The sequence below is a fragment of the Nelumbo lutea genome, chromosome 3 (assembly GCF_056320005.1).
Source record: "Nelumbo lutea isolate HS-2025 chromosome 3, American lotus-T2T, whole genome shotgun sequence".
In the NCBI taxonomy this organism is placed as follows: domain Eukaryota; kingdom Viridiplantae; phylum Streptophyta; class Magnoliopsida; order Proteales; family Nelumbonaceae; genus Nelumbo; species Nelumbo lutea.
This window is the reverse complement of record NC_142686.1, coordinates 4,188,466-4,259,249: the sequence shown is the minus strand read 5'-3', so window position 1 is coordinate 4,259,249 and position 70,784 is coordinate 4,188,466. Positions and strand designations below refer to the sequence as shown.

The 70,784-nt window shown below is 38.3% G+C and overlaps 6 protein-coding genes, 1 long non-coding RNA gene, 1 other non-coding gene and 3 pseudogenes across 13 annotated transcripts in view; 5 read left to right on the top strand and 6 right to left on the bottom strand.

The window, feature by feature from the left end:
- LOC148862465 (protein NUCLEAR FUSION DEFECTIVE 4-like) overlaps window positions 1-994 on the bottom strand; it is a 3,398-nt gene extending 2,404 nt beyond the window's left edge. Inside the window, exons 1-2 of the mRNA XM_088974397.1 lie at window positions 492-994; window positions 87-407 (exon numbers count right to left, since the gene is read on the bottom strand). Of these exons, the coding sequence (XP_088830523.1) occupies window positions 87-407; window positions 492-539 (369 nt within the window). The 5' untranslated portion in view covers window positions 540-994. The remainder of the gene's footprint in view (window positions 1-86; window positions 408-491) is intronic.
- A 22,889-nt stretch (window positions 995-23,883) lies between these two features.
- On the top strand, window positions 23,884-33,298 carry LOC148862464 (histidine kinase 3-like). Of its 2 annotated transcripts, XM_088979923.1 has the most exons (13): window positions 24,015-24,401; window positions 24,508-24,552; window positions 25,003-25,455; window positions 25,695-25,976; window positions 26,162-26,331; window positions 26,727-26,939; window positions 27,034-27,220; window positions 27,312-27,363; window positions 27,475-27,704; window positions 27,821-27,919; window positions 29,254-30,395; window positions 31,415-31,770; window positions 32,771-33,298. In XM_088979923.1, exons 1-12 carry the CDS (start codon window positions 24,150-24,152, stop codon window positions 31,677-31,679), a joined length of 3,390 nt encoding a protein of 1,129 aa, XP_088836049.1. In that variant the 5' UTR covers window positions 24,015-24,149; the 3' UTR covers window positions 31,680-31,770; window positions 32,771-33,298. The 2 variants fall into 2 exon arrangements, with proteins under 2 accessions (XP_088836048.1, XP_088836049.1); XM_088979922.1 differs by having other exon boundaries at window positions 23,884-24,903.
- Window positions 33,299-36,167: 2,869 nt separating this feature from the next.
- LOC148862463 (tyrosine--tRNA ligase, chloroplastic/mitochondrial pseudogene) lies at window positions 36,168-37,522 on the bottom strand (annotated as a pseudogene).
- Window positions 37,523-40,137: 2,615 nt separating this feature from the next.
- On the top strand, window positions 40,138-45,838 carry LOC148862459 (mediator of RNA polymerase II transcription subunit 30-like). 5 transcript variants are annotated; one of them, XR_016110607.1, is made up of 4 exons: window positions 40,161-40,743; window positions 41,094-41,195; window positions 44,533-44,643; window positions 45,481-45,650. XR_016110607.1 is itself a non-coding variant. In XM_088980546.1 (4 exons), exons 1-4 carry the CDS (start codon window positions 40,447-40,449, stop codon window positions 45,518-45,520), a joined length of 513 nt encoding a protein of 170 aa, XP_088836672.1. In that variant the 5' UTR covers window positions 40,161-40,446; the 3' UTR covers window positions 45,521-45,838. The 5 variants fall into 5 exon arrangements, 4 of the variants coding, with proteins under 4 accessions (XP_088836673.1, XP_088836671.1, XP_088836672.1 ...); XM_088980546.1 differs by having other exon boundaries at window positions 44,570-44,643; window positions 45,481-45,838; XM_088980547.1 differs by lacking the exon at window positions 44,533-44,643 and having other exon boundaries at window positions 40,138-40,743; window positions 45,481-45,838.
- On the top strand, window positions 40,145-40,226 carry TRNAS-UGA (transfer RNA serine (anticodon UGA)). Its single transcript has one exon. It is a non-coding gene; the product is annotated as a tRNA-Ser (tRNA).
- On the bottom strand, window positions 42,071-43,004 carry LOC148862461 (pentatricopeptide repeat-containing protein At4g32430, mitochondrial pseudogene; annotated as a pseudogene).
- Window positions 43,170-44,239, bottom strand: LOC148862460 (pentatricopeptide repeat-containing protein At4g32430, mitochondrial pseudogene; annotated as a pseudogene).
- Window positions 45,839-49,003: 3,165 nt separating the features above from the next.
- On the top strand, window positions 49,004-53,118 carry LOC148862457 (nuclear transport factor 2A-like). Its single transcript, XM_088980549.1, has 2 exons — window positions 49,004-49,356; window positions 52,746-53,118. The coding sequence occupies exons 1-2, from the start codon at window positions 49,060-49,062 to the stop codon at window positions 52,818-52,820; spliced, it is 372 nt and encodes a 123-aa protein (XP_088836675.1). The 5' UTR covers window positions 49,004-49,059; the 3' UTR covers window positions 52,821-53,118.
- LOC148862458 (uncharacterized) lies at window positions 50,694-51,088 on the top strand. The gene is made up of 2 exons (XR_016110608.1): window positions 50,694-50,798; window positions 50,922-51,088. It is a non-coding gene; the product is annotated as an uncharacterized LOC148862458 (long non-coding RNA).
- Window positions 53,119-53,679: 561 nt separating the features above from the next.
- LOC148862456 (non-specific phospholipase C6-like) lies at window positions 53,680-55,745 on the bottom strand. The gene is given in 5 exon segments (XM_088980543.1): window positions 53,680-54,102; window positions 54,206-54,379; window positions 54,547-55,226; window positions 55,228-55,486; window positions 55,489-55,745. Coding segments are annotated over 5 exon segments (1,527 nt in total). The 5' UTR covers window positions 55,601-55,745; the 3' UTR covers window positions 53,680-53,800.
- A 9,711-nt stretch (window positions 55,746-65,456) lies between these two features.
- Window positions 65,457-70,185, bottom strand: LOC148862455 (uncharacterized). Its single transcript, XM_088980542.1, has 2 exons — window positions 69,818-70,185; window positions 65,457-66,113 (listed from the first exon to the last, which is right to left on the bottom strand). Exons 1-2 carry the CDS (start codon window positions 70,007-70,009, stop codon window positions 65,652-65,654), a joined length of 654 nt encoding a protein of 217 aa, XP_088836668.1. The 5' UTR covers window positions 70,010-70,185; the 3' UTR covers window positions 65,457-65,651.
- Window positions 70,186-70,784: the final 599 nt, after the last annotated feature.

The window sequence follows — 70,784 nt, the reverse complement described above, 5'->3', positions numbered from 1 at the left end:
AGAACTTATTTCAATCGAAGTAAGTTTAGTGCTTAGATGAAGAAAACCGAAAAAAAAAATCAATGTAGTAGCATAGCTGAACTCACCGCCCACAAAGGCAAAGTTGGCACTCTACCAGTTGCAATCAGCCAAACCCACCCATACCCAATGAAGTTCTTTAATGCACCGATTAGAAGAGCTCCCCAAATCGGTAGAACCTCACACAAACTCCCAGCCAGAAATCCAACACTATCCCCGAGATCCTTAGCTACACCCAATCTCGCTATCTGTCTCTGGCTATAGTTCAGAGAGCTCTTTATCACCGGCGAAATGCTCCCATATAAATAGCCAATCCCAGCGCACGACTGGACCCACATTGCCGCAACGAATACAAGCCATCTATTATTGATAAAATCCCTAAGCTTTCCCTGTAACCGAAACATCTCCCCGAACATCTTAGTAGTTACAAATAAGAAGCTTGAAATAGAAGAAGAATGTTCTAGTTAAGATACCATTATATGATCGACTGAAGTAAAGAAGAACAAGTAACAGAGCAGCATCTATATATTCTTCAATATAATTCAAGGATTTTGACTTTTTTTTTTTTTTACATTTCCCCTGCAAAGCGCAAAAGAACAACAGGTTGGAGAAGAACGGACGACGTTCTCCGATGGATGACAGAAAAAATCAGTCAGGCCATTTACGAGGAAAAAATCAAACATGAAGAAATGGCCAGGATTATCTATTAAACCACTGGAATGCCACCGCATGAACGCACAAATGGATGATCTGACGACATCGAGGTTTGAGAATTGAGATGTTGCAATTTGGAGTAGACAGTTAGACACCCAATCGCCAAAATGATGTCTTGTTGCAGACAGTAACAGTGACAGGAGTCATGCGAAGCGATGATAAGGCGGAAGCACTCTCACTGAGTAATCCGCTACAGCCCCAATCGCGGTCACGAACCACTGGCTCAGACAGAAACCGAAAGGGAGAGCGCTCCCGCCTCATCATCTAGACGGGTGGATTTGTGGCACACTTATTTCTTTGTGACGGGTTCGCTCTCCCAGCCACGTATAACGAGACGTGTTATGTTGCGACCCTTCTGAGTTCTGTCAAAGTTTACACGCATTCTCAGAATTTTATCTCTTACGTTATTTTGGGAAAAAGGATAGGGGTAATATAAGGGCAACTTTTGGGGTTTAATATCAATAAAAATAATATATTTAAAATTTTTAAAAATAAGCTAAGTTTTTAAAAATAATATAAAAAATAGGTTAACATTTTAAAAATAATATATTTAAAATTCTTCTTCTTGCCATTTGTTCACAAGAGCCATCGCCCGCCGCTGTCCACCACCGCCGTCTGCTACTACCTATTGTTGCCGCCATCCACCTCGGCCTCCAATAATGTTGCCAGACTCTGCCCGCCCCATCTCCGGCAACATTGTCGGAGGTGGCAACATTGGACAAAGAAACCACCGGCGCCACCGCCACCACCTCTGTGGGCAGCAGCGTATGGCGGATCTAGTGAACAAATAGCAAGAAGAAGAAGATGAATAGTATTTTTGCCTTTATTGATATTATTTTTAAAAAGTTAACCTATTTTTGAAAATTTTTTAAATATATTACTTTTATTGATATTAAACCCCAAAGTTTACCCTTATATGCTAAAACCTTATATTTAAATTTTTTTTAAAAATAGGTTAACTTTTTAAAAGTAATATCAATAAAGAGCAAAAATATTGTTCATCTTCTTCTTCTTGCCATTTGTTCATCAAAGCTGTCGCCCGCCGCCGTCTGCCACCACTGCCTTCACCTCCAACAACGTTGCCGGAGGTGGCCGAAGGCTGAGGTGCGGTGGCGGCGGCACTAGTGGTCATTCCTTTGCCCACTACCACTGCCACCTTTGTCTCCACCCATCTCCAGCAACGTTGCCGAAGGTGGAGGCGAAGGTGGCGGCATTGGACAGAGAAACCACCAGCACCGCCACCGCCACCTTTGTCTCCACCCACCTTCGTCAACGTTGTCGGAGGCGGAGGTGGCGATGGGTTGCAGCGGACGACGGTGGCGGGTGGTGGCAGGCGGCGGCGAACAATGACTCTTGTGAACAAATGGCAAGAAGAAGAAAATCAACAGTGTTTTTGCCCTTTATTGATATTATTTTTAAAAATTTAACATATTTTTTATTTTTTAAAATATATTAGTTTTATTGATATTAAACCCCAAAAGTTGCCTTTTATATGCTAAAAATCCAAAATGATATGAATAATTTAAACAATTAACAAAAGAATAATTAATATTCGAATATTCTAGTTTGATTCCAATTTGGTTAATTAATTATTTTAGATAATCATTAATCAATATTCACATAATATAAACATTTATTTTTATAAAATATATAAAATATTTATATAATTTAAATATTATATATATAATTACTTAAACTATTTAAATATTTTTTTTTTTTATGAAGGAAGATTTAACCAGACCTTGTAATCACTCAACATGTGGCAAAGGCAACAGCTTGACGCAATAGCGCGCCCAAGGCGCGAGCACCGAAGGGAGGAACCAACAGTTCGAACTCCCTACCAGTAGTCCGAACTCCCTACTAGGAGCCCGAACTCCCTACAAGGAGCCCGAACTCTCCCTTAGGCCCCAAGCCTCACATATAGGCAACAACATGAACTGGCCCGCTCCATGACAGTTCGGGACACTCCCCTATCCAAACTCAAGAGTTCACCTCGCTCACCACTCCAGCACTTCGCCTCCAGAACGCCAAACTGAACAACCGTACCTCGCCTGACACCGAGGAAGTCCGTACCATGGGGCGGCTCACCTGACTAACTTGGGATCTGGCGCTTGACAGCCGCACTCCAACGGCCACCAGCCACCGCCACCTGCTACCACCATCTCCAGTTGCAGAGATGGCTCTGACAAAGAGAGCAGTGGTGGTTCTGTCCCAGCAGAGGTGATGACACCCGAACTGGCAGGAGCGTAGAGATAATCATACCCGACCTGACAGAAGCTTAGGAGTGAGTGCGCGGGGTGGTTATAAAAGGCTCCTTGCCCCCCAAGAACAAGGTACGTGAACTTTGCACCATCTAGTTTTATCTTGCCTTCAAGAGAATACTAACTTGAGCTTCGAGGCAATCTCACTAGGTTCCTCCCCGGAGATTCCTCATCATCTCCATTTCAGGCTCCCTGTTGCTTTAGTCGGAGGCAAGGTCGTTGACAGCTAAGACCAGCCGGATTGTGCACCATCAATTGGCGCCATGGGAAACGCTTCTAAAAGCCTCCCTCTAAAACTCTCATAACCTCATCTTCTTCCAAAAACTCCAACACTCATGGCTTCTTCTAGCAATGTCGGACGTGGCACAGAGACGAACACCACCAGGGAACAACTCCAAGCCCCCATGGTGTGCATCGGACAGTTCACCATCCCCCTTCCGGTGGATGGGATCCCCAGCTTGAATGCGCCACAAACAGTGGCACCCGTAAACCTTCCTGCCATGAACGTCTCTCTTCCACTCCTTATCGAAACAACTTTTGCTGAACCAACTGCTATCCCCCTAGCGACCCGCCAGAACCAGTTTGACGACCTGATGCAATGCATGCGGGCAATGGAAGCCCAAATGCAGCAATTCCAGCAGCATCAACTCTAGTAGCACCAAGTACTACACCACCTCTCTCAACGTCACTATCAGCAGCAGTTCCCCCAACTACCCCTGAACCAGTCACTGCTTCCACCTCGGCACCCTGCTCCGAAGCCGGTTAAGGCCTCCCCTTAGGGGGGACGCCCTCACCAAGGAGAAGCCTCCCAACTCCATAACCCCCCTAACAGTCAAGCCTCATCCCCAGGCCGAAGGGAAAGGAAATCACCCCAGCCTCGCAGCTCGCAGGCGGATCAGGAAACCTCGCCCGCAAAGTCAGCACCTCGGCGTTCCAAGCCTAAGTTCCCACTCACAGAGAACCGATTCAATGCCCTAGCAACAAACTACCAACATTCTAGGCCCATCGAGCTCGGCAACACAGAGGCCAGCAGCGCCAGTACTAGGCCCGCTCAACAACGAAGGCGCCGGCAAAGTCGCCAAACTGCCACCCGTGTCCTGCCCGAGCTCAGAGGTAAGGAAGAGACGGACCCGGATGAGGTAAAAGCTGCCCCAATTCTCTTAGTTCCTTCCCCCCTCGCATCAAAACTCCTGGCAGTCCCCATGCCCAGAAACTTCAAGCTCCCACCTTTGGATAAGTATGATGGGTCCTTTGACCCCCACGACCACGTCGATGCTTTCCAATCCCAAATGCACCTCGCTAGGGCCAGTGAATCATGCATGTGCGTGGCATTCACCACCACCTTCAGGGGGGTGGCCCGCACCTGGTACAGGAACCTAGCCCCCGGGTCAATAATAAGCTGGACCCAGTTCGTGCAGGTCTTCACCGCACACTTCGTTACCAGCAAGCGGTGCCCCATAACCGAGGAAAGCATCTTCGGAGTAGTCTAGAGAAAAGGAGAATCCATCCGGGGCTACATCAAGCGGCTCAATGAAGTGAGCTTGCAGATACCACGATTAGACCCCACGGTACAGCTTGCGGCGGCCAAGAGAGGAATAACGCACAAGGAGTTCAAATGGCACATGGTAGCCAGCCAACCCGCGACCGTGGCCGAATTCCTCAAGCTCGCAGACAAGTTCATGAGAACAGAGGAAGAGATCAACCAAAGGACCGAAGGCGGGGTCGAGAAAAGGAAAAGAGAATGTGAGCCCTCTAACCCAGGTGACAGAAGAAACCCGGCCCGGGAGGCAAAGCCAAGCTAGACGTCCCAAGCTCCCTTACCAGTTCAGACGGATTACACGCTGTTAAACACGAGGCGGACTGAGATCTTGATGACGATCAAAGGCGCCCCATACGTAAAGTGGCCACCTCGCCTAAAGGGGAATCCAAACGAGAGAAATAAAAATATGTACTATAGTTTTCATAGAGATCACGATCATAGTACCGAACAGTGTAATAATCTCTGGGACGAGATAGAGGGACTCATCCATCGCGGATACTTGAGAAATTTTGCACAGCATAATAATAATAATAATAATAATAATAATAATAATAATAATAAGGCAAGTCGGCAAGGGGAGCACGGAAAGGATGCCCTCGAATCCAGCAGCAGACCAGCCGAAGCATTGCAACGACAGCCTCCGAAAGAGAGGTCGGTTCAAGGAACCATCCATGTGATAGTGGGAGGTTCGATGGTAGCAAGATGTACTTCGACAGCAGCCTGGACGTCAGTTCGCGAGGCAGCTCGAGAAGAACAGAACCCTCCAAAGAGGTCGAAGACAGAAGAACTAATCTTCTTCATGGAAGACAATGCGCGAGGTGTCCACTACCCCCATGATGACGTGCTTGACATAAAACTAAGGATCAGCGACTTCGAAGTCAGGCACGTACTTGTGGATTCAGGTAGTTCGACGGACATCCTCTTCAAATCGGCATTTGACCAGCTACAGTTGCAGAGAAGCGAGCTGAAGCCCGAAAACACTCCTCCGGTGGGCTTCAGCGGAGAGGAAATCTGGCCCCTCGGGAAGATAACAGTACTTGTGGAAGTTGGCACATGGCCTTGTGCAGTCAGACTCAACCACGATTTCCTGGTGGTCACGACCCTCTCCCCATACAATGCTATAATAGGGCAGCCAATTATGCATATTCTACGGGCAGTGGTCTCCACCTACTATCTGGCAATGAAGTTCCCCACAGACTTCGGTGTGGGGGTAGCGCGGGGCAACCAACTTGAGTCCCGCAAGTGTTATGTTGCCACCCTGAAGGAAAAACTCAAGGTAGTCGACGACCTCGAGCTGGAGCGCCCTACGGAGCAGTGCGAGGAACGAGCTTCGCCCACAGAGGAAACGGTCATGATCCCAACCTCGACTATGGATCTGGCTCGAACGCTACAGATCGGTGCTTCCATCAAAGAGCCTCTACGAACCGAACTGGTGAGTTTCTTACTTCAAAATTTAGATATTTTTGCATGGTCCGCAGCCGATATGCCCGATATTGACCCTAGCCTTATAACTCACAAACTTAGCACTAACCCTGTAGTCAGACCCATTAGACAGAAGAAACGCAACTTAGCCCCGGAGCGCTGGAGGGCGGTCGACGAGGAGGTCGAAAAGCTCCTCGCAGCGGACTTCATAAGGGAAGTTCATTACCCGAGCTAGGTAGCCAACCCAATACTGGTGAAAAAGGCAAATGGCAAGTGGCGCATGTGCATCGACTACACCGACCTAAACCGAGCTTGCCCAAAAGACTACTTCCCCCTCCTCATAATTGACCGCCTAGTGGACGTGACCTCGGGACATGAGTTGCTAAGCTTCTTGGACGCCTACTCAGGCTATAACCAAATCAGGATGGACCAGTTCGATGAGGAAAAAACTAGCTTCATAACCGAGTTCGGCCTGTACTACTACAAGGTCATGCCCTTCGGACTGAAGAATGTTGGGGCGACCTTCCAAAGACTTGTAAACGGCCGCATAGCCGCTCTGAGCCGCTTCATGTCCAAACTGCCTTTCTTTAAGGCAATCAAAGGCAAAGGGTTCAAATGGACCCGAGACTGCCAGCTCACGTTCGACAAGCTAAAGTGCTACCTCGCTACTGTGCCAACCTTAGCCAAGCCCGAGGAGGGCGAAGTCTTAGAACTGTACCTCTTGGCAAGCAATGAGGTGGTCAGTTCGGTACTAATAAAAGAAGTAGAGACGAGATACCCGCAGATAGAAAAGTTAGCATACGCACTGGTAATTGCAGCTCGAAAACTCCGCCCATATTTCGTGGCTCACACCATCATCGTCTTGACTGCCAAACCTCTGAGGCAAGTCTTACTCAAGCCCGAGGTTTCTGGTCGGCTAACGAAGTGGGCCATCGAGCTCAGCGAGTACCTCTAGTATAAGCCGCGAATTGCTATTAAGGCCCAAGCCTTAGCAGATTTTATTGTCGAGTGCACATTCAGCGTTGAAGCCCCTGGGCCGGTTGAGCCTGAGATCCCCAGTTCAGGTGAGCCCAGAGCTCCCAAGCCAATAGAGTCTGAACTCCTTGAAGTAGCAGCCAGTGTGGCATCTCTCCTGGTTAGGCCAAACGCAAACTGGGATGAGGAGCCCTGGATTCTTCACATAGATGGCTCCTCGAACCAGCAGGGCAGCGGGGCTGGAATAGTCCTACGCAGCCCAGGTGGCACGAAATTGGAATACGCACTACGCTTTGAGTTCGCGACATCCAACAACGAGGCGGAGTATGAGGCACTGATAGCCGGGCTGAACCTAACGCAAAAGGTAAGAGCAAAGCACATAGTTATATGCAGTGATTCCTAGCTCGTAGTCAACAGGTTACTAGCGAATACGAAGCACGTGAGCTCTCTATGATCGCATACTTGGCGAAAGTAAAAGATGCTCTGCTCAACTTCCAGTCACACTTCATCAGGCAAATCCCAAGGTCAGAGAACACTGAGGCCAATGCCCTATCCCGGTTAGCCAGCACGAGTCACAACACCATTAGAACCGTGTACATAGAAGACTTAACTCAGCCTAGCATTCTCGGTGGGGCAGAGGAGGTCACTCCCGTCCTTGAAGCAGAGCCAAGCTGGATCGACCCACTCGTGAGCTTCTTGCTAGATGGAACCCTCCCTGCAGATCGCAATGCAGCCAAGAGGGTGCAGTGCCAGGCAGCCAAATACGTCATAATAGACAAATGGTTGTACCGACGGTCCTACACGCTCCCCTACCTGCGTTGCTTGCGACCTGCCGAAGCCGAGCTTGTACTCCGTGACACTCATGAAAGTCTATGCAGCGGACACCTGGGGGTAGAGCCCTCGCCCAAAAGGCACTTCGACAAGGATACTACTGGCCAACGATGAAGGCAGAAGCTGTCGAGCTCGTCAGAAAATGCAACAAGTGTCAGAAACATGCCAATATCCACCATCAGCCTGCTGCCGACCTCAAGTACCTCACCAGTCCATGGCCCTTTGCACAATGGGGCATCGACCTCCTGGCCATTCCACCAGCAACAGGTGGGAGAAAGTTCCTAGTGGTGGTAGTAGATTATTTCACAAAGTGGATAGATGTTGAACCTCTGACAACAATTACAGCCCAAAACATACAGAACTTCTTTTAGAAGGACATAGTATGTCTCTTCGGGCTACCTCGGGTACTAATCTCCGACAACGGCAAGCAGTTCGAGGATATCAAGTTTCAAGAATGGTGCCAAAATATGAGAATTCGTCAGAACTTCACATCGGTCGCACACCCGCAGGCAAACGGTCAGACAGAAGTAATGAACAGAGCCATCCTCCGCGGACTGAAAGCACGACTAGACCGAGCTAAAGGGTTGTGGGCGGACGAACTACCAAGTGTTCTATGGGCTCACCGAACTACGAAAAAAACCGCCACGGGAGAGACCCCCTTTAACCTACCTACGGCACTGAAGCGATAATCCCAACGGAAATCGAAATACCTACACTGTGACTAGAAGCATATGATGATCAGACAAACGAAGACGAGTTACGTACCAACCTCGACCTACTGGATGAGGTAAGAGACCTCGCGCACATCCAGACAACGACCTACCAGCAAAAAGTAGCTCGGTACTACAATGCTAGAGTAAAGAAGCGGAGCTTCTGCGTCGGCGACCTAGTTCTCCTTAGATCATGGTACCCGAACCCGACGTGGGCAAACTTGGACCAAATTGGGAAGGGCCCTACAAAGTAAAGAGAGAGCTCAAGGGGGCATATGAACTCGAAACCTTAGAGAGCAAACAAGTACCCCGAGCGTGGAACATCGTCAACTTAAGGCGATACTACCTATAGACCACCAAGCGAAGTGGACAAAATCGCTACCAGAGACTAAGTATTAACAGGGACATCGGCATCTCAGAGACTAAGTATTAACACCAAAACAGGTCGTGCGAGTGTAGTAACCCGGGCAAGAAACAGATCGGGCATATGGTCAATTCGGAAAATATAGTCAGTTCGGGATAAAGAATAACCAACACTTAACCAAAAGAAAAGTCATTCCATTTCAAAATAAGGGAGTGTACATTTAAAAAAAAAATACATTTCATAGGCCCGGAGCTACTTCTTCATTATCAGAAGGCACTTCAACGATACCCGAAGGTCCTGCCTCACCCTCGGAATCTGACTCACCATCAGCAGCGTTGGCCATCTCCCGAGTTATGTGCGAAGTGGATATGGCACTGATATCGAGCTTGGGGTACGTGTTCTGGATCATCCACCGGCTCAGTTTAATACCCCTTCTGTACGAGTCCACCATCAGGTCATCAAAGCACGGCGAAACAATGTACTCATCGATGGCCTTCTTCTTGGCATCTTTGATGCATTGAGAAAAGATCAACGTCCTCTCCCTAATATCCTCCTAAAGGTATTCAACCTGATGCTGCAGATCTAGCCTCAGGTCCGCCATGTGCTTCACCACTACTCCCATGGCCTTGGCATCTCTCTGAGACATCACCTGCATAGTCTGTGCAACGCAAGCAGCCACCTCAGCAGCACGAGCATCCACCTCAACAGCTCGGAATGTTGTCTCAGCAGCACAAAGAGCCTCTTTGACAGCTCACGCCTGCCTCAAGCATCTTTCCTTTGGGCCTCCAAGGCATGGATAGAAGAGTTCACCTACCAAAAAAAAGAACAAGTGATCTGAAGAACGACAACAAGAGGGATAAAAGCAAAAGAGCTCGACAAAAAATCAGACTTACCACCATGGCATGAGTGACAGCACGACAGGCCACTTGGTTCAAAGGGAGGTCGGTCCACGCCGTGACCTCCTCAGGGTAAATGGCCTCCCTAATCTTCTGAAGAGCGTGGTTCGGCGACAACACACTCCTGAATTCCCCTTGGGCTCCCGAGCTTGAGGGCCCAGCTCGCATATAAGTAGACCTAGAGTAAGCGGGAGCCCTCGTGTAAGTAGTCTCAGCGTAAGGGGCCCCTACCGCTTCTTGCATTGGAGAAGCCATCTTGGACTCCCTGGGCGGATCCTTTGACGGGTAGTCTAGTACCTCGGGCTCCGCATCCCGATGTAGCTCGACACGAGTTCGTTTGGCGACTTACTTCCTCCTCTTCATGTCTTGAAACAAGTGCCCACCACAAGTCTTTTCTGAGTCCATCACACCTGCAAAAAGAGTTCAGCATCAGAAAAAACAAAAGAACAACAAAAATTAAAAACCTCCGAGTAAGGAACCTACCCGAACTCAGGCTGGCCACAACGAGCTTGGCCTTCGTCAGATACTGATGGCATTTTGGCCCAAGCCACGCCCATTGTCGGAGGCCCTTCACCGTCTCTTTATCAAGTGTAACATCGGAGTCAATGGCGACCATTCCCCACCCAGTCTAAAACGGCCACCCCAATACACTTCGCACCCCGAAGTAGTCCCGCTTCCACGCCGGGACCTTGTTGGGCATGTAAAAGCTTAAAACCTGGGCGAGGAGACAGGTAATACGCCCGCCTACGCCCGGGAAGGGGACCCGCTTGCTTCTTAAACATCAAAATGGAAGAGAAGATCTCCAAGTCTAAAGGAAAGCCCTGTTCGCAAAATAGGGAGATTGTCTCCACCAAGTTACGAATGGAGTTCGGGTGAAGCCGAAAATTATTCACCCATGGAGGAATCTACTATTGTTATTTCAGATGAAAAGATTGTATGATGTTTGGTTAAACAAGAGAGGAGAAGTGAGATAGAGCGGAGGAGAAAAATGAAAATAAAAAGAACTGAAGTGTATTGGGCGCCTAAAAGAAAAATCACATGAACGATGCCTCCAAGCCCAATGCAACGAAGAAGATTCCGTTGGCCCGTGCAATTTGGGGCATACCACCCCAAGATTTTTGGCCCGTGCCACAGGAATGAAGCATAAGGAACTACTTTTAAATGTTGATTGATTCCATTATCTAGGAATCAGTGATTTTTGAAATTTTATTAAAAATTATTATTTGGTATTATTTATGCCATGTAATTAATTTGTTGGGTATTTCAGAAACCATTTATCTACCAATTATCCAAAATTTGTAAAAATCAATCAATCAATCAAACAGATTGAAAATCACCAATTCTTCGTTATCCAATGTGGCGCCAGTTTTTAAGAAATCGGCATCCAAGCCAAACATCATCTTAAGCTAGCCCAAAAGCTAGAATTCATTCAATCAATCAACAATATAATACATCTCAGACTATCTCTAAATTCGATTAACACGAGCATTTGGTCCATGCGCCTTGGCAATTTCATGCTAATGTAAAGAGTGATTCATAAGCGGAAGCTAACATTTTTTCCCTCTCTGCCTTGTCCAAATTGTATCTACATCTCCTTCTAACAGAAAACCATTAACTTGATATGTTTCGACACAGTTGGAACAGTTTTTGTTGGAAGCAGATCCCGACTCATCTAAATTCATAAGGGGAAGTGACGGCTTCTCAACGTATATAATTATTTGAAAATAGTAGTAGTAGTGTCTCCTCTCAGAGTTAATCTTACGCTTTAAGTGATACGACGATAGAAGATTTGTATGGCTGCATCGCAGCAATTAGGTGAGCATTCCGTATAAATCGAATAAATTAAAATTTTAAAAATCGAATTAAACAAATAAAAATCGAATCGAAAATTAAAATAACTGAAACTGAATTTTTTTTTGTTAAAACCAAAATTTAATAATGTATACTCTATTATATATTATCTATTATAAAATATATATTATGAAATCAAATTTATTATGTATTAATATATAATATATATCATATATATTATATCTTACATATTATATATAATAATAGAAAATTCAGTTAACTGAATTTCTAATTTAAAAACTGAAATTGAAAACCAAATTAATCAAACCAATTTAACCAAAAACTGAAAAACCGAAACCAATCATTTTTAACCAATGTTTTCAATCCGTTGTTGAACCGGCCAATCGAACCGTTTGAACTGTCACCCGGTCAGGATTTCAAGTTTGGTTCAATCAAAACCCGTCAAACCGTCAAAAACCATTGACGTGGTTAAAAACAATTCAACCCGACTAGTTCAATTGTTGACCTGTTTGACCTGGTGACCGAATCGCGAGTTGCACATTCAATGCATACAAAACTTTTTTGAAGGCCATAACTTTGCACTCCAATATTTGATTGGGGTGATTTTTTTTTGGTAGCTTTTCGAGATCTATGTATCCCAAAGTGTAACAGGTGCCTTGCCTCTCTATTCTTGCAAAAAAATAAAAAAAATCTTTTTTCAGCTTCAAATAGAAAATTTTAATATTTTTATAAATAAAAAATTAAAAACTAAATTAAAGAATATATATTAAACATAAAATAATACATATAACATATCTGAAACATATTTATACATTATTTATTACTAAAATATATATATTTATATACACACATATATATAGGTTATAACGTGGTACGGTTTGAACCGTTTGACCTAGACGATTTAATTGGTGACCAATGACCTAGAGGCAAAAACGATTCAACCTCTGAATCAGTTTTTAAAACATTGGTTTTAACTGATTAGTATTCACCCTTAGCTATTACTCCTTTCTTAAGGCGCATTTAGAAGGATTAAGCTGAAAATTGAGTTGATTGGCCTAAAGCTGATTTGGTCTCTGGATTTTTCCTCAAAACATATACAACTTGTAAGTTTATGGGGCCACCTTAGAAGGTTAGAAGCCAACCCTCCCAAACCATCACTTGATAAATGAAGCTTAGCTTCCTATAAATAAATTAAAAAGAAAAAAATAAATAACAGTAAGATTGGGGTAGCCGGGTATGGATCTGTTCCTATGGCTGCATTTGGTTGTAATGCAAATGCAAATATGTGCATTATATATTTATCTATTTTTTGGTTTATGAAAGCAAATATAATTCACATTTTTAACCAGTTTTGCATTCATCTTGTTTGTTTTAAATCGGTGTAAAAGTGTAGGTCCATCATTAAATGCTCCAATTATGCTTCAATGCATAACTTTGGTCAAAAAATTAATTATCAAAAAACACAAAATTGTATCAAAAAAATAGGTACATTAATGCTTTCTTCTTAGATTACAAAAGTGTCAAAAATACATTTTTGCTCTAATAATCATTACTTTCTTACATTTCAAACAAATATGAATCGAGGTACATAAATACCCTGATTTGACGTTTATATCACAAACAAACAAACCCTATACACTTAGGCTGTCCCAACATTGAACATGTAAAATTGGGACATTTTGAGAGTAGTTGGTAGTAGATCCGAACTTATAGAAATGATTGGACATTATTTTTTATTTTTTTGCAAAATACAAGAACTGTTCATTGTTCATAGAATAAGGAGTTACATATGGATGAGCTACTAACCTTGTTGTATCCATTGCTGTATTATTTGCATGCCTTGTAAGTTGTAAGTCAGATGATGGGCAGTCATATTCACAGACATATTGTATAGATATATTTAACAACAAAAAAAAAAAAACTTAAAAGGTTCAAAACAGAGTATTTACAAAACTGACATTAATTTCTTATAACTGACATCTATATGGTATTCATGTGTATAATTTTAAAACAAATTAACAAAAGTTCAGATTTAAAAATTAAATAATATACACTCTAGATAGAACGTTAAATCAATCGGATCGAATTTGGTAAAGGGTATATCCAATCTCATTCAATAACAAATCTGACTGATCCAAATTCAACAAAAATCTGTTGGGTTTTTAAGATTATGATTCGAATTGGAATATTTTATTGGATATCTGATTCTATTTGAATTGTAATAAAAACCTTGATAAAATACAATATATAATTTAATTAACGGATCGGATCAGGGTAAATTTAAATTCGATGCATAGATAAAATGGATCAACTTTTCTAATTCAATTCAATTTATTAGAATCATGAGAGATATCCAAATCTAACTAGTATTGAATCAAATTTGAATTCAAATGAGATATGATCCAACTTATTTGCAGCCCCAACTCCAGAGGACATTGCGGTGGAGAATCTCAATTTTGCAAGAAACAAACAGGAGTCAATTGATTAGAATGATCTTTATAATCCATTATATTGATAATCTGATGTAGGTGGAAATCGGAAATCAGGCCGGATCTCCCCAGAAGACATTACAGTCGCCCACTGAACATCTCCCTTATAGAGTTACAACTTAAAATATGAGAGATGTTGCCGATGTGCAGCTGTAATGTTGTGTGGGTAGGAGATCTGAATGGGTGGAAACAGTCAAAATGAATTTTTGTCGGATGGTTGGGACAACCCAAGCTCAAACCCAATCAGGATGAGTTTTTGAGTTCTTATACGGTGGGGTTCCGTCTGTGAATTTTTGCCACATGTTGTGGCTCTGCATATCTAGATGGCCAACAGGCCTAGTAAGCTAGTACTAATAATTTCTTTTATGTCTTCATGTATTCTTTTATCTGTAAATTTGTTCTTTTCCTTCTCTGTTTTGAATTTGTATGTGATTTTTTTTTTCTTCTCTGAAACAAAACTTAAACGCTGCATTTAGCTGTGCGGCCTGAAGATTATCTGATTGCAACCAGCTAGCTTGTCAGACCCATCTCTCTGCAACTGGAAATATAATCTTTGGTGCCGGTGCTGTGAGCCCTGTCTATGTCACGGAAAATTCCACAGGATTTTCGCATACATTCCAAAAAGACATTATTGGTGTGTATATCAATCCCAAATCATCTATATCTACCGTGCAGAAAGCGCCAAAATCTATACCAGCTAGTTGCAGCGCCTGTAGCTTAGGAGGAGGAGGGATCATCAACCTCCCCAAGCAGCTAGAAAGGGGATTTCCTTTCCTTTGGTGATATCTGATATGACCTCTCCATGGATGCGTTGCAAAGTACTACTTTGTTTTGAGATCGGTTTTGCATATTAAAATGGTTTGTTTGGGTGTTACCAGCCTGTGAACGCGGAAGAACGTTTTAGTACTGTACCTATCACCATTCACCGGATACTTTCAAAGTTCAAACGAGTGATTTTGGTTTTACATATAATCAGGACAAGTTTTGACAACCCCAAAAGAATCAGGACAAGTTTTTAGCCTAGGAACGCAGTGAGACTGGGAAATAAGGGCCGAGTCTCTCTGTTTCTGGAAGGGTTTATTAAACTTGTGGCGGATGTAATTGATGATTTGTTAAGGTTCTAAAGTTCTAATACATTCTTATTACAGAGTGAGAGAGCATAAGATACACGCCGGGGAGACGGTAGTGGAAGGGGGACCCCTCTGGTCTTCTTCTTGGAACTTTATCAATATTCTTTGCGTTTGTCTTTGCTCTTAATTCGGCCATGCCCACGACCTGTTCGATGATTTATCGGAGTCAATATTCCTATCATGGCTATCAACTCCTCCATGGACCATGCCAATTGAAATTTGCCGTCCAATTATTTACTCTATCCGTATCACCATCGTGTCAATTACAATTCACCACGTCAGCGCCCTAGGCGTGCATCAGACTGATGTGGCATAACATAATCGGTTCAGTATCTTGCAATTCCCATAGATGATTTCAACTGTCACCCCTTTCAATTTCAGAAAACCTCCAAATGAAAACTCGCTCATCGCTCAACAGAAAAAGGATAAAACGGATGGGAGCCATGCATCGCTCATCGGCCAGGCTTTATTTGGTTGAGGTGACCCAATCTCTATCCCTGAGTTCTACTCGTAATACTGAATCGATCATGATTCACCACGTTAGTTCCATATACATGGTGTATTATTGATGGCCCAGAAGCGGATCCCAACTCCAACTATGATGTTGGGTGTCAGTCATATTTAACCAATAACCATAATTTTGACAGAGATAAATAATGCTAGTCAAATGCAGGTGGTGAGTGTTGAATTTTCTGCTCTCACCCATGTACAATGTCGGACTTCATGAAAAGATATCTTCGACTTGTAGTGTGTCTTCTCATAGGTGTTCCCGTGTCTGCACTCTGTAGTCTGTACCAAGAAGCATAAAAAAGTTGTCTTGGTGGTTATTTAATTTGCAAATTAAACAGTGTATCAATAAACTTTCTTTTCTTTATCTTAAATATATGAAAACATTTATCATTAGAGAGGAAAAATTTAGGCATTGTTTCAAGTGTCTACACCTGGCATTAGTAGGTTCCAAGCTTAGACTTTAGCTATTTTTTCCTTTAATTGGTTGAAAAAAGATATTCAAGGCAAAACACCATAGAGAAGGTCATGTTCTCCTCTGTCAGATATCCGATCGGCCACCTAATTTGACTCTCTAAGTCTTTTTACATATTTAACTACTGTCCAGTCTGTCCTACCTCATATTCTTCCATAAATTTCACCTTCCCCCAACCGCTTCGCATGTAGTTGACTCTAAATATGATATTAGATAAGAAATACATATTTTAATAATTTATGTGAAATAAATAAAGATAATAAAAATTTTAATTAATTTGCTGGATATCAATCAATTGTGATGAGTTACATTTGTACCAAAAACACATGCCAAACCATCAATATAAACTAATATTCTTTATATATCAAAAACTTAAATAATATATTATACATGTCAGTTTTATCTTGAGAGTTCAGATATACTCTCAACACTGTCCTAACAAACCATTACAATCACATACTGGGAACATCTCTTCATTAGTGATGAGAGAGATGTTTCCAATGTGCTGCTGCAGCGGCCTCACGGGTTATTGGTAGCAGCAGATCCCTAAGATCCCTACCCATTTGAAGCCAAAAGACCACAAATTAGTCGATGCAAAAAAAATGAAAGAAAAATAAATAAATATGCAAGATTCAAGTTCTCTCTCTCTCTCTCTCTCTCTCTCTCTCTCTATATATATATATATATATATATTCTTAGTTAGGGTGTTCATTAAAAAAAATCAAATCAAATTAAGTAAAGAACAAAAAAAAAATGATTAACTAAAATGATCGACATATATATTATTTATAATATTATATATAGTATTTATATATGTGCTTGTAATATATTGTAAATATAAAAAACCAAATAACAACCGGTATAATACAAAAAAGATTTTATATTTATATTATAAATATAAATACAAAAAAAAGATATGTATCACGTATCACCCGATATCAACCGTACGTATAACTAGCATCAATTAAAAGCTTGGGATGGAACCTCTACACAAAGGATAAAAAAGCATAAATTCAATATTCAGGATAAGAAAAAAAAACGGGGCATATTCCTAAATCTTAATCAAGTAATCATATTCATCACGCATAAAAATATACACGTAAAAAGATAAAAATACCCACATCTTTTATTATGGTAATGAAAAACAGACTAAGGATAAAAGGGTATTTATAAGAGTTCATTCATTCAATATTATGTATATGTATACATTTAACTTACATTGTAAATATATAGAATCCTGGTAAAGTAGCATAATCATATTAAAATGATGGATTTCTTTTTTAATGGGAGAGTGGGGAATTGTACTTTGATGCAATTGCCAAACTATGGAGAAAGTGGCCGACCATAAAGATTATTAACCTATTACATTAATAATATAAGTGAGGAACAACTTTGATGAAGGGGACTAATCAGTAATCACAAACATGCTCCCTGTATCTTCTCTCTCCCCCTATCATTTTGAGAGTTGGAACCTCTCCCGGCCCTGTTCACATTTCATAGGGTTTCTTTTGGTATTTTCTTGTTAGATCCATATTTTTATATCTGCATTTTCTCCCTTTTCTTAATCTTTATCTTGTAAAATTAGGGATGTAAATAGATTGGATTGAATTGGATTCAAATTGGGGGATACCTGAATTTAATTTGATAATATAAATCTTAGATTCGATCCAATCAGATCTCACAAACGTCAAATTGAATCTGAATCCATTAAAGATATTGGATATTTGAATTTGATCAAATCCAATTTAATTTCTAATTTTGTTTTTAGATAGGATAGAGGGTTAATGCAAATTCAATCCAATTTTTAGTCGGACCCTATTACTTGATCTGGTCTAAAATCAAACAAGAGAAATCCAAATCCAACAAAATAAGATCAAATTCAAATTCGAACCAGATCATGGTCTGATCCATTTGCACCCCTATGTAAAATTAGTTATTTGACACGAGTCAATGGTGTCAAAAGTTGCCACTTGCCTATGCGGAGAAAGGGATACATTCAATTCATTTTTTGGGGCAGCTATATTACAGCATCATCCACATGCAAAAAGGGTCCTACTTCCCTTTGAGCTTCTTACTAACATATCATAGACATTTTTTTTTTTGGTATTCAGTGCTATGCACCATTAATAACTTCCCCTTGTCCCATTTTTCCCCAAAGTGCTGATTGCGAGACTTGGTTCCACATCAACGCTGGAACAAATCAGTTAACACACCAACAAGCTAGCCCTCGATCATAGACTTGGGTAGGGGTTGATTTGAGCCAAGCTGAGCCGAATAGCTACCTATTCAAGCTCGGTTTGTCAAGACAATCTGAGGCTCAAGCTCAAGCTCAAACTCAGTTCAAGTCAAAAGCTCATAAGTTCGAGCTCAACAGTGAGTCAAATGCTTTATAAAAGTAAAAATTATTTTTATTTGATATTTAAAATTTAAAAATTATAATAATTAGTTATTATTATTATATATATATATATATATATATATATATATATATATATGTATGTATGTATATATGTATGTATGTATATATGTATATATGTATATATGTAGAAGCTCAATTAGGCTCGCGAGCCTCACGAGCCAAGCCGAGATCAAATAGCTCGTGAAAAACTCGACTCGTTGCCACCCCAAGACTTGGGTCTGTCTTTCGGTCCATCTTTACCTCCTTAATAACTAATCACCATCTTCATTCTTCACTACTCGCCTTCCTAACCCCTTAACTTGAATACCATTTCTCTACCATTGTTTAGTATAAAACTAAATAATAATAATAAATAATAATAATAATGATGATGAAAGGGAATCACTTGAATGATAGGTCTATTGCTAGAACTAACTCTAGTCGATTTATTAGAGATCTTGTTCAATAATTTAGATACTTTGCTAATTGGTCACCCCTAACCAATTAACACTTTTGGGTCCATAATTAATCCCAATTATCAAGACAATCCATATCGGATTTAAGACTTGATAGGTAGTTGGTTCCAATTTCGAAACACTTTTCGGGTTAATTTCTCATGGTCACTCTACTTGGTCTTTTATCTGCCCCTAGTTCTTCTAATTCCTTCAACTTGTAATAGATAATTTCTCATAGAGATTGTACTTGGTCTTTTATGCACATGATTATTTCTATTTTATCATGGAATGTAGTTGAGTGGAGTTACTCATCACATCAACAACTTTATTCTTTGATAATAAAGGGATTCAAAACCATACCATTGCTAAGACAAGGATACCCCTCAATTAGTGTATAACTTCGTTTCTAACTTGTTCGTTTTAGTTTTTTCATTCATCAATCTTGGTATTTGCATTTTTACCATACATTAATAAATCAATTTTATAATTATCTATTATTTGTATCCTCATGGAACTTATTTATTATTAATAATAAGTAACAAATTGTGTACAAAGCTAGATATCCAAAACAAGTCCCAATTTAAGACCTCTTCTAAGGCTTTGTTCGTTTTTCGGTAAGCTATTTATCCATGTTTTCTTATTTTTCATGTAAATAAGGTAATGACTATTTTAGTCATAAAAATATATTATTAAAATGGACATTTTTCTCCCATTTTAAGTGTTGGCAACTTTCCCCTATGTGGAAAAGTTATTTATTCACCTAAGAGATATCTAGGAAAATAAACTTTTCTGGTCCCCACATAAAATTGAAAAAAGAACATGGGTTTTTCGGCCAATGGGAACCAAAATCCCTTTGACCAACTTTACCCCTCTCAAAATCTGAAAAAAGTAGGGTTGTTCACGGGTCGGTTTACTACGGTTTTTCCAACCAACCCGACCTGGTCGGGTTACCTGACATAGAAACCGAAACCGATCCAGTGTTAAGCAAAACCGACCTAATCGATTTGAGTCGGTTTCGGTCAGTTTTGGTTCTAAGTTCATCCATGTGATAAAATCTTGCTAATTTAAAAATCAATCATAAATTGAACATCATTTCAGCCATCTCCTATGATAAAATTTAAATGAAAAGTTAATCACAAAAGTTGTTCATTAATCACTATTCACTAATCCAAAGTTTCTTGCAACCATTAAAAAACTAGGTGGCCTAATGGGCTTTGGAATTTCATGTTTGAACTAGGAACTAAGTCGATTCGGTTTGGATCAGTTTCGGTTTTCTTGTGCGAAAACCAAAATCGACCCGAATTATCGATTTAGGAATTTGCATAACCCAAAACCGACTCGTGCTGATGAAAACCCGGCCGACTCGGGTTGGGCTTTCTTATGAACAACCATAGAAAAAAGAACCTCCCTAAATAGTAAGTATATATTGAATCACTGTAATGATAATAATAATAATAATAATAATAATAATAATAATAATAATAATAATAATAATAATAATAATAATAATAATAATAATAATAATAATAATAATAATGTGAAGAAACTTACAAGCACAAATATGTAGAGTGTAAAACCTTTTATTTTGTATTATTAATATGTATTCATAATATACATATTTGTATTTGTATTTGTACTCTTTTCAAACTTAGCATAGATTACTTTTGATAAAATGAATGATTTCTTTTTTTATTTTAAACGTTTCAAAATCTTTAACATACTTTTAAATGAAAACAATTCTTTTGGCACCTTTTAAGTTAAGCAAAAGAAATATTTTTATGGTAAAGGAGGTTAAATATGACTGAAATAATTCAGCATAAATTTTCTTTTGGATCAGTTTGGAAGGAGTACAAATATAAATACATACAAAATATAAGGTTTACATCTACATATTTATATTTATATTCCTTTCAAACTGAACCTTTATTTTTTTTCCATTTCACATTACTATGAATTTTTTCTATTTTTTTCGTATCCTAATTGGAAATTAAATTAAAAATCTACATAAGAATCTCGGAGGGAGGATTTGACTCTTTGCGTCCGACACCCTTGTGTCGTTTAACTCAATGTTCGTCTCCTTTCCACGTGGCGAACATATGCCCTGCTTTGTCTCTGGGCGTAGACGCGTGTTATTGCAGGGTTTCGAATCTACCACGTGTAATTCAGATATCGGAGAAGATTAGAGAACCGGTGCGGTGATATGGGACATCGCTTTCCGCTGAGCTCCCAGCAGACGATTCCAAGAGAAGGAGTGGCTAGTGATCGGTCTAATCACTTGGATGACTAGGATGAGCCGTGCTCCAACTGCCTGCTTCCTCATTCCTCAATGCCATTCGTTTTGTATTTTATTTGCAGTTGTGCCACTGTTGGTCTGCTCGGAATCAAACAAGAGACGAAATATTAGCATGAAGAGTTTGTTCGGTACAGTGGCTCAATAGGAGAATTGTTTCAATCTGTAGGCCCTATTATGGCATGGTTGAAGCGCGACCACACCTTGGTAAAGCATTTCCTAGTATGGTCTGGATGTTGTACTCCTGTAGATGTATTGAAGGTTTTGACATAGAACCGTTTTGACCACCGGTTCCCGAGTCTGAATGTTGTAATCAAACAGTCTGGATTGAACGGATTAAAATAAATAAAAAAGAATCATTAAAACAAAAGGTCAAATTGTCTAGATCCACATTTCGATCGTCAACAGTTTGATGAAATGGAATTGATTGTCTAAATAATTTCCGAATTAATCAGTTTAGCCATCTGGTGCGGCCCAATTTCCAAAACCATGGTTTTATTAGACAGAATTTTGAATAAAGTATTTTAACGATTTATTGCAAAACTTGTAAAATTGATTATATCTGCTATGACAGATTATTTCACTGAAATTTAAAACATGGACTATTCTTTAAATTATCAAATACCCACTTCAATTTACATGAAATTTAATTTAAGCATATAGTAGCAGTGTAGTTTGAACTGAATTACGCCCCAAATAAATACCTTTTGAACTATAGCATGGATTGGAACCAAACGATCCATGATATTTACAAATCAGCCATATATAGAATGCAAAACCTTATATTTTGTAAGTATTTGTATTTGTATTCTTTTCAAACCTAGGCTCAGTTAATATATACAAAATTCAAGATTTTGCATTTACATATTTATATTTGTATTTGCACTCCTTTCAATTTGAGTCAAAGGCTTAGTTTGAAAATAGTATAAATACAAATATGTACAGTGCAAATGCATATAAAACAATATAAAATACAAGGTTTTGCACTCTACATATTTGCATTTGTAATCATTTCAAATTGAGCTAAAGGGCAAACATTATAGTCATACATAATTTGTTGTCACTTACTATGAGTGGCGTGGTAAGGCTAAGTGATGGTCTCCTTGAAGGACGAATAAAGGCTAAGAGGAAGGGTGTGCTGCAAACTTCTATTGACAAAGTCGTGTATTCGCTATGATTCATGATTCCTTTTATAGGGAGAGATCATGAGGTCTTGAAGAGAAGGAATCAAAATGATTTGATTCCTATTTAGAAAATGGATATTTGATTCGGTGTCGAATGTAAATGGGACATTGCTAAGGGTTCGCCATGTGTCTCATCTAAAGCAAAGTTTCATTTCATCTGAGGATTCTCATAATACACGTGTACTACTTCATTTTATGGGCTAACGTGGCATGAGTGATGTTAGGGTTAATCTAGCATGTCCCACTTAATCTTACTTCATTGCCAATTTGCGATTTTGAGCTCATTGCAGTCTCGCAATAGGTTTAAGCTCATCCTAAGTTTGTATCGAATTGTAAACTCGTTATGAGTGTGTTATAACATTGGTTTAATACCTTCATTCCCATTACGGACATGATTAACAATATGTACTTACACATACTATTTAAAGGTGCATTGGGTAACTTTGGTTCGTGGGCATAAGTGCCCGGAATAATGATTCCAACCAAATGGTTGATGAGAATGTGATTCCCATTTTCATTATAGGTAGAATGGGATGGGATTCTCCTCTTAGGAATTTCTTGACAAAAAGATTCTATTTCGTATTTGATCAAAGGCCTGAGCATTTCATAGGCCTTCCTCCATCCAATGCTAGCCATCACCATAAGACGACCACTAGTCGGCCATCCTTCCTATGTAGCCCCTCGCTTCTTCCCATTCTCTCTCTTCTTCCTCTTATTTCTTTCCATCCTCTTCCTCTCTGTCGTCACCGCCTGGTGGTATTAGCATCGGCAGTTTATTTCCTCCCCTCTCATTTCTTATTTATTCCCTTCTTTGTTTTCTAACGTGCCTAAAATAAAAAATTTTGACTAATTTTAATTTCAACTTTTAGTTGAACCAAATGATAACAATCAGAATCCTATTCCAATTCCACAATGAATCAACACGGGTACAAAGAATACATGATTCCGATTTCAATTCTAATCTTCAATGCAAACCCAATGGACCGTTGGTTCAACCCCAATCCTCAAACCAATAAAATCATTCCAATGAATTTATAAATAGCTCTAGGTTGTAAAATGAAAGAGTTTTAGATTCGGATGATTTTATCATATTTAAAATTTAATTGCACTGTGTACTTATATTGAGAATTTAATTATGTAATCAGTGAAAATGCACTTACAACCAAACAAACACTCTTTTCACGAGACAAATGAGCATTCAAGAGAAGCAGAATGGTTGGTACCCACCCTGCGTCTCTCTAGGTTAAACAAGTATGGGCGTCGGCCGTTGGGTCGTGGGCGACGTCGTTTCATCAAAATTTTTTTTCTACACCTACGAGGGTAACGACGCCATTTAACAATCACACAAAAGCCGAAAAGCGTTAGCGTATAGAAGTCGTCCGCTTCATTGTGGATGGTGAATTGGTGATGTGAACACAACTACAAGAAAAAAAGTTAATAGGGAAAAGAAAAAGAAAGAGAGAATGACGGAGTGAAGCAAAGAAAAGAGGAAAGAGAAGAAAAAAACAAAAAAAGAAGCAGCAGGGGCAGCAGTGGCTGATTACTGCTGAGTGGAAGGATACCTTTATGGCACTTCATTTTGCTATTTATTTTATAATTTTAATATATTGTATTTTCTTCTCTATAAATTATATTATTTTTATTTTGTTTTTATATTGTTTTTGGATAGACGGAGATAATGGTCTCTGCCATCAGACATTTCTCCCACCATATTCTTCTCACCTTTCTTTCTTTCGCTGATTCTGCTTTCTCAGTGTCCATGAACTCAGTCATCTTTGCTTCCTCCTCCCTCTTACTATCATTTTTACTGTTGTTCTGTTGCTTTGCTGACTCGATCTCATCACCCATGGATACTCAATGGTCAACCCTTATCCCTCGCATTTTGTCTTCCTGTTTGATTTCAGGACTCGAAACTCTTGTTTTGCCTCAGGTCTTTGTTGATTTTTTTCTTACGTTGTTCTCCTGATTTGATAACTAGTTGTTGAATCTGGTTGGTGTTTCCAGTCAATCATTTCCTCATTCGAGTGGGTTTTTAGGTGGTAGTTGATACGACATTCGCAACTCTTTATCTGAATAAAAAGGTAAAGAGAAAATACTGGCGACTCTATACAACCATAACCTAGATTCTCGGACTCTTTGATTCTTTGCTTCTCATGCGAATGTAATAGAGAGGTTTCGGTCATTGATCTACCTAGCTGGTGTGCCTTGTTTTCCTCAAATTTAGTTGGTTTGGGCTCCTGATCTCAAACTAGTTTCGCAGATAACATAGCGTTATCCAGGGAGACTTCCCTCTCTGTATTGTTCTGAAGTATTCTTGGTGACGGGTTTTCTTTTCTGTTATTCTGATTTTGGACTTTCTTGTTTTGGGTATGATTATTTTGTATGTTGTTGGTTCCTGGTTTTGAGGATAACGGAGACTAGCCAGCAGCGGGGTAGTCATTTCTTCTATTACCTTTTATGGTTAACTTCATAACTTGGCTTGTTACCTGTACTTAATGAGTTATGTCCATGTATTTGGGTTTGATTTGAAGGTGGATCACCTGATTTTGATTCTATGCTGCTGCGTTCTGTCCGAGATACCAATGAATTGGTTCACTAATAGTGGAGTCATGGAGAAGAAGACTGGCTTTCTTCTTGATAAGGGCAAGATATGGCTCAGTTGGTGGGAGAACCTCCTTGCTGCAAGTGGTTGGAAAATTCATCACTACTACCAGTATATCGGGTCCAAGAAGGTCCACGGAACAACATGGTGGAGGAAAGTTTTGGTTGCTTGGGTAGTACTCTGGATTTTGGTTTCCTTTTCCGTCTTCTGGTACATGAGCTCACAGGCAACAGAGAAGAATAAAGAGACCCTTGCCAGTATGTGCGATGAGCGGGCGAGGATGTTGCAAGACCAGTTTAACGTGAGTATGAACCATGTTCAGGCCTTGTCCATCCTGGTTGCAACCTTCCACCATGGCAAGAACCCGTCTGTTATTGATCAGGTACTTCTCTATCTGCTTTTATTTCCTAGAAACATCTGATGCTGAATCAGGAAACTATCTATCAGTCTCCATTTCCAGTTAATCTAACTTCAACCTGAGCCTTGTTTTTGCAAGGGATTTCGCTCTAGAGTATTGGGTTATTCTGCATATAATTTAATTCAGAACCGGATTTTACTTCCTCTAGCTGATCCCTAGAACTAGTTAATAAGAAGCTGTCTTTACTCTTTTTTGTCCTGCAGACAACTTTTGCAAGGTATACAGAGAGGACCGCCTTTGAGAGGCCACTTACAAGTGGTGTGGCTTATGCTGTTAGGGTACTCCACTCTGAAAGGGAACAATTCGAAAAGCAACAGGGCTGGACTATTAAAAGGATGGATACACTTGAACAGACCCCTGTTCAAGAGGATGGCAATGCCTTTGAACCCAAGGAGCCATCCCCTGTTCAAGAAGAATATGCTCCGGTTATCTTTGCACAGGATACCATCTCACACGTGGTTTCCCTGGATGTGCTGTCAGGGAAGGTGAATCTCTTGATTTGTTTCCTCTTTATGTTTCTGCACAGATTTACTCATATATAGTAATAGGGGGGCCTTAGCGAGTTTTCCACCAATTCTGCCATAACTTAAAAGTGATAACATATTAAAGAGGTATATTGACCTTATTGGTCTTATATAATCAATTTTGAGAATACTTGTATGTCTAATAGGAAGACCGTGAGAATGTTCTACGTGCAAGAGTATCAGGAAAGGCCGTTCTTAGTGCTCCCTTCAGGCTACTTAAATCAAACCGTCTTGGGGTTATACTGACGTTTGCTGTGTACAAGTCAGAACTCCCATCAAATGCAACCCCAAATGAGCGGATCCAAGCAACAGATGGGTATGGAATCTCTCTCAATGGTTGCATTTAAATGTATAAGTTTGCCAGAAAGATCGAAGTTGTGTAAACAAATATTCATCTTGGATTTTCTTCACCAAGGAATTAATTGCACCCAATGAATTAAGCTGGTTCTGATTTCATGATCTTGATTTAATTGGATGGTGAATCCGTGAATGTTGCATGCAGAAAATCCAGTGGCAAGTCCTATTCTCTGCTGACATTCTGGAACCATTTTTAGTCACCGGACCACCTCAAACACCTTAAATCCTGCATCATCCAATTTGAGTCACCCAATGTGCAATTTCCACTGATTCTTCCCTCTCTCCCCTTTTTCCAAACACACACGTAAACCCAAAAATGGAGTATATCTTATTGTTCAACTTTTTGTTGAGCAGGTATCTAGGTGGAATCTTTGACATAGAATCACTTGTTGAGAAGTTGCTTCACCAGCTTGCGAGCAAACAGACAATTATTGTAAATGTGTATGATACAACTAATCTCTCACATCCAATTAGCATGTATGGTCCAAATGTAACCGATGATAGGCTCTACCACATAAGCACTCTTAACTTTGGTGATCCATACAGGAAGCATGAGATGCGCTGCAGGTAATCCATAAACCTCTCTTTTATGGAACCTTTTGGTGCCTAGAGTAGAACATAGTTGGAATGGGTTCTCAGATCTCTCTCTCTCTGAACACAGATTCAAGCAGAAGCCACCATGGCCATGGCTTGCAATAACGACATCAGTTGGAATCCTTGTAATTGCATTACTTGTGGGGCACATATTCCATGCAACAGTGAATAGGATAGCAAAGGTTGAAGATGATTACCGCAAAATGATGGAGCTCAAAAAAAGGGCCGAGGCAGCAGATGTTGCAAAATCCCAGGTAGATAGTACTTCGTTTTTATTCATCAAGTTTCACTTGGATTGTCTTGTTTTCATGTTATATTCTAATTGAGATATTTTATCTGTTGTAGTTCCTTGCTACTGTTTCCCATGAAATTAGAACCCCAATGAATGGCGTTTTAGGTGAGTAGTAGATATGTAGTATTTGCAATTACCCCATTCAAATTCTTTCTACATCTTGTTTGGGCTTCAGACTATTTGACAGAGGAAAGCTTAACTATGTTAGCTTTTCAGGTATGATGCAGATGCTCATGGATACAGATCTAGACATAATTCAACAAGATCATGTCAGAACTGCCCAGGCCAGTGGAAAGGCTCTAGTTTCACTTATAAATGAGGTTTTAGACCAAGCCAAGATTGAATCTGGTAAACTTGAGCTTGAAGCTGTTCGATTTGATATACGTGCAATTCTGGATGATGTTTTGTCATTGTTCTCAGGAAAATCTCAAGATAAAGGATTGGAGGTAACAAATCATATAAATCTTTGTTTGTAATCCATTTTGGAGTTTAATGCTCTAATTCAGTCTCTTTGTCACATGAATTTTTGGAATTTTCATCTTCAAATTCATTGGGAGAATAGTTGGCAGTGTACATCTCTGATCAAGTTCCTGAAGTTCTAATTGGCGATCCGGGACGGTTTCGGCAGATAATGGCAAATCTCGTTGGTAATTCAATCAAAGTAAGTGTTTAGTAGGTTAAATCTATTAGGTAATGGTAGGTTGTTGGGGGTTGAGAAATATGATTTGTTTGTAACTCCTCAGCTCTAGGGAAAAAAAGAGGAGAAGAGCATTATAACAAAATTACATTCCTTACGACATAATGAGCCAAAGTTGAGCACTGTATTGTGCTGATCAAAATAAAAGCTTATCCTTGTATATAGGACAGTGAGTTGGGTGCACCCTAATTTTGACAGGTCCCTCTTTCTAAAATAAATAATTAAGTAGGTGGATGATAACTACCTCCAAAAATATCCGTTACATGTTTTTTTCAGTACTAGGAGCTCCCCATTATTAAACAGGGGGCAGGGGGCTGAATCACTATCTTTTATTTGAATTTCATGACCTTTTATCTTTCTTTCATTTTTTCCTGATAAAACTAAAGAATGATTCAAAGTTATTTTTAAGTTTTCAGATGGTTCCATAAAATGATCTATTCTTTGTTAAGCTTCCCCTTTATGCTACTTCCTCTATGTTTTGATATCATTAGCATAACCCATTGTTGGGCTAACATAGAACCTTTTCCTCCATTCCACCCATTCAGGGTTCTTCCTTTTGTTAAAAATAGATGTTAAAATATGTTCTGTACCCACCCATGTATGCCTTTTTTAGCTTTATCTTATCCTTTTAGAGCTTTCACCTTGCACTGGATTACTTCTATTTGTTACAACAGCAGAGCTTCATCTGAGATGACCAATCCATCTGTAGACTTTCTCATATCTTGTTGGCAGACTGAATTTACCCCAAAAGTTCCCTTGATTCCACTAATTTTTTATGGTGTACCTCTTAGACAAATTTGCTATTTTTTACAAAAATATCCAAACCTGTTTGACTATATCCTCGCATTATTAGTATAAACACCTGATATATGCAAAGTAGTGAAGGAGCCTAATACCTTTTTTTTAAGAAATCATTATCATCGTCATCCATGCCTTATCCCAACTATATACACCCTCGCCTAATTATGACTGTTATTTTTTATAAATAATAGTCATAATTTCTTTTGCTTGAAAAATGGAGGGAGAAATCAGGAACACAGGAGAGAAACAAAACTAGGAAAAAAAGAACATAATACCCCTTGCACGCACATGGGGGTTAGCCAGAAATTATGCAATCCCACTGACTCCTAAACTTAGCCTATTGCACCTTTGTGAAAGCTTCAAGGGTCCCAGTCCACATAATGATATGAACCAACATAATGCAAACAGCAGCATTTCCCATAACATTTTCCTTTCTTGCTGAAACCTGCCACTGGCCATACCTGTTTGGAAATTCTTATAATTTCTTTATTTTGCAGTTTACTGAGAGAGGACATATCTTTGTGACTGTCCATTGTGCTGAGGAGGTGATGGGCTCAATAGAAGTTGAGACAGAAACATCATCAAAGAACACCTTGAGTGGGTTTCCCGTGGCTGATAGATGTTGCAGTTGGAGGGCCTTCAAGACCTTCAGTCAAGAGAGACCTCCATCTCCACAGACTTTTTTGTCAACCTCCTCTGAACTCATCAATCTAATTGTCTCAGTTGAGGACACAGGTGTAGGAATCCCTCTAGAAGCCCAATCTCGTATTTTTACCCCCTTTATGCAGGTAGGTCCATCCATTTCACGTACCCATGGAGGTACAGGTATTGGACTAAGTATAAGTAAGTGTTTGGTTGGTCTTATGAATGGGGAGATAGGATTTGCTAGTAAGCCCCAGGTTGGTTCCACCTTTACCTTCACTGCTGTCTTTGCCAATGGTTGTTCCAACTTAAAAGAGTACAATAACCAGCAAATTGACAACCACTCCAAGCCTTTATCCTCAGAATTTCAGGGGATGACAGCATTGGTTGTGGACCCCAGACCTGTTCGTGCCAAGGTGACCAGATATCATCTCCAACGGCTTGGAATTCAAGTGGAGGTGGTCTCTAATCTGAATGAAAGCCTTTCTAGCATAAGCAGTGGGACCACAGTTATCAAGATGATTCTTGTTGAGAAAGAAGCTTGGATTAAGGATACAGATCTCTCAAATATATTTATTAACAAGTTGAGGAAGGATTACAAAGTGGATCCTCCAAAACTGTTTCTTCTAGCTAATTCCATCAGTTCTACCAAAACTATTGCTGTGAAGTGTAGTGGATATACACTGAATGTCATCATGAAGCCCTTGAGGGTCAGTATGTTGGCCGTCTCTCTGCAACGAGCCATGGGTGTTGTTAACAAGGGGAATTGCCTAAATAGGGAACTCCCTATATTGTCTCTTTGCAATCTTCTTCATGGGAAAAGGATTTTGGTTGTAGATGACAATTATGTGAACCTCAGAGTGGCTGCTGGTGCTTTGAAGAAGTATGGTGCTGATGTGATCTGCACAGACAGTGGGAAGAAGGCAATTAAAATGCTTAAGCCACCCCATAACTTCGATGCCTGCTTCATGGATATCCAAATGCCAGAAATGGATGGGTATGTTTTGTCCTGTTGTTCTAGAAGCTCTAATTCAGTTATAGCTTAGATTCGCACATTGGGTACTGAGATTTATAACTATATCTGAAGAGTCAATGCCCTACATGTGTTATGCCTATCATCATATATTGTCCAATATGACGCCATTTTATTGATAAATGGGCCACCATTAGACATGCTGTTTGGAAAATGTACAAACTGCCCATACCATGGTTTATATTCTCAAATATTATCCTAATTTTACTCTTTCCTTTCATGTCTTAGCTCTAGATAGAATGGTTAAGATACTCCATTATGAGTCCATTAAAAAATGATACTTCATTATGAGTTTTGGAATGTTTTGACTATGATATAGTTCATCAACTGATTATTCTAAATTAACAAATTATGAGCCACTTTCATGGTATAAAATAAATAGGTTTTATTTCGTCAGATGATATCTGGCTATATTACATATTTTATTGATTGTTTCTTGCATGTATATTATATAGTGGGCTTACATAAAGTGCATAATTAGTTATAACATGCTTCAGGATTGCCATGCTGAGAAGCTTACGTTCTCAGAAGTTTGGATGGCTTAGATGCTAGGGGTGAGAGTGATGGGATGGGTGGACTGGATATGGACCTAACCCTTGGCATTTAACATGCTTGTTAGCCCAAGATTTTACCATTATACTAAGAAATTGCCCCACCCCACTCTCTTTCTGTCTTGTTTTTTAATGGGTATCATATTTTTCCATGCATTTTAATTGCACCAAAAAATGGCTCCTGCTTGCTTTGATACAGATGCTTTACGACTTACAGCTTTCCTGTTACAATTTCTTTCCTTTTGAAATGAGCATGAGCTCAGATGCCAGGGCAACCCCCTGAGACATTTGGGGACCTGTAAAAATGTCTTTGGATCTTGTCATTATTCCAAGGTTTCTATTGTGGAGCTTCCCAGGTTGCTGAATTGCCTGTGAGCGTTCCTATTTTTCCTTGCATGTAACTATTCCTCATTTTATTTATTTTTTTCTCAGGTTTGAAGCTACAAGAAGGATTCGGAACTTAGAACATGCAATCAATGATCGTATTCAACATGGAATAGTGACCATGGAAACTTGTCAAAACATTTTAAACTGGCATGTACCCATATTGGCCATGACTGCAGATGTTATCCAGGCTACACATGAGGAATGCTTGAAGTGTGGTATGGATGGATATGTGTCTAAACCCTTTGAAGGAGAACAACTTTGTCAGGAAGTTTCACGGTTTTTCAGATCTACTCCAACTTGTAACCAATAAAGAGCAGTAGAGCGAGCTTGATGAGAGTATTTGCACAAGGGGTTCTCCAGGACTCATTGGAATGCTTAATTTGGTTAGGTTGTTCCCAATAGTAAGTTCTCCATGGAACTCTTCTTCCTCCAATTTAAATGCTCCTTTATCAAAGAAGAAAGTTATAAAATACTGGAATGCATTTATATCATGTCACAGGAAGAAACCTTCTTGACCTGCCCATCTGCAGAAGTGCAGATATCATGTTAGTGGTGGACTTGGGTATCATTTGGAAAATCTTTGGCCATCCTAATCATCCCATCCTAGCCATACAATATATAGGCTTTTCTCTTTTGATTATCTGTATTTTTCATCATCAAAGAGTCTAGGTTGAATTGTTAGGATCATCCAATTTTGGCATGATAGATCTGGTTACATTATTTCATAGAATGGTAATCTTGACCCCCATGTTTGTACGTTAGCATTATCCATTCAGGAGAAGATTTGGTTGAGGAGATTTTCTGGTAGTAATTCACAAGATGGTGGTCTTGATTCAACCCAGATTTACTGAATTTGGTTGTTGTGTTACTGGATTCCTTTTGCTTCTTTCCACACCCAAATCTAGATTCACTCCGTGTTCTGAATTTTCATTCTGTAATATTAGTTGTTACCTTGTGAATGGGGTCTGATGTTCTCATATGATGCCCAATGGTAAAGTTTTTGAGCTGTCTGAGAATCTACTCCCTGTTGAAGGGGTTCCATTTCTAGTGTTAAGCTTCTATCTTGGGTTTGTAAATGGATGGTTAAACATAGTTTCTTTTATTCTTTTCTTCTTGTCAGGGTGGGCTGGGGGGGTTCCTGCTGGGGGAACCGATTTCCCAGGTTAAACATACTTGTAATTGGAGTTAGCATGGGTTGGGGTGGCCAAGATCCAGATGCACTAGAAAACTCTTTCAGTTTGTGGATTTCTGTTATTTTCTTCTTTTAAGATCACTATTCTCCAATAGGCCGTCGCAAATCCAAGAATTCAGACATTGGTTTTAACTTTAAATCAGCATCGTAAGCAGTAAGCTTGTTACTCTGTAGTTGACTTCTTTATCTCTATTTTGGGATTCTACCAGGGGAAAAAATAGCCATGAGTGTGTGTGTCCATGTGTTCATGTCTTCTGGGTTGGTAATCAGTGGCCCTACAACTGTCTTCCAAGCAGATAGCAGAACCAATTCTTCCGTTTCTCATCATGTTGGATTTGAATCAGGCTTGATGGATTAAGATCTAAATACAAGAGCTCCTCAAAGACTGAACACACTCACATTTGAGGTTGTCGTCTAAGGTTTGAAATACAGCCCTTGAAGTTGAGGATGAAATAAGAGTTGTGGTGCAGAGGATATCTCTAATTCGTTTTGTTTGCCCTCAGAAAATCAGAACAGGTATGGTAATATTTTTTCCCTGGCAAAGCAAGGATGGTGACTTCATTTGTATCATATATCCTGCCCAATAAAGTGGATGAATGTCTAGTACTCCTTTTTTGGCCTTTTTTTTTTAAAGTTTATTCCTTGTATATGTTTTTCTAAATCTGGCTTCCCTAAGAAATGTTGTGACCATTACTTGCTGTATCCTAGTGATCAATGAAATGAATAATTTGCAGAAAGAAGCTTACTTGTTGTCCAGAATCTAAAAATTATAAATTTATGATTTATCTTGATAAAGCTCAATGTAGTCAACCAATTACCATTATTAACAAGGCACTATGCTTAACATAAAGTGAAAAAAGGGCACTTCAACGTCATAGGTTCTCGCTCTCCACGCCACGATAATAAAGAAAAGGGAAGAACAAAAATAAAACAAAGCCGAAACTGGTTTTTGAAATCTTCTATTCAATGCTGGATTTTGATTTACTATTGAACTACAAGGGAAACCTTCGTGTCTTTACCCAGTGTCTTAGGCTCAGTTTGTATGTGGAGTGTAAAACCTTGTATTTTGTTTTAATTTGTATGCATTTGCATTGTACATTATTTGTATTTGTACTCTTTCCAAATTGAATTTTAGGCTCGGTTTGGATGGAGTGCAAATGTAAATATGTACGGTGCAAAACCTTGTATTTGTACTCCTTCCTGATTGTTCGGATAGGGCTAAATCTTAAAACACTAGCTTTATCGTAAACCTAAAATAAATACAAGTGTGGGCTGCATTCTTCGATTGCAATTGCAATTAGTCTTTGTATATGATTTAGGCCAAGTTTTGATCAAGAGTGTTTGGGAAATTAGTTCAAAATAAGTGATTATTTTAAAAATAAGGTTTATTTTTTAGGAAAAATGACTGACCAGTGCAGATTATAATTTTTTAGCCCCACCGTACAGGAGGATGAATACTGGCTATTAATAGAATATGGGGGTTGTAATTCAGAATTCTGCATTGAGCTGCAATGTATTTCATCTTATTTTTTATGTCTAAATTTCTATTTTTTTAAGTGTTTAAATAATAAGTACATTTTCGATTTTTTTTCTATAAACCAGTATTTTTGAACTGTCATTTATCTTGGTTGGACCGTTCAGACCGGAAATCGTCCAGGCGGATGATTTCATTTTTCCCTAAACCCGGTTCTTGATAAAAAAATCTGTTGAATTGGTCAACAAATTGTTGACCCAGATGGTTTTACCACTAAACTGTTTGACCCAAGGAACAGTTTGTGATTTATTATTTATGACAAGAATGGAAAGAGAAGATCTCTCAGATCTGAGATCTACTAGAGAGAGACCAATTGAGAGATGTGTGAGAGAGATCTGGGAGAGCAGTCAAGACGAGAGATCTGCAACAGAGAGTGACTCAAATCTACTTTCATTACCATCATGCCGCTGTAGTTCATCATCACCATTGTCGTTGTCGTTACAAGTGACCTCCTCCTCTTTCTTCTTCTTTTATCTATCTTCTTTTTCTTCTAAACTCTCTCAGTGGATAGTTTTTCAAATCTCACTCTCATTCTCAAACCTTATTTTTCATGATATTTATATACATCTTACCCTAATATTCAAATCTAATGGATAAAATGATATATCATCTGTTAAAGTATGTGGCCAAAACAGTTATGTTTCTGTATCAATTTTTAAAACCTTAATAAAAATTGTCCCAATTTAATTTTAATAATTTTATTTATGCCCTTCGAATGTAAAATCATAAGGTTTTTTATGCATTGAGTATTTCCCCTCCACTTGGCCGGATTTCTCACCGGTAACACCATTTGTGTGATCGTGTCTAAGGTGATGCTGTAAACTTGCATAACTGCGTGACACCCCGCATGGGCGGATTTTTCACCGGTAACGTCATCAATGCATTTTCCCTCCATTTCCCAAAAACCATATCTACGTATCAGCTGACACAGACATGCCGGATGACACCCCACCAAAACAGCCGAACATTTTCCATTTCGAGCCTATTTTCATCCATGACTCCCAACACAATCCATGATGAAGAGAAGCATCACAATACAGAGACAAACCCATCATCAACCCAGTTGGAGTTGGGGAGAACTCTCGAATTTAATGAGGTCACATCTCCTCGAAAGAGACATTGTTATAAGCTTTTGTGTAAACGTGTCAATACAGTATTATCGTAAACTACTTGTTAATTAGTCGTAGCATTTTAAAATGACACAAATCCCTTTTAAATATCATTTAATTTTTATTATAAATTATCTAAAGGTTGACAAAAAATTAACAGTTCTAAATCATTGCTTTTTCTATTCAAGAAAGTTAGGGTCATAATGCTCAATGAGACATAGCTCCAACCTTTTTAAATAAAAGAGGCAAGGTTTTTTAAACTAAACCGGTCAGGGGTCCGATTCCCAAGTCAAATGATCTGATTGTTCGAATCAAACGAATGGCCCTTTCTGATAAAAATAAAAAAAAAATAAAAACAGCCAAAACCTTTGGACGGTTTGAACAGTTTGACCGTTTAGATCAATGGTTTGCTGACCAAATCAACGATTTTTGGCAAAATAACGGTTCTAGTGTAAAACAAAACCAATCACCTAACCGGTTCCTAGTTTTTCCAGTCTGACCATTTGGTCTGGTCCGGTTTTGAAAACCATGAAAAGAGGCAAGGATTTGGGACGATTAATTTTTTGTCAATGTTTGGATAGTTTATAAAGAAAATTAAATAACATTCAAAAAGCATTTGTGTCCTTTTAAAATGAGACGTAACGATGATTAACAACTACTTAACGGTAGGTACGGAATTGACACGTTTTAAAAGTTTGAATACTGAATTATCACATTTTAAAGTTCGGAGACCGAAATGACATTAGGCCTAAAGTACAAAGTGCTAATTGAAAAAAATTTTCAATAAAAATCTCCCTTTAAGTTTATGACAATCATAAAAAAATCTCCCCTTAAATTTCATTTTAACAAAATCCTCTCTTGAATATTTAAAAAACTTTGACAAAACCTCTTATTGATCTAGACGGACAACATTAAACCCATGCATTAACTTTTTTTAAATACCTACTTTACCCTTTTGTAAAATTACAGGTTTAACTTCCAAAACTTGTAAGGAGATGACATTGAGGGAGACAACCAGATAGCTCCATCTCAAACTTCCAAAAGTTGGTTCCATCACTCTTTTATTGAAGAGGAAATATGAAACCAAAATATTTCCCCACTAATCACTTCCCTCTATTTGAACATTAACCCCCTTATTCTCAAACACGTATAGGAGGAAATCATAGACCTGCAACAAACAATATGTGAACTCTGTATAGCTCATTCCTTGTTCAGATTCCAATCTCTTATTGACACTCTCCTTGGCCATCATTGTACCCACCCTTGCAATTGACCTACTTTAGCTAGAAAAAAAAAATCCAAAAATTTGATGTCCTTCCACCTATCATAATTATTCAAAATTACAAAAGAATCACGAAGACCAGACCGGAGTTGTTGATTTTCTCATTATTCGCATTCAGAGCTGGTTCTCCTTCAGAACCCTCTTTCGAGTTTCTATTTTGATCCCATCTACCCAGAATTTTGGTTATTGTATTAACAATGCTTGCTGTGTTCTTGCTTTTACCAGATGGGTGGGTCCCTAATCTCATCAGTTGCACCGCCGATCAAGGTAACAACCTTGTGACGGCATCTCTGAAACTACGACAGTAGAATAATTCCAAGCAAGCTTCCCAAGTGTAAACTTTCAGCAGCGGGATCGAAACCAGAGTAGACCTTCAATGGATTGAAATTAGGGTTTGAACAAGCTGACTTAAGATTCTCGCTGGTTATCGATTCAAGGAGGCCCCGTTCTTCCAGAATTTCCACGACATTGCATCAGCTAACAACACCGGTATCTTGGTTTTGCGATTCAATGGCTCTTTGTGTGGATTGAATGCATCTGGTAGAGAAGAAGGTGGATTTTAGGGACGTTTTGAGGAGAAAATGATGGTTGCTGCCATACAAGAGAAATCTGGATGTTTGAAGGTTACTTTGGAAGAAGAAAGAAAGATTATTATTGTTGCTAAAAAGCCCTAGTTGTTAAGGTAAAATGGGTATTTGAAAAAAATTGATGTATTTTTTAATATTTTTGGCCGGTCTGAATAATTACGGAAGGGAGACTTTTGTCAAATTCTTTAAAAATAAAAAAAGGAGGATTTTGTTAAAATGAAATTAAAGGAAAGGTTTTTATGATTCTCAAAATCTTTAGGAGGTTTTTGTATTTTATCCCTCATTAATAATCTTTGAATTTTGAATTATTTAATTTAAATTTTAATGGTGAGAACTGCTTCTCGTTTGTCTCGAGCTACGCACCTGAGCCTTCTCTTACCAAATTCTCTCTACTTTCTATTTCTCAGAATCTCTACAACTGACCTTTTTCTTCCCCGGAACCTTGCCATTTCCCTCTATTGTTTTTTATTTCCATCCGAAACCCTAATCCTATTTCAATAAAAAATTTGGGGCGTTATTTAGCAGGATTTCTTGACCGATCGACCAAGACATTGCAGATCTTTCTTAACCCTATTTCAATCAAAATTTTGGGGTGTTTATTTAAGCCCTATTTGGCACGTCTTTTTGTACAGTTATTGGTTTTTTAGAAATCCAATATGTATTTTGTCTTTTTTTGTTTGATTGAGAAAAGACTTAAACATCAAAAGGCGTCACACCTAAAAGACACATGATGCCTATTTTGGACGATTTTTGGGAAGTTTCAAATGGAGTTTTTCGGTTTTAACCATAACCAAACAATCCTCAAACTGTCAAGATCTTAATGCAAAATCTCACTACATCTTTTGACCGTTGGAGCTTTTAAAAGATCTTTCAAAAAAGATTTTGCCAAATGGCCCCTTAGTCTTTCAGTAAGCCACTTGTAGTTCTTAGGCTCCATTTGGTTCGTGGGAATAGGGGTATGGAATCAGAATGGATTTTTCCAATTCCAACTATTTGGTTGGATGGAATCAGAATTACATTCCCATTCTTGTTGGAATGACATTCCCCCATTTGAGGGAATGGCCATTTCCTACCCCTCCCTTGGAAATAAAATCTTATTCTTGTTGATTCCCATTTCCATTCCCATTCATGTTCGAACCAAACAGACTATAGGAATGGACCATTCCAATTATGATTCCAAAGGATTTCGATTTTGATTCCGATTCTGACTACGAATCAAATGGATCCTTATACTTTCTTTGTGATGTCCAAATGGGGTTTGACCAATATGTCTTCCTTTGAGGAAACAAACAAGATATCGAGCCTAATGTTTTCAGATCAATTACCATATGGTCATGGTGTTTCAGATTGATTAGTGTGTCAAATTTATCGATGTTTCAAATTGATTATTGTACATAAGTTTGAGGCAAAACCAGGAGAAAAACTCATAGCATATTTTGAAAATTTGAAAGAAAATGAAGGACAACAGAGTCCAAGTGCTTGTTTATGTGTTTGTTGGCGAAAAAAACCCATCAAACACCAAATATGAAATAAGTGCTTATTTTTTAAAATAAGCATTGGGAAAAGCTTGGTTGCAAAGTGACTATCAAATAGGTCTCACATGAAAAATTATTTGTCTAAAAAAACATAAATTAAATTTTGGTGAATGGGGTGGTTAGAGATTTCATTGGGGCTTTTAAGGACATAAGTTAGGGAGATCTGTTATCACCCTTTCTCTTCACTCTCATAACTGAGGTTCTTAGTAGATTGATTTCCAAAGCTGATGAATGGGAATTATCAAAGGATGAAGGATAGGTAGGGAGGAAGTTGTGGTATCCCACTTACAATTTGTAGATGATATCATCATATTTTGCAAAAGCCAGGGAGATCATAGTACAAGGAACCTAATGCTCTTAATGAAGTTATTTGAGAAAATGACAAGATTGAAAGGTGAATTTAAGCAAAAGTGTGGTGGCAGGGGTTAATTAGGGGTAGGATGAGAGAGATACATGGGCTAGGGAATTGGGGGTGTGTCTCAAGTGGTTGGCCATTGAAATATTTAGGACTTTCCCTAGGTGTTAACTCTAAGTCGAACTTTTTGGGATCTGGTGGTGGAAAAATTTAGGATAGGATTTTTTTTTTATTTAATGATAAAAAATAAAGATCCGATTTTTAATTATATAAGCTATGGATTGTTTTTTGGATTTTTTCTAATAGCTTATGAACTCTTAGATAAAACCTGCCTTTCTAATCAAATACATATTACTAGTAGATTTCAGAGATTTCATTTAAATATCTATTTTTATTTTTATCTTTACAAAGAGGGGTGATTTTATTTAGGGCTATTAATGGTCAGGTCCACCCTATAGAATCGAACTGAGGTTCTAATTTTGTTGTTCGTTCCAATTAATTAATAATTGGGTCAGATTAGTTCATGCTGTTTCGAACCGATTATATATTTAGTAATATATAAGGAAGGATCTCTTAATTTTCTTGCAATTTTGTTTATTTTTTATTAATATTATATTATCAAACTAAGTTTTAATTTGTTATTATTGCTAAAATCTCATGACAAGAAGTTTCCTTATCAAGGGCTCGGATTTCTGTCTGTTCTTTTTTTTTTATATTGGTATTTTATTTAAACAAAGAAAGGACAAATGGCTAAAACCTCCCATGAAGTTTAGTAATTGTAATCACCTCCCTTAATTTTGTAAGTAGACCCTTCTCCTAGAGTCTTCTAAAAAATAGCATGAAAATGTAAATGTCCAAAATATCCAAATAAATGCTATTGAGGCTGGTTTCTAAAAAAAAATAATATACTTTACAAATAATAAAAAATAAGAGGATTTAAAATTGAAAAATAAACATTTTTTTACAAAAAGTAATCGTAGGGATATTTTCATATTTTTTTAAAAAATTCTACCAAAGAATCTATTTAAAATTATGTCAAAAAGTTTTGGGGAGGTGGTTAAAATTATCAAAATTTCGTGTAGGTTTCAGCAAGTTACCCAAAAAAAAAGTACGTACCTTGATTAAGCGGGTTGGCCTGTTCTTTTAACTTGATGATAGGTTTGCTTAAATGGTTGTTCAGCGTCGATATGTCCGAGTGGTTAAGGAGACAGACTTGAAATCTGTTGGGCTTCGCCCGCGCAGGTTCGAACCCTGCTGTCGACGTAAATTTTCTTTTACTTGTTTTGCTCGATTTTTCAAGCGCTTCGAGGTTGAGGAGGATCGATTACTGAGTACAGACAGACAGGTTTTTGTTTCGAAAGAACAAAGAAGAGCAATCAGAGGTGTTTCTTCCGAATCCAGTGACATTGAAATTAGGGGGCTTCTGTGACCAAAACCCTGCTGTCCTCAAATTAGATTATTAGGGTTCCTGTCAGTGGACTTGATGATGGAAGAGAAAGGCGTGATATCAAACACAAAAAGCACGCAGGATTTGGCGGTGGAGGGGCTGAAGCACTTAGAGGACACAATCGAAGCAGCCTTTCAGATCCTTTCATCCATGAACGACGAACTCTGTAACCCAGCGTTGTGGCCTGTAGCTCATTCTTCCAGCGGCGATGCTTCTGATTCGTCTCATCACTCAGAAATGGGTAGTGGTGCTCTTGAAGAGGCTCGTCTTCGTTACAAATCTTCCATTGCTTCTCTTCGTTCTATTATTTCCGCAATTCCCAACTCCCGGAAGGTAAATCAAGAACCCTAGATTCCTTTGATTTTTCTTTCTTCCGAGATACTATTGGCTTTCGTTTCATTTTAGTTGCTTTGGTTATTGCAGTTGAGGAATTGCCAAGTAGAAAGCAAATCTAGCTATTATAAAGAAACTCATTAAATCTCTCACGATTCATAAAAACTTGATTACAAGATCGTTAACCTTCATTTAGAACAAACAATTAATTACTCTTTCTGATGAACTTTACTTCTCTCAAAGTTTTCCTTTTCTTTTTCTTTTTTACCATTGAATTTTCGTTTTTTTTAATCTCCGTGGAGTTCCTAGTGGTGTATAACATACCGTCATCTTGGATTATCTCAACTTAGGCAAAAGCATATGAGGCGGGTTTCGCCAATGGCAGTTCTGAATCACACGCAGATCAAGCTGAAATCGAAAAACTGGAAGAGAAAGCGATCAGTTTAAGAAAGGTACTTACTGGTTTGTTCCCTCCTTGTTGTCATGACAATATTAGATCATTGTTTAATCCTGGCTTATTCTTTTTGGTATTGTTTGCAATTTTCCATTGCTCTGAATTCTTGGACAAAGTTAGGCTATTAAGTTGGTAAGAGGTTTGCATCACCCAAATAGATTCCTGGTAATCTTTCCAAAACATGAGCTTCTTCCATGGAGCATACGGTCAATCGATCCAACTTCAGCTTCAGACATTAAGGATCTTACAACTTCCTTAAAATCTTGTTCGGTAAAAGACAACGCAATTACCATAATACATCATTCAGTTCAGCCACTTCAACTGTTATCAAATAGCCACTTAATTGTTAAGAGGTTTGTGTCACCCTGATAGGTTCCTGACTGTTCTTTCAACAACTAAGCTCCTTCCATGGAGCATTCAATCATGCCTTGTAATATTTGGTACATCTGAGGTTCCAAACAATCAGATGCCTGGATAAAGTTTGTTTTGTTCATGTCATTGTAATACCAATTTTATGTGTCTAAAATCATACATATTTTGCTCAATGTATCTCCATGTTTATATAGTTTCTGATTTTTTTCATAAATTGTAATTTATCAGTATGCATACATCTTTGTTAAATCTGCATATACCAATTTGTATCTTATTTATTTGGGTAAATTACAGATAAGTACCCTGTACTTTGGGGTAGTAACACTTAGGTACCCCGAACTTTTGACTGCAACACTTAGGTACCCCGAACTTTTAGAAATAGACACTTAGGTTCATTTCTGTTAACTCACGTTACAGATTATTGTAAAGTTACTGAAATGCCCATATATATTTTTTTAAATTGTTTAAATCATAAGTTTTAAAAGACCAAAATAACCCTGATTAAATGTTGGGTTCTATTCGGTCTGGGCACCACTGTTGCTCATCATGGGGAGAAGAAGCTATTGCTGCCGCAGGTAGAAGAAATCGTTGCCGCCGCTTGAGAAGAAACAGTTGCCGCCATGGGGGAGAAGAAACCATTGCCGCCGCCTTGGAAGAAACCATCTCCGAACCTGACTCCATGGGTTCGATTTGCATTAAAGCCTCAGCATCTCTTTTACCCATTTCGACATCCCCATGAATCCTACAAGCCCCAAGTAAGCTCTGCAATGTAGATAACCCTGGCTTTGTTGACATCTGACGCACAAACTCCTCTACCTCATCAAGCCACCCTGCCCTGCCCAACATATCCATAACACATGAATAATGTTCAGGGGATGGTTCAATTTAATGATCTTTGACTATTGAATCAAATACTTGACAACCCATATCTACCATCCCATGTCGGCCACAGGTAGAACATATAGAGAAAGGTGATTGAATCTAGTTGGACTGCTTTTCTTCACATTTCCTCAAACAGACCCATCACTAATTCATATTCTCCATGCCTTGCATAAGCAGAGATAATTGCAGTCCAAGAAACTTGGCTTGTTTGAGGTGATTCACAGAATATTTTCTGTGACTCTTCAATGTTCCCACGCTTTGCATACATGTCAAGGAGCACACCAGATACAACTGGGTTGGTATTTAACCCAAGTTTGATTATGCAAGAATAGCAACATTACCCTTGCCTCAATGATACAGATTCAGCAGATCCAATTGCACTTAAAACACCGCCAAAAGTGAATTCATTTGGATAGGATTCTAGTATTGCTAAGGAGAATGTTTGTAAAACTTCTTGCATAAGTCGAGATAATTGCAGTCCAAGAAACTTGGCTTGTTTGAGGTGATTCACAGAATATTTTCTGTGACTCTTCAATGTTCCCACGCTTTGCATACATGTCAAGGAGCACACCAGATACAACTGGGTTGGTATTTAACCTAAGTTTGATTATGCAAGAATAGCAATGTTACCCTTGCCTCAGTGATACAGGTTCAGCAGATCCAATTGCACTTAAAACACCTCCAAAAGTGAATTCATTTGTATAGGATTCTAGTATTGCTAAGGAGAATGTTTGTAAAGCTTCTTGACACATCCATTTTGTGCAGACCCAGAAATTAGAGCGTTCCATGATATGGTCTCTTTGTAACTAATCTCATCAAAGATCTTCTTTGACTCCTTCATGGACTCAAATTTAGAATACATGGTAATGAAACTGTTGGAAACATTCAATTCAGACAGAAAACCAGTTTTTGTACAAAATCCATGAATTGTATTCCCTTCTTTTACTAAATTCTCAACTGATATAGCATGGATTAATCCAACAAATGTTACTTCATTTGGATAAACTCCATCTTTTCTCATATCAATGAAGAGAAATAGCATCTTTTTCATTTATACCATGAAATTACATTGCGTTCAGTCATGCTCTCAAACACCATATTAGCATCCTCAACCACCTCACACTTTGAATACATTGAGATGAGAACATTACAAACTGAAACATGAGTCCCATACACAAATCTCAAAACGAGACCATGTATTTGTCTCCCAAGTTCCAAGCTTTTTTCATGGCCACAAGCTGAAATAGCATTAGAAAAAGAGACATGATCAAGCTCCATACCTTCCTTTACCAACTCAACAAAGGTATAAACCACTTCTACCCCATAATTTCCTTCCTGGACATAGCTTGAAAGTAGAGCATTCCAAGAAACCAAATCCCTTTAGGGCATTCCATCAAACAATCTCTTAGCCTCTTCTAGATAGCCCCACCTTGAGTACATTGTTATAAGTGCATTCCCAACAAATGTTTCAGAGTCAAGCTCAGATTTAATTACAAGGGAATGAAACTGAACACCTAGAAGACAATCCTGAATATTTGAGCAAAAGTTAAGAACAGTAGTACAAGTCACAGCATCAAAGGAGAGCCCAGTTTGATGCATTTGAACAGTGAATCTTAGTGCATCCTGACTTTCATGGAAACCTGAAAGAATTGTGTTCCAAGAAACAATATCCGGGCTACTTAAGTTCTTAAAGATCTCAAAAGCTTGATCAAATTGTCTATATTTGCAGTACATATTCATAAGAGAATTTGACACAGTGACAAATGAATCAAATCCAGATTGAGCCATTTTTGTTGGGCCAAGTTATTTTGCATCAAACTTAAAATAGATCGATGCAGTTGGTGGCTTAAGTCTTGTGAATTTATTTCATCTTTACTGGCAAAACAGTCCAAAAATACACGATAAGGGTAATTTTGGTATTATAAAATGTTTAACTGATGGAATACTAACGAGGTGGACCTAAGTGTCTATTTCTGAAAGTTCAGGCTACCTAGGTGTTGCAATCGAAAGTTCGGGGTACCTTAGTGGTACTACCCCCAAAGTACAGGGTATTTATCTGTAATTTACCCTATTTATTTTAGGGAGAATGACTGATCAGCCCAGGGTCAGAATTTGTAGGCTCAAAGTACCATCGGGGTAGGTGCCAGCTCGGAATTGATGCCAATTCACAGGCGGGCATTGGTGCATAGAGTGTGAGTTGTGATCGTTTTGAATGTTTATAGTTCTGGAGTGTAAATCAGAAATCTGCATTGGGTAAATCCGTGCTTCTCTGTTTATTTTGTTGCTTGTCAATTGCTTCTTTGTAATTTGCCAATTTTATGTATCATTTTTATATTTTATTTCTTTATATTGTATTATTTTCATTTATTTTGCGCTTGCATATGTATTTGAAAACTTCTTTATATTTTATGTTTTAGTATGTCTGTATATTCTTGTTAATCAAATTCTCTTTTACTTTCAGTGTTATGCCTAGAGTATGCCTTCAGCCCTTTAACCCCCCGAATGGGACTGCTTATTTTTAAGCATTTATTTGGAAAAAGCACTTATTTGAGGCCGGGGCCACAATAATCACTTATATGGGTTTGGGAAATAAGTCCGTTTTGAATAAGCTCCAAATTTTGGCTTTCTTTTAGTGCTTATTGCATTTCTGGCCCATCTTGGCGGTGTCATGTACCCTCATTTGAAAGCAGCACTTGTTCAAAAAAACTCGTAAGCGCATTTTAGGATAAGTACTTATTTATCCAATACGTACTCCCAAATGACGCCTATGTTCTTTACATATTTTTATGCATCACTATTCACTACCAATTAGAAATAGTGCATGAGTTGAAGTGTTGAACTGGCTTTTCTGGTACATATGGATCATTGCTCAATTCTTTTCTGCAATTTTTGCATCGGCCATCAATCTTTTAACCTTTGAATGGGTAGCTAAAGTATTCTGGTACCATCTATATTTTTGTCCTTATTAGTATACTTAATGCATGAGCATAATAGTCCACTCATATGATCATTTTTTGTTTCGAATGTAGGAGGTTGCGAATAAGCATAAACATCTCAAGATTCTTATAGATCAGCTTCGAAATATCATCACCGATGTATCCACATGGCAGAGTCCTTGTTCTGTCTAGAACACAGATAAGGCATTTCTAACATGTACGGCGGTTCTTAGCATTTAGGATAAGTACAGTTGAAAGGTGCCTGGAGCTTTCTTCTTTTTTTTTTCTCTCTTTACGTAGCAGGTGGGATGACAGTTGGGCACTTGGCAGATTAAAGACAGAAGTTGACAGATCAACCTAGAGGCTAGAGGGTCCCCTGTTTCATTGACGACTCGAATAATTTGGATATATGATTGATGAAAAAAGAGGGATTAAGTACCGAAGTGCCAAATCACCTCCAAACATAAAATCATAATTAATTGATAAAAATAATTAGAAAAAAAGAGTGTGAAGTCTAGGACAGATTCATAGATATCTCATGAAAGCATTCATTTTGCCGGATTTCCTCTTAAAGCCATGATGGAATCGTTATAAAGCAATTGATATTTGAGGATGTCCGTGGGCTTTTATGTTTGAAACTTTGCACTCAGGGTGAGGGGAGATAGGTTATGAATAAGAATGGTTTACCAAAAATGTGACTATCATTGTGTTGGAATGTTTTTGTTCCATCGTAAGATTGGCAGCAAACGACTGGTGCACCAAACCAACTGTTAATGAACAGGCCAGCATAAGACCAAAAGAAAGCCTCCTGTTAGAGAATCTTAACACCAGTTAGTTATATTAGATTTATGCCATTGGCCATTGCTACCTGTAGCTGTTGGTGTACCATTTACAGCAGATCCAAACTCCCCGATCTATTCCTAGTAACAGTGGGCCCCTAGAGAAGTTTGCCTTCAATTGGATGAAGCCTGAAGGATAGATTAGCCTGCCTTGTTTAAACTGTAATGCCTCATGAGCCTCTGCCATTATCACAACGCATTTCTGAATTTTGATTAGCGTGAACGAGTCTTTTTTTCCCCCCTTTTGCTTGATCTACACCATTGCCAAGTATATCACTGTTTACTACTAATGAGAAAGAGGTCTTCCGTTGCCAACAATGACCTCCCGTAGTTTAGACTTGAGATGGCCATTCATTCCCCATCCTTGATGTAACCGTTTTCGGCCACGTATCAATGTTTTGTGATGTAAAATTTTTTGGCTAAGTACCTCGTTATTTGACCCGATGGTGGCGTGCCTTAGTGATGAGCTACTTGGTAGTGAATTGCCTATTGGTGAACTGCTCGGTGGAGAACTGCCTGGGGGTGAATTTTCTGGTGGCAAATTGCCCGGTGGCGAGCTTCTCGGTGGTGAACTGCCTGGTGGTGAACTGCCTGGTGGCGAACTGCCCGGTGGTGAGCCGCTCGGTGGTGAACTGCCTGGTGGCGAATTGCCCGGTGGTGAGCTGCTCGGTGGCGAACTGCCCGGTGGCGAGTTGCTTGGTGGCGAACTGCCTGGTGGCGAGCTGCTCGGTGGTGAACTGCCCGGTGGTGAGCTGCTCGGTGGCGAACTGCCTGGTGGCGAACTGCCCGGTGGCGAGCCGCTCGGTGGCGAACTGCTTGGTGGCGAACTGCCCGGTGGCGAGCCGCTCGGTGGCGAACTGTCTGGTGGCGAGCTGCTCGGTGGCGAACTGCCTGGTGGCGGACTACCTACTAGGCGGTCGATGACTTAGAGAATGCTGGAGCTCCCTGGTGCGTCACAATCCGACTGCCCTCAGCATGAGGTGGTCTTCTTTCCTGTGTAGGCTGCGGGAGCTGAGGGACCTGCGAGAACTTCATCTTTTCCTCCCCTTTGTAGGTGGCGGGAGCTGAGAGACCTACGAGAACTCCATCTTTTCCTCCTCTTTGTAGGCGGCGGGAGCTGAAGGACCTACGAGAATTGAATCAGAGGTCCCGGGGGTATTTTCCCGGTGGGGGCTCTCCGATGCTTAAGTTAGCACTCTTATTGTAGAGAGCTTTGAAAATAATATGAGAGAGCTAGAGAGCAGGGGTTACTTCCCTTTTTTCATCCCCCTCCCCTTTGGGGGGTGAGGTCTTTATATACCGGAGTCGTCGCGGGTTAGGTGGGTAAAAAGCCTCCAAACGGTAAGACTCGTCGCATCCTGTCAGAACCAGGGTACGGTGGTGAACTCCTCGAGGTCGTCAAGTTGGCGCTTGTGTCAGGCGGCCAGGTCGGCGCCTGGGCCGGGTTGTCAGGGGGGTGCATGTGTCAGTCGATGGGTCAGTGTCTAGGCCAGGTCGTCAGGTCGGCGCCTGTGTCAGTCAGCGGGTCAGTGTCTAGGCCAAGTTTGTCGGTGGGCGCCTTATGGGCGGCTTGGTCGGATCATGCGCTAGGCTGGTCCAGGTCGGCCAGGTCGCACAGGCCACACGCCGCACGTAATTCGCGCACGCAGTCGCGCGTACCGCGCGCGCGCACCGCGCAAGTCGTGTGTGCTGCGCGTCAGGCCGCGTGGGCGCACGTCAGGCCGTGCGGGCGCGCGTCTGGCCGCATGCAGGTCACGCCAGGCCGGCCAGACTGATGCTCGGGTGTGTCACCAATTTTGTAAGTTTGTTGACTAGATGTTTTCCTAGTTGTCACGAGGTGCCACATGTCACAATTTCACTGGAAGGCCAAATCTGCCCTCATCACTTCCTTTTCAGCAAAAATAGCTTGTACCCTTATTTCAAATTTGACTCCAAACCATATGAACTGAATATTATTCTCTATCAACATTCAACAACTTGGAATTGGCCGCAATAACAATGGGGATGGTATGTTAGTGACAATTCAAAAACCCCCATTCTATATATCAATGCGCTTGCATGAATTAACATTAATTCCGAACCGACACCCATTCCAACTGTACTTTGGGCCTAAAAATTTTGAGCCTGTGCTGAATCATCATTTTCCTTTTAAACTATGGAATTATTGGATCAAAATGTCACATGTGTTTCATATACGATTATAGATCCCATGTGTAAAAGACCCTATTTATTTTTAATTATTTCTGATCAAAGCCAAAATGCGATACCTTTTCATAATTAAACCCTTTCTAATTGGTCATATTAATCCTCCAAGTGCCCAAACTGCAAACGTAGGTTCTAGTCGCCCTGGTTAGCATTTTTCCCCCTTTGTATTTTAATTCATAATCTCGCCCTTTGTCTTGATCCTCCAAGTCCAGGTGCAGCGGCAGAGTTATATAATAATAATTATTTGAGGGACAGGTCTGGGTCTGAATGCCTGAACGATCGCCTAATTACATTCAGACACCTTGCCATTCCTTGAATCTGTACGATTGATGAGTTGTAGACCGAATTACACGTCTATAATCTGTTTAGGGAACCGGGAGGGCAGGTCCGTGTCCGAGAAGACTAGGGGGGCGATGACCGTTTTTTTTTTTTAATTTTTATAACGAAAGTACAAAAGAAAAAAAAAGAGAAAATATCCCTTCTTGTGTCTCTTCCCTTTGTGCCGGCCGCCCGCAGCTGCAAACCCAAAGCTAAAGCCTATAAAACTATAAGAAAGAGAGAGAGATAGAGAGGGGGAGTATTAGAGTGTAAGAGGGTGAGCTGCCGTGGATTACGATTAACGGCGAAGATGGATCCGGATTCTGTAGCGAAGGCATTTGTGGAGCATTACTACTCCACATTCGATGCCAACCGGGCAGGGCTGGCAAACTTGTATCAGGAGGGATCAATGCTCACATTCGAGGGCCAGAAGATCCAGGGCTCTCAGAACATTGTAACCCACCTCACCGGCCTCCCCTTCCAGCAGTGCCAGCACAGCATCACCACCGTCGACTGCCAGCCCTCTGGCCCTGATGGCGGCATGCTCGTCTTCGTTAGTGGCAATCTCCAGCTCGCCGGCGAACAGCACGCTCTCAAGTTCAGTCAGGTATATATCGTGGCGTCTCCTGATATCCTTTTCGCTTCGCATAAATGCTTCTGTGGGTTTTTAGGGTTTTATTTTGGGAATCTTATACTCGATCTGTTGCCGATGATTGAATACGAAACTTGATTGTTTCTGATTGATTTTTATCACGTAGAGATGATTTGGAGTTCATCTGACTAGATCTGGATAGCAGTTTCTGCGTTCCTTATTGTTATGGCAGTTGTTCGGACTTGATTTTTCTTGCTTCTGCTTGGCGTACTCCTCACAGTTGTGACCTTCGAACTTGATCATGGTCCATATCAAGTCTTGGTTGATGCGTTTTGCTACTTCCATCAATGATTGATCTTTTGGTTGATTCAAAACTGGACTTGACTGTGTAGGGGTTTGGAGATTATTTGTGCTCTTTGTGTAATATGGATTCTTCCCGGTTCTCTCCCACCAAAAACTTTTATATGTTTGTCTCCATTTATTTTCCATCCAATAATCGTTGGCCGTTGGCATTATTGTTCCATTTGAGTTGAATATTTACAGTTGTTAATGTTCCGTGTCAGATTTGCGGTTTCTTCTTTATTCAGGTTCAGTAGTGTTTGTCACAAGCTTCTCATCTCATTGCTGCTGCATTTGCTATATGTTGTTATTTTTGCTCATTTATTTTCTTAAAATTAGTAGGATTAGAAAAACATACAAAAGACTGTCGACCTCTTCTCCTATCGATTTATGCAGTAAAGACAGAATTTTGAGGAATTGATGTTCTTGAAGGGTTTTTAATTTCATTCTTCTATCTTCTACCCCGTAAGGTCTAACTTTACTCTTCTAGTTCTTGCATTTAGATCTGATTGTTCTTTCCCGGATATTTCTATCGCATTCTTGATTAACTCTTGGCATTTCTTGAATTTATTTGAATATTTGTTGTTTTTTTGGAATGTTCGTGCTTTCAGATACTCCTTAATTTTTTTTTTCTAGCTTAAAGTTATATCCAGCTGCATATATCCTTAACTACTGCCTCATTTGACTGGCAATTCCCTCATCCCTGAGGAAAATTGCCCTACCATACAAGTACAATTTTCATAATTCATTCTAAGCAAGTGTAAGAAGGTACCTAATCATACCTTGGGATAATTGCCTCACAGTAGGAGCAAACCCCTAAATCCCTATATCAAATCTAAGGATCCCACCTCTCTGTTTGCTATTAGGTTGAGTCTTGTGACCATCAACGGCCCTCACTATTATTGTCACTGCAAGTGAATTTACCTGTTGCTGTTGGTATTGGCATATTTTTGGTATTTCCATTCAACTAATTCATAAACTTTCATGCCAATATATTTTGCTAGTTTTGATGAGTTTCCTGGTTATGTGTTGGTTTGGTGGAGGCTGATTCATTAAAGTTTGGACACTGTTAGCTTCATGAGGATGGCTGATTTGTTTCCAGGAAGACTTATTGCCTTGTATGTATAGTTTACAAAAACAACAGGAACTTGTTTATTCCCAAACTTTAGTCATGAGATGTTGTAGTAGGTTCCCTCTCCCATTTTTCTCATCTTTCCTGGTTATGCTTTGGTTTTGTGGAGGCTCATTCTTAAAAGCTTGGACACTGTTTACTACATGGGGATAGCTGATTTTTTTCCAGGAAGGCTGAAGGCATATCACCTTAAATATATACTTGAAGAAAACAATGTGAACTTGTTTATTCCCAACTTAGTTGTGGGATGTTGTAGTAAGTTCGCTCTCCCACTTTTCCCATCTTGTGGCAAGTCCTCTTGTTTTCAGTAGTGGTATTATGAAGTCTTTCAGGACGGACTACAATAAATTAAATGCTAGAACAATGCTGGTACTTGTGAGACAAATGCGTCCTTCTTTAAAGTTTGCATCTCATAGGTAGCTTATTTGTTGCATTTATCAGATCCTAAATTTGTAATTGAGTTTGTTGATGCGTCCTTTTCCTTTTCTGAAATATTTTCTATACAATGCATCTCAACAAAGTCAAAGTCTCACCCTCACCTTTTTGAGCTGGCTATACAAAAATCATATGGATTACTTTCTAAATGTATGTAATGTCCTGGTATTTTGATTCAATTACACCCTTCTGAACTTCATGTTAGAAAATTTGTATGAGTGAATGTAGTTCATTCTTATCCCAATCATTTGAGCGCATGCGTGTTGCTCAATGCAAGAGATACTACAACTATTGGTCTTTTGTCTATTGCTAATTTTGTGGTGGTTGTGCTAATTCGGTCATTTGTTGTGTACTATACAGTGTGTATATATTCAAGTATAGTCATATACTGGTATGCATGGGGTGGACTTACAATTTAGTGGCCATTGTATCATTTCTGTACTTGTATCATTTGAATGAGGAGAAGTGTTTTCCTTTTTTTTTTTTTTTTAAATTATATTTCTGTCCTTACAATTAAAGAGGGATCAAATTCAGAAATTGGAGTGTTTTAGTCAAATTAAAGTTTTACACTCGCATTTACACTTTTAGTAGTAGTATAGATCTGAAGTGAATATATTAGTGTCATCACCATCCGTTTTTTTTTTTGCACTATGCATTTGTAATTGTTAATTGAAATTAACAATCAACAGAATTTTGCTCTTATACTGCTGGGTTTGCATAATTTCCTTTCATCTTTCCAAAACAATTCTTCCTAATGGTTATTCTATTTGGGATATGTAAAGAAAAAATGCAAGTTTACTCGAGTTGTATGTAAAACCTAGAGTTATTATTTTTTGATGGCCCTTTGCGATTTATAGACCCCATTACATGAATCATGATCTAGTCTCATGGTAAAGACTATAAGGCTGCAGCAACCTGTTCCCTTTTTCTTTGATTATATATGTAACTGTTGATGAGGTTATCCGGAGCTAAATTCTCGTCAGAGCTTGCTGTCCTCTGACAGTCTGTCTCATTCAATAAAAGCCATCTTTAGTGTCTTTTGTGACTAGTTTTCCAGAGAGCCCTTCTATAAACAAAGTCGTTTGTGCAAGAGCATTCGACCATATGATTATCATACCCCCAGAATGTGGTCTTGGATGGGTCCAAATGACCACCGGATGTCTGCTTATTGTTAGGGTTGAAAGCAGTTCAGATGCATCATGAACTACCTTTTAATCATTTCAGAAAAAAGTGATCGCTGTTGGACTCCAATTTAGAATGTGTTTTGGTGTTGTTAGCCCGAGTTTTTATCATTGCATCATTCTTCCTAGTTACATGGTCCAAAACACTGTTCGCAATTTTTTTTTGGTTCGTGTCTTGCTCGTAGGCTATAGCAACAAATCGTTTTATAATTTTCTCAACCGGAAAGTAGTCTCTGATTGTCATTTGTATTTGGCATTGCTTTTGTTTCCTCTGTTGTTCTAACCAGTTTTCGTTTTTTCCTTGTGTTTTCATGCAGATGTTCCATTTGATGCCAACCCCACAGGGAAGCTTTTATGTGCTGAATGACATTTTCCGGTTGAACTATGCTTGAATTTGAGGACGATCACCTGGGGAGTGGGGAGTGTGGGGGACCTGGGGGGATTGGGAGATGTTTGGTTGGGATGTCTGGGACTAGAATCGGTTTGCTTGATTCAGTTTAGTTTTTTTTAGACTTTGTGAGATTATTGGGGAGTTTTCCATGGTTTCTTGCTTGTTTTGTGTTCTTCCTTTCCAATATTTATTACATCTTGTTATCAGGAACTGCGCCCCTTGGTGATCTGTTGCAATGGAACCAAATGCCACCAGATTTAATCATTCAATGGATCGAATCAGGTTTTTCAATGATTAAATTAGGTTTAATATTTCTGGAGAGGAGCAGATTCTTTCTTTTCTGCAATTGAACGTGGGAAGATGATCCCTGGTTTTTTCTCGTTTATGCTTGACTTTGAAACAATTATTTGTTATGTTCATCGACTTGTTCGGACCGCTGTTAATGTGGGTTGAATCTTGAGTCGTGTCATCTGGATAACAGGGTTATCCCAGTTACTGTTTACTTGTTTAGGCTCTCGCTGCTGGCGCCCGGGTAGGCGACCCGATTAGCGGACTTGTCTCTTTTTATCCTTACGTCCGTTCAGTTTGCTTGGATTATCAATGCGAAAATTTGTGTCGTGCAGTGGTCAGTGATCGCTCATGGAATAACCCCTGAACAAGAGATTGGCATTCCTTATTTCAAGGATTTATCTCTTTTTTTGCAGTTAAAATGAAGTTATCCTTTTCTATAGTTAAAGCTGTGGCCACCGTCCAGCAATGCAGGCTCAGTAGCTAAGAGATTCATTGCGCAGTGTCGGTAGATCGGTCAGTGATGTCTAAAAATCGCAGAAATAGGACTACAAAGAGCATGAATGGCAAGCTTCGATAACTTCTGTTCTACTGTTTCCTTTAAGATAATTTATATATTTTAGAATAAGGGGGATGACACTATCATCGAGTAAAACGGGTAAACCAGAAGGGTAGTATCTCCATCTCCTAATTCTAATGGCGAAGCGTAGTTGATCTAGTGGTGAGAGAGGATCTCATGTCTACTATGGCAGATTCATCTGCATCCAACTTGATGGCTTCTTTGCTTGCCCTTATGAATCTGGATACAGCGCCCTTCACATAATCATGAGCCTCTTTAACGCTCATATTGTTCGTCATCTCGTCGGGGAAGCTGCTCAAGAAGTGGTCACCGTTAAGAACAGCGGCCAAGTGGACTACCTCACTCTGAAATTCCGATAGCTTGTCCTCTTCTTTGGCTTCTGTTCTTCTTAAAGGAGCCACGTCCGGTAGCACCTCTTTTAGCAGTTCCGCCAAGAAAACCCACTTGTTAATTAGTCTCTGTCCTAGTTAAGTAATAATTTTTAGAACAAAGCTCTTCTGAGAAATCAATATTCATACCTGGACAATCAGTTCTAGGAGAGGTTAATTCTCCCACGACCTGCTCAAAAGTCCCGGCCCAAGCATCTCTGTGCGTCAAGAAATTGGAGGAGAGGTTGAACATCTTTATTGTTGCGGGTATTGAAGAGTGCTCGAACTCTGAGTCTGGAGTAGGTCCATTTGGGCCACTGATCACTGCAGACGAGATATGAACGGATCCCCATTAGTATGGCAGCAGGAAAAGGAAAATGAACAAGGGGCGGGCGGGGGCGGTAAATTTGAAGTTCACAAATTCAAGGATCCGAGCTACGGAGGTTGGAGAAGGAAAAAAAAAACAAAAAAAGAAAAGGAAGAACTTGAACCGGTTCCTTTCTTAATCCAAGGGGACACCATGATTGTGGGCACTCGAACTCCCAGGCGATCGAACTTGAAGAAGTAAGGGGCAGGACCTGTGTTGCCATCGGGGTTGGGAACATTCACATAGGGAGTCTTTACATGATCGAAGAACCCACCGTGCTCGTCGTAGGTAATCACCAGAAGGGTCTGGTTCCATCGAGGACTCGATCTTAAGGTCTCGTAAACCTCTTTCACTAACTTCTGCCCATTTGCGACATCGTGAGAAGGGTGGTCGTCGTTGGCAGGTAACCCTTTGAGATCGAAATACCTCGGCTCGATCACGGTTAAGCTGGGCAACTTCCCTTCTCTGGCATGCTTCTTGAACTTTAAATCGAATTGATGGAACTTGAATATGTATTTCAATTTTCTCAAATTCCTGTAGAAGAGAGTGGTGGGGATGTTTTGGAAGTAAATACCGAAGTCCAATCCATTCTCATGGAGGGAGTCGAAGATAGTCTTCTGTGGGTAGCCTGTAGCTAGCTGCTTTCTGACGTGGCTGATGGAACCATGAGACGTTGCAGAGTAGACGAATAGCCTGTTTGGTTGGGTTGGCCCGGGAATCGAAGAGAACCATCGATCAAAGACGGCGAATTCATGCACCAGGGAGGCGTATATGGGTACAGATTCGGGTTTGAATCCTTTCATCAGTGTCTGAGAGATTGGAAGACATTGTCAGAGCTTGTTCGACAAATCCTGACATAGAAGGAATGAGGCTGGATCCAAAAACCTGTTCTTGGACAGCCTCGAATGAGTGTCCAGGATCCTGATCAACAAACTCGGCATTGTCGGTAAAGCAGATTGATTGTGACTGGGGGGTTTTAGTTGACACAGGGTTGCATTCCTTGCCTGTGACTCCATTGATTGATGGGTTGATAGATTTCTTCATCCATCCAAGCATGTGATCCTGATGGTTTTGATGGGAGACTGGTTAGAAGCAGCAGCAGCAGAGGAAAAGGTGAGGAGCAGCAGGAGGAGAAGAGTGGAGATAGGAGGATATTCTCTGGTTCTTAATCTTTCCATGTGTGGTAATGACTAACGAAGAGGTGGAAGTGGAACTATAACAAAGGAGATACTCCAGTTTCTCTGTGAAGTTTGAATGAACTGGGTATTGGGGGCGGAAGTTTTTCCAATAAAGTATTGTGGAATTGGATTTTCTGCGATTGTTCAAGATAGAGCTGAAATTGTCTTTTAACAAAAGATATTCGGAATTATAAAGTAAAAGCAAGATGTTTTGTCAATAATGGATTCGCTTTAAAGGGTAGAGAGATCTAGAAAAGAAGAAAGAACAAGAAGAGAAGCCACTACTGTTGGGTCCGAAGAAAAGAGAAAAAAAAAAAATATTCAAGCAATAACTTGGGCAATTTTGTGAATAGAGAAGAGATGGATTTTGGTTTATTATGCTTCTCTGGTTGCTTCAGTCCAATGAAGGAGGAAAAATGGAACAATGGAACGAGGATTTTGTCATGTGGCCGAAAGGAAAAGGAAAAGGATTAAAGGAACATGATTATGTTTGAATTGAGGCAAAAGACATGATGTCATGTTCCACGCACAAGGCCACGTTGTTGTTGAACACTTGAACTTGGGACTCTTGGAGTTGGAGCGTGATCCACGTTCACGATTTATGGGAAGAGAAACCAATTGAGTGGTTGAAGATCCTGTGTTGAAATGAAATGCATACTTGTGCTATTCATTTTTAAAACCATTTCTTCGGTCTTTGTGAAATACGGCAATTTCTTTGGATTGTTTCCCTAGTATCAGTGGAATCGAGCTGCTAATTGTTTATCTCTCTTTGTAGAGTCTAATCCAACGGCTGATATAAAATACCTCTCAGGCCGGGGCATATATTGTAATATAGTAATTAGTAAATAATAATACTACATGTGAAGATGAATGTTAAAATCTTAATTTAATTACTCTCATACATAGTCTTAGTTAATGTGGTTTAGAGTGAGTAAGCACTTTTAAGAGTGTCGGTATCGGTCACTCAGTGGACCGCTTCCACTTTAACGGAATGAAAATAAATAAATAAATATTTTTATATATAAAATAAAGGGAAAAAAGCTAGGAAAGGTGAAGATAATGGGATAGTAGTGTGCATATTATATATCAGAAAATAATAATAATAAAAGGGGAGAGTGGAATGAGAGGAGAGTGAGAGTCCCACACTACACTCCTGCTTATTCACCGACAACTTTTAAAAAATGAATAGGCTTTAAACTCCCCCAAACTACTGTAATATGCTCAAGTTCGCTAAGACATTGTTTTTTTGGGTAAATTATAAAGACCCCTGTATTATGGGGTCTGTGACAAAGATCCTTTGCTTTTTTTTTTTTTTTTTTTAATTTAACAAAGACCCCTCTGTATTATGACTGTGAGACAAAAACCCCCTTCCGTCCAAAAAGGACGTTACAATATCTTTTAATCTTCATACTATTCTTATAAAAATTAGATGAGAAAAACACTGTTCATCTTTTCCGATCTTCCGATCCCACCTGTCTATTCCTTTACATTTTTCTCTCTCCCTCTCTCCTCTCTCTCCCCCGAATCTGATCTGGTGGTCAGTCAAATGGCCGAAGACGACTCCAAAACCAGTAGTCTCAACGAAGCCAGTTCCAGCTCCAAGGATTTCCAACAAGATTAAAAAGACAAAGGTTGGCTTCAGCTGGGATTTGGTAATTACGTGATGGGAAGAACCGAATTTAACCATAATCAGATGGAACCAACCACTCCAACAGTCAGATTGGTGGAGCTCGATCTATTACCACCCAGCGGCAGTAGTATTAGCAGCAGCACACAACAAGTTAAACCATTATTAAATCCTTTCTTCCATATGAACGAGTTTAGAGGTCATTGTCCAAATAGTTTTAGTGGTGGTATCAGTATCATCGATACGCCTTTGTTCTTGCCGCACCTGAGGACCAGTTTGAGTTTTCCTCAACCTGAGGTCCCATGGGGATATAGGCCTAACCCATGGAATCCAACAGCTTCATTCTCTTCTTGTTCTCCGATGCTGCTGCCTGCAATTTATTACGCCCAACAGTTTCAACAACCGGCCTTAGACGTTGCCGGTCCGAGCTCAGATGTTAGAGTCATGGAGGTTCCTCTGAGAATGCAATCCGGTGTTTGGTTTATTCTCCAAGCATCACAAAATCAGTAAGTACTAAATAGATAGAAGAATCAGATCATGAAGAAATAATGGAAGAAACCCAAGACCCTATTCTCTCTTTCATTTTTTGATTTAGTGTCGCTTCTAATTAATCTATTGCACCTTGCTACTCAATGCGGAACAAGAGAATCCTTCTTGCCTCAGATACCCAAGAGCTACCTAAGAATTAAGCAAGTCTGTTACTTTTTCTTTCTTTCTTTCTTTTTCCCTCCTTTTCTGTACGTCTGTGCTTTATGTTAATTTTCTGAAAGGAAACCCGTGGTTATTGGTTAAAACAACTCCTCGTCTAATCAACGGCATTTATCCCTTCCCCCCGTAAATTAATCTTGTCATGGGAGAATGACAGTTCGATTGTTGACAAAATATCTGGTTAACAAGCTCAAACTAGAAAACGAATCAGAGGTACTTAAAACCATCTTTGCATCTGTTTCACTCCTAAATGCTTATAGAATTAATGATTGGTTTGGTACCATGTGCCATATTTTTTATTTGTTTTTAGCTATTTGCATACTAAAATCACAATTCACGAATGCAAAATTGACAAAACATTAATTACCCTTATAGGCCAACACCAACCTCATGGAGGAGGCGCAGTCATTCATTCTTTCCGTGTCTTCTGTTTTTTTTTTCTGAGAGAATAAGAGATAGAGGAGGTGCAGTTTTCCGAGTTATGAGGTATTGAACTGACGGGTCGTATTCATCTTTTAGTTCTCCACGTGGCCAAAGAGAAACGGTGAGGGAGATGAAAAGAAGAGAAGAAAGGCAAAACAATAGGTTAAATAGGTTTTAAGAAAAAAAAAAGCAAAAAAATAAAATAGAAAAAGTTTAGTGGGGTATTTTGGTAATTTAACGCATTCCATCATCTCACTTTGTCTCGTGATCATAGTACACGAGGTCTTTGTTGCAAAACAAAGTACAAGGGGGTATTTGTCATAGACCCCATAATACGGGGACCCTTTTTTTTTTATTTTGTGTGGGGGGTGGGGTGGGGGGGTCATTTGAATTTATGAGCCGCCTTGCCCGGAATGTTGATCCTCTTCTTCTTTGCTTTTAACTTCTCTTTTAGGTCTCATTCGTTTTACATAAATTTACTTATTTTTCTAGGTAATATTTATTTTGGTAAATATATTTATCCATGTTCTTCTATTTTTTAGGTAAATAAGCAAATGACCATTTTAGCTATAAAAATGCACTAGCGGGGACCCGTGTGATACACGGGATTTATTAAGAGAAAGCTAAATAATAAAAAGGGTCATACACTAAAATACCCCTTATAGTTTCATGGATTTATTAAAATCTACCCTATAATTAGCATTTTACTAAAACACCACTTATTAATTTGTAATGAATTTAATCAATCTTCCATTAGATGGCAGTAGAAAATGACATTGTTGACCTTAATGTTCATTTAAATAAATTTAATCAGAAGAAAATAAAAAAATACCATTTTTGCCCTTAATAAGACATGGGCAACCACTCTATTGGCTACATTTGTTCAATTTTGTTTTTTATAGAAAAAAAGTGTTAGGGGTATTTTTGGAATAAAAAATCATAGACCTAAGGGTAAAACAAACACTCCTTAATGAAATTGTGTGCCTAAGGCTCCAACATCGATAATGAAATTAACCCCCATCCCCGATCCCTGATGGGGATGGGTTCCCCGTGGGGACCTGAATCCATGTTTTCAGATAATAGTACTTTTTAAAATAAATTTATAAAATAAACAAAAAAAATTTAAATTAAAAATAATGTTTTAAATAAGTTTTGATATATATATATATATAATATAATATAAATAATATAATAATATATTTAATATAAATAACATTTAATACACACACACACACACACACACACACACACACACACACACACACATATATATATATATATATATATATATATATATATATATATATATATATATAATCAGGGTCGGGGTGGGGTGGAGACCTCAATCCCCATCCCGACCCCGATCTCGATCGGGGATTCCTATTAATCCTCGTCCTGTCCCCGCCCCTATCCCGCCAAAACAATCCTCATCCCTAGCCCCATTGGGTTGGGGAACTCAGGTCCCTGTTAGGGATGGGAAAAATTGTCATCCCTAAATGAACCTAATAGAAACACTTAAGAGTACACAATTGTTTTATATTTTTAAAATTTTAAATAATTAATAATTATTCATATTTTATATACTACTTTTAATAAAATTTTTATAATACAAAAATAACAATAATTAATTTTAGTAAAGTTTATTTTTCAAACTGATGAAACCAACCAACCCAATTAACTCGACCCGAGTTCGTCGGTTTTCTAGTATTTTAGGTTGGATTTGGTTAAAAAATTTTCCAATTCGACCAAGTTGGATCAGTTCCACTTGGGCCATTTGTAAACCGACCAAAACTGAATGACCTAACCATGTATATATATTAATATTTAATATTTTAAATATAATTTTTAATATAAAAAATGGAAAATTTCCCATATTTCTTAGTCTAAAATGTTTAATATCATAAATCTAATTTTTAAATTTATTATTTAATAATCACACTGTAATTTTTAAAATTAAATTAAATTTTCAAGTTTAAATCTTTTGAACAAACTGACCAAACAAAAAAATTGACCCAAACCAATACAAATTGAGTGGACCGATTTTCGCAAAAGGTTAGTCAGTTTCAACTGACCAACTCCCTAACTTAACCAGATTAATTTGGTTAGCCAAATATCTTACGACCGCACCGAACCAATCATGAGCACTCATAATTTTAGCTAAATTAATAGTCTTATTTCTAATAAATAACAATAGTTTAATCTCCCATAATTATTGAAAAAATATAGCAAAAATACAAAATTATTAAAAATATATTGATAATGAAAAATACAATAATTACAAAAATTACAAAAATACAATAAGTACTAAAAACATATTAACTTAGTCAATGAATAGTATAATCTCAAATAATAGTTTAATCTCTACTAAATATGAATCAATAACTTATAAAAAACACAATAAATACAATATGTACAATAAATTAAATTTAAAAATTTTAATAATAGTAATTTAATCTCCAATAATTATTAAAAGTTTTCTATTAAATAACTTTAACAAATTAAATTTATACATACTTATTGAAAATACATTTATCACAAAAGATAATAAATATTAGTTTTAGTATATGTAATTATATAATAAATATAGATTAAGAGTTTAAAATTATTATTATTAAATATTATTTTTTTCTAAAAGTTATTTCTTGAATTAATACTTGATATAAGTGGAATTAATTATTTATAATATTATATAAAAATATTAAATTACTATTAATTTCAATATTATGTTATAATTATTTTTCATCTTTTTATATATATTTTTTAATTTTTTACATAATTTATTTATTTTAACTATTTAAAATCTATTTATGTTAAATATTTTGTTATTTAAAATATTTAGTTATTTTAAATACTTAAATAATATGTAAAATATTTAAATTTTAAAACATTAATTATTTATTAAATTTAATTTTCCATAAAATCATAATTTATACTATGTTTACATAATTTCATTATTAAATTTGTGATATATTAAATTATTATTAATTTAAATATTTTGTTATACTTATTTTTCTACTTTGAAGATTTTTTTTAAATTTATTACATAATTTCGTTATTTTAACTATTTAAAATCTAGATATGATAAATATTTAGTTATTCAATTATTTAAATAATCTATAAATTATTTAAAATTTTTTGTTATTTTAATTTTATTTATTTAAAGCAAATAAATATTATTAAATATTTAAAAAACATTTAAATTGATAATCCCGAAAAGTATAATTTAAATTGTTAGTACATAATTTCGTGATATATATTGTAAAAATATAATATTATTTTTTGTATTTTTAATAAATATTTTAAAGTTATTTTATAATTTTGTTAGAACATTTAAATATTTATTATTTTTTTTTATTCAAACTTTCTTTAGATAGATATAGATAAAAAGTATGGGAGAGGATAAATAGGAATTAGAGATAATTTAGGAGAGAAATCTCTACTAAATTAGAGATAGTTTTGGAGATAAATTGGAATTAGAGATAATTTATAAGATAAATAAGAATTAGAGATAATTTTGGAGAAAGTGGAGGATCGTGGGGGAGGTAGTTTAGGAGAAGAGATTATTTAGGTTATTGAGAGTGCATTTCGTTGGTTGTTTAAAAAATGACATGGAATTAAGAAAAATAAAAAATTCAAAAAAAGGAGAAAATAGATAAATAACTTCTCTCAAAGGAGAGATGTGCTGACATGGTAGGACCGATTTTAATATATATAATATATAGATTATTAAAAGGGACAAATTTTTTTTTTCTGTCCAAGCATTGACAATCAAGGTTCAAAATATCGTTATAAGGCAATACACTGATAGAGCATATCGACCTGTACCGGTACTATTTTTTTGTTTTTGTTTTTATTTTTTTTTCGAATTTGGTTCAAAGGGGTCGGTTTAAGGCCGATCTACCCCCTAAACCACTCACTGACCCAAAACACCCCCTGTAGGGGCGTATTAGAAAGGTTTGATATGATATATATTAGTCGATACGTGACGAAATTTTGATCCTTGTTGACAACTTTCCCCCAAATGGAAAAATTATTTACCCACCTTGGTCTTGCTCATTCGTGTAAGTGATACCCCAAAAAAATAAAATTTCTACATAAATCTAAAAAAAAACATGGGTATCTTGATCAATCAGAACCAAAATCCCATAGATTGACTTTCTCCCTCTCAAGATAAAAAAAATCAAAAGAAAAGATCCTTAAGGAAAACCTATGATGCTGAAAAAGCTTTGACCAACGAAAATCCCCCAGCATAAATTCTAATTGATTGGTTAAGACTTTTATGATACTGGTTGATTGGTTATAAATCTTTCTGGTATCATGCCTTTTTGGGCATCCTAGTCGAACACTTTCTTTTATTCCAAAAAAGAGTCTTATTGGTTAATAATAGTTATTCTCCTGGGCCTTTTTATCAATGCACCTGAAAAAAAAAGAGACAAAACAATACTAAAGCTTTGGTAGAAATCCCCTTGCCTAAGCTGGGCGGGATAACTTTAATAGGGGTATCAACGATATTCAAAAAATATCAGAATTCTTATTGAATAGTTAATCGGATTCAAATTCAGATATGACCTAATTTGATTCAATAAATATCAGAATTCAACTGATTATTTAATTCTTGTATATAATATATAAAGTATTTTATATAATTTATATATGATAATTAAGTTATAAATATTTTATATATTTATATACTTTATATCAATAAAATATTTATTTTATATACTTATTAATTATCTAAAATAATTAATTAATCAAATTCGAATTGAATCAAATTTTTGAATATTTAATCAAATTTGAAATTGGATATTAATTTTCCACATCTTTTGAATATCATATCAAATTCGGATATCAGGTTTTTTAATCGAATTCGAATTTGGATATTGCCTGATCCGATTCAAATTCAATAACTTTAGTTGTTGGAGGCTTGTTGAGAGAGTTAAGGGCTGAATACGTTCACCCATTCATATGCTCATGTCTATCCTTTTGATCAAAAGGAAATAGGAGGCAATTACTCTTTTACACCACTCTGGTAATGTGACATTCCCAAGAATGTATTCAACAACATAGACTGTTGAGAGCAGGGCTGGGATTCTTTGAAGTTTGACAATGCGTGTAAGATAGGAATGGAAACGGGGTGGGGTGGGGACAAGGAACCTCTCTCATCCCTGTCCCCATCCCTGCTAACGAGGACAAGGTTATCTCCATCCCCATGGGGATCCTATCCTCGTGAGGATCTCCATTCCCATGATTTTTTATAATGCTAACCATTTTGTTTTTATTTTTTATTTTATTTAAAAAATAAAAATAAAATAATTAACATTTACAATCGTATTAAAAAATATTCAACCATATTTTTAAAAATATTAATATATAGATGTATGTTTACGTATTTACGTATTTACATATTTACATATATATATATATATATATATATATATATATATATATATATATATATATATATATATATATATATTAGTGAGGATCCCATGAAGCGAGGATCGAAGTCACCACAGAGCAAAGAGTGCTCTCCCCGTCCTCGCTAATGGGAATGAAAATTTCCCCATCCCCATCTCTACAGGGGGAAAATCATCCCCATCCTTACCCCATTCAGAGCGGACTGCCACGGGGATCGAAGAAATGGAAAAAATTTCCATCCCTACTAGCGTAAGGAGAACTGGATTCACCTTCCCCAAATGGATGTGGATCAGTGGATGGACGGCCCAAATGTTTTTTAGATTTGGTAATGACTCATTTGGAATTCTGCCATCATTTACGGTTCCGCTCCACAGGAACAGGACCAACAGCCAGAGTTTTTTTTTTTTTTTTGTGCGTGTAAGAGAGACAGAATGAGAAACACAACGTAGGTGCCTCAGAGTCGGATCAAATCAGACTGTTATTGCTGTAACATTACGCAGGGCCAGGGCCTCTCAGCGGTGGTGGGCCTAAGGCTGCATTCACCTCGTTAAGAATGAATATTCGGTCAATCCACGTCCACCCACCAGGCACCAGCTGCCGTGGGCCACAATTTTCCATCCCCGTCCACCTTACATGATGCATGAATAATGAAGGGCCTCTAACTAAAATGTACTTTTCTAGCTTTCTATATGTTCATCGACATCGATCAGACATAAATAATAGACCATATATCAAAGGGTTGGACTGTATAGATGATCTGCGACTGTTGTAATAGTCACATATCTGGTTTATGTGTATACAACAGCGGCCTGACACTTTTTACCAAGTATCCATTAAGGCTGTGTTTGGTTTGAAAGAAAAAGTAGGGAAGGAAAGGAAACCCTATCTTTTCTTTCAAACCAAACACAGCCTAAATTATTGTTCATTGATATGATCTCTCTGTGGGCCTTCTGCTTTACCAAGAGACTGGTCGCGGCTAAGGCGGTCCAAGTCCCACAGTACCTCTGGTATCGGGTTGATGTTTCGGGATCACTTGCAGTAAGGTTGTATATGCAAGGTGCATGCCAATTCCTGCCTCTAACTCCCTGGCAACTGAAGATTCAACAGGGGCTGAGATCATCGTCAAATGCATTAGAATTGCAGAGGGTTCCTAATCCAACTTCTCACTCGGTTATTTACAGCTCTAGATCAGCGAATCAAGTTGCATGCTCTTCGGCTCAGTTTGCGGTGTCTAGTTCTAGAATTTTCACCTGGTCTCTTACTCCAATGGACTTTCCGAGTGGTTGATGAATGAAACTGGGCTACGGGGTTTCCTAAAAAAAGATAGTCTGGATCTGTGAGCCTGTTGTATTTGTTGCTGTGCCAGTCTGTTTTGGTTGTGATGGTCCCATATAGAGATAGATATTCCGTAGCATCAGTCCAGGATTTCAGGCCGACAGCCCAACACCCCATTTGAAGGTGTCGGCTTGCATCGTTTGGTAAGGCCCTGAACCCCCCAGTCCCAATTTAAGTTCTAATTGCTGCCCAGTGACCACCAGCCAAAGAAGGAAAAGCAAGGAGAGGAAACAAGTAGAAATACTACTTTTACTACTATAATCAATCATATATCTGTGTGTGTGTATGTGTGTATCAACTGTTAAAGGCTCCCAAACCCACTTGCATCCCCTCACAAACATTCAATTATGAGAAAATTAAGAATTTATGCTGCACAGGAATTAAGAAGTGTCGTCATATTTATGGTTCCATACAAGAATGCAATGAAGCAAAATGATATCCTGCTAGGTTTTCATCTTCTCATTCTTCAATCAAGACTTGAAATAGATAATGGCTTACCACCCTTGGCTTTAGATTCGAAATCCAATAAGTCAGGAACTTTTAATCCTCGTTGCTCAATCCCAAGGCTGGCAAATCCACACGCGGAAGCTCTGGCATTTTTAGAGAGGGGAGTGAAGAAGCTTCAGTCTGTGTGTTCTGTTCTGCATCCCGCTCATTCTTGCCCCTACCCATTATCATCCCCGTGACCACATTTCCAACTGATCTAAAAGGGTGGCTTAATTTATCCTTAACCATCAGAATAAGTGAGACCTCAGATAGCTGCCAAGCGGCAGTGAGAAAAATCATGATAGAAAGAAGCCAGTGAGTGAGAGAATTTTGTCTCCTCACTTTCTTTATCTCTTCCAATATCTCTTCACTGTCCATTCCTCTGCTTCCATTACTTGGTATATTTACATACTCATCTTTTACCCCTACTTTAACTACTGCAGATGAGGGTAAGTCTTTTGTTTCTGTTGGTGATTCAGATGGCTTCAAAGCATTGTCCTCTTTTAATGATTCCAGCTGTTTTAGGAGTGAACAGAGAGTTGGAGAATTAAAATTTGTAACAGATTATGTCTATAATCCACATCTTCATAACCAATGTTTCATCGAGTATAGTTTTACAGTCTTTATTTGAAAACCTTGGAAAATGTATGTAGTCTGAGTGAAAGATAGAAGTACTCCGAAGTTATTCTTTATTATGAAGTCAATACCAACACCGAAATCATTGGTTATTAGATATGACACGAGTTTCCACATTTAGCTATTCTATATATTCTTCTCACTGGCTACAGGTTCAATATCCAATAGACATATGCATATTCTCACGGAAAACCTGAGAAAAGGGAAAGGTGAAATTTACATGTAGGAAAAGTCTACATCAAAACATATCTTTATTTCTAAAGTTTTGCTCATTTATTTCCAGTGAAGCTTTCTCCAAAATCTTATCTTTATGGGTTATTAGTTATTACCTAATTATTAGTTAATTTTGTAATAAATTATCTTAATATTCACATAGTAAACTTCTAGTTCAACAAATTTTTTTCCTAATAGGGTTTAAATTTTAGGGAAATTGTCTAAAACTCACCACGAGTTTTCAGCATTTCTCTTAAATTCACCACAACTTTTCAAAATGTCTAAAACTCACCATGTCAATAAGTTTTTATTTTCCAAAACTCACCTTCTGTTAGTGCACCGTTAATGCTTCTTAATAGAGGTGTCCACATCAGCATAAATAACAATTTTCATGACCAAATTACCCTTAAATAGCGAGTTAGAGGAAAAGGGTGCACCATTATCCAATCTTTATATTATTCGAGTTTTTTTGTCTTTTTCAGTTTTCAATTTTCTTTTTTTTTTTGCATTTTTAGTGTTTTGTTATAATTTCCAATGCTTTTTATAATTTCTGTTTTTTTTTTCTATTTTTTACAATCTATAAATTTTCCTGTATTTTTTGTTATTTATTTGCAATTTCTGTGTTTTTCTATAACTTTTGATGTTTTCTACAATTTTTATTTTCTAATTTTGTTTTTCAATTTCTATAGTTTCTATAATTTGAAAATAATTTTTTTATTTTGTTTGCAATTTTTATAAATTTTATATTTTTTTGTAATTTCTATGTTTTTATGTATTTTGTATTTGAAAATATTTTTTGAAAATTTTCCTTTTTTTCACGTCTAAATATTAAAATATATATGTATATATTTTATGTTTATCTATGAAGGTTAAAATAGTAATATATTAACACCCATTAGTCTGTTTAACGTCAAGTTAGTGACATGGTGAGTTTTAAACATTTTGAAAAGTTGAGAGTTTAAGAGAAATGCGAAAAACTCATAGTGAGTTGTAGACAATTCCCTAAATTTTAAGACCTAAGACTGCAAACATTGTTTTCCTTCATTATGTAGGTACGCTCCATTTTTTTCCAAGAAATGGGAACTGAAAACAATTCCACACTGAAATGTTGATCTATTTCTTTGCCCCTTTTATGGTGAAAGTGTTGTTTGTCCCCTTAACACATCAGGGCAATCATAGCCTAAGGTTCAATTGGAACATTTGAAATATGGATGTCAATGCATAACCAATTTGAAAACAGGTCCAGCCTCAATTTTTTTTTTTTTTAAAGGAAGTATCTGAGCTTTCTTTATTGAGATACCACAGTTTTGCATGTCTTCTCTATTCCAAAGGGTCAGACATGGATGAGAAAAAATAGCCAGCGTCAAACTAGGAGAAATGCTTGAATGGAAATGCTGCTTCGCAATCAAAACTGCCTATTCTATGGATAAAGTTCTGAACTATTGGAATGTGTCCATGAATTCTAACATTCAGTATGGAAATTGTTAACTAATTCATTGTCTATAAGGATATCTCTAATTCATTGTGAAAGCATGTCAGATATCAACTGTTTTTGAGATTGAAAATGTGGAGCAACTATTATTAAGATGCTTGTTGGCAAGAGATATGTGATTTGGAACTAAATTTGGGTGGAATCAGGATAAAGTTAAAATGTGACAATGATATATTGACTAGCTACAGCACCTCTAAGAAGAAGCGACCTGTTGCAAGTTGAAGGGGCTAGAAGGGATAGGGGCAAACAAAAAGGATATGGTGTAAAGTAGCAAGAGATGATTTAAACACTCATAATTTATCAATGGATATGGAACTAATGAGAACTGAATGGTGAAACAGGATTCATGCAGCCAACCCATGTAGTTGGGATAAAGGCTTAGATAACTAGCTGAGAGAGTGCAGGCAATAAGAAAGCAGTTGAAGAAGAAATTTTGAATTTAAGATTTACTGTGATAGTATTAGGGTAGTTTTAGAGCGTAAGAATCAAGAAGGTGTTTGCGAAAGAGCTAGGAGATCCAATTTTCGGAAGAAAGGCAGGGAGTTAGAGGTGAACAGCATAGATATATGTGTCTAACTTGATGTAATTTCAAGAAGCATAAAGTTGCAGATGCATGCATTTGTATTGCTAAATACAAGACTTTCTTGAGGAGTGTTGTAATCCCAACTCAGGTGTCGATGACAGATGCTTTGGAATGTTGGGCTTTGAAGGAGGCATTCATGTCGCTGTGAATGCAGGATGACTAAAAGGTTATGGTGTTTGGGGACTCTCTTAATATAAAAAACTTGATGGACTAAACAGCTTCTGTGGGAAGTATAATACGACCATTGTAGATACACGGCACCTCTCAACTTGATCCTTCATGTGAATTTTTCTCATACTAGTGGATCAGGAAATCAATGCTTTAAATTTAGACCATAAACAAGAACAGTTAGATTCCTAATTGTGTTTCTGAAATGTCTGGAAGTTATTTGTCATTAGCAAATAATTTCTTTAACTCTAGAATTCGGACAACCATTAGGTCAAATATGGAACTTAGCTAATGTAAAAAACTATTTACTTATGGATCTACAGCATAATATAATGCCAAATTCCCCCTCCCCTAAAAGTAAAGAAACAAAAAAAATAATCTGGTTGCACTTGCAAAGCAATGAGGGATAAGACTAATATCAACACCTAACAGATAAAAAACTCAAAATATGAATCTCATGACATGGATAATAATTCCAGATGTATCGAACTAAATCTCTGACCAACAACCAAAATCCTTAATACTCAAAGCCTACAGTCCATGTGAACATTCAGGATTATTTTGCAGAATTAGCTAGGCAATAAACGACGACTGGTTTCTAATCCTGGGAATCTCAGAGGGAAGGGCCATTGACGGTTGGTACTCACGAAAAAATGTATTATCTAACACGTAACAATATATTTCCTTTTTTTTTTTTTTCCTTTCTACCGAAGAAGAGATGTATTATCTATAAGTTCCAGTACTCAGTTTCAGATTCATGACGCTCCTTGAGGAAAATTATAAAATCCAAAATAACAGCAAAATAGTAACACAAGGATGAATGAATTTCTAACAAATTACATACACAAAGCAATGCCAGATCCTGAATACAGGACATATAAATTCACCAAAATTAAGAGTCGGTAAAACTTTAATTCACAAATTAAAGAAAAAGAAGAAAAAGGTGGCGGGGGGGGGGGGGGGGGGGGAAGAAATTGATCATGGGAGAAAAGGGAAAAAGGGAGCCCCGAATGTTAAAAAGGATGCGTATAACAGAGATATGTATGTTTCTTTAACATGGCTATACTGTATATGGACACTCAACTTACGTTTAGATGCTTAACAACAAAGGAGACTGGCTTAAATTACCTGGGAAAGCAATCTAGAGAGCAACATCTGATCATCATCATAGTCACTGTCGTCGGCTGCGACCAAGCTATTGCCAGTGGATTTCTGCCGGTCTGCTCTGTTCTTCTTTAGGAGCTGCTGGATTGCCTGGTGTATGAGCTTGACCTCAGTGTTCGCATGGATACTCTCGTTATCCTTCGTCTCCGTAGCCATGCCTGGAACTGGAACTCTGGAAATCGACCCGATCAGCAGCAATCTATCCTACGGCTACGAGCAAAACCAACTCGGAGTGAGTGACAGTACATTTTCGACACACCTGTCAATGCATTTTTTTTTATTGCGTTGAAACTTGAAACGTGGCGGAATCAGCTTTGGGCATCCGATTTTCACTGCCACCGCCGGTTCCGGTGCCAACTGATACAGCGAAACGTATACGGTTACCGTTCAACGCTGTAGCTAATTTGTCTGCGAATGACACGAATCTTTCTTTTGCTGAGTGGGTCCACCAATGAGCTCCGCAGGACACATAAGCAGAACTGCAGAAAGATCGGATGAGTTGTCGCCGACGGTAGGGCTGTCAATTGACCAGATATACCTGTTCATGGGTCGGGCCGGGCCGGGCTTTATTAATAGATTTTTTTAAGGCTCAAGCCCGAGCCTGAAATTTATCCCATGTTGTTATTACTGCTTAAGTGGTTGAATAGAGAGAGAGAGAGTGAGAGAGAAATTATAAAGAAAAAATGTATATATTAAATTATAAATATATATATTTTAATAAATATTATATTATTTATATATTTTATATGATATACAAAATACATAATTTATAAAATATATAATAGTGAGTTGAGTCGGTCTTTTTTGACAAATCCCGAGCCTAACCCGTAACACAGTCGGACTTACTGTGTTAGGCCCGAGGTTAGGCCCGTGGGTCTAATTACATGACCAAGCCTGATCGGGGTGTGGGCCAAGCCGGGCTGGACCATCG

Coding starts and splice junctions, on each gene's coding strand:
- LOC148862455 (XM_088980542.1), bottom strand. CDS start 70,009: ATGGCTACGGAGACGAAGGATAACGAGAGTATCCATGCGAACACTGAG. Junction 66,114..69,817: donor TCTCTAGATTGCTTTCCCAG/GTAATTTAAGCC, acceptor CTCCTAAAACAG/CTGGAATCATTAAAAGAGGA.
- LOC148862459 (XM_088980545.1), top strand. CDS start 40,447: ATGATGGAAGAGAAAGGCGTGATATCAAACACAAAAAGCACGCAGGAT. Junction 40,744..41,093: donor CAATTCCCAACTCCCGGAAG/GTAAATCAAGAA, acceptor ATCTCAACTTAG/GCAAAAGCATATGAGGCGGG. Junction 41,196..41,317: donor AAGCGATCAGTTTAAGAAAG/GTACTTACTGGT, acceptor GGACAAAGTTAG/GCTATTAAGTTGGTAAGAGG.
- LOC148862464 (XM_088979923.1), top strand. CDS start 24,150: ATGGTCTCTGCCATCAGACATTTCTCCCACCATATTCTTCTCACCTTT. Junction 27,221..27,311: donor CAGATGTTGCAAAATCCCAG/GTAGATAGTACT, acceptor TATCTGTTGTAG/TTCCTTGCTACTGTTTCCCA. Junction 30,396..31,414: donor CAAATGCCAGAAATGGATGG/GTATGTTTTGTC, acceptor TTTTTTTCTCAG/GTTTGAAGCTACAAGAAGGA.
- LOC148862457 (XM_088980549.1), top strand. CDS start 49,060: ATGGATCCGGATTCTGTAGCGAAGGCATTTGTGGAGCATTACTACTCC. Junction 49,357..52,745: donor ACGCTCTCAAGTTCAGTCAG/GTATATATCGTG, acceptor GTTTTCATGCAG/ATGTTCCATTTGATGCCAAC.